This window comes from Glossina fuscipes, unplaced genomic scaffold (genome assembly GCF_014805625.2).
Source record: "Glossina fuscipes isolate IAEA_lab_2018 unplaced genomic scaffold, Yale_Gfus_2 61594, whole genome shotgun sequence".
NCBI classification, from domain to species: domain Eukaryota; kingdom Metazoa; phylum Arthropoda; class Insecta; order Diptera; family Glossinidae; genus Glossina; species Glossina fuscipes.
Genome location: NW_024003803.1, coordinates 1116448 through 1188536, shown reverse-complemented (window position 1 = coordinate 1188536; position 72089 = coordinate 1116448). Strand labels below are relative to the sequence as shown.

At 35.2% G+C, this 72089-nt stretch overlaps 1 protein-coding gene and 1 long non-coding RNA gene across 2 annotated transcripts; one reads left to right on the top strand and one right to left on the bottom strand.

Annotated features, from left to right (window-relative positions):
• The first annotated feature begins 18435 nt into the window (after window positions 1-18435).
• On the top strand, window positions 18436-28107 carry LOC119643763 (sodium- and chloride-dependent GABA transporter 1). The gene is made up of 9 exons (XM_038043227.1): window positions 18436-18979; window positions 20976-21240; window positions 21303-21404; window positions 21454-21902; window positions 24392-24495; window positions 24554-24923; window positions 24979-25182; window positions 25250-25417; window positions 27558-28107. Exons 1-9 carry the CDS (start codon window positions 18770-18772, stop codon window positions 27654-27656), a joined length of 1971 nt encoding a protein of 656 aa, XP_037899155.1. The 5' UTR covers window positions 18436-18769; the 3' UTR covers window positions 27657-28107.
• Window positions 28108-36237: 8130 nt separating this feature from the next.
• Window positions 36238-39857, bottom strand: LOC119643761. Its single transcript, XR_005248423.1, has 6 exons — window positions 39534-39857; window positions 37680-37856; window positions 37556-37604; window positions 37345-37499; window positions 36609-37156; window positions 36238-36516 (listed from the first exon to the last, which is right to left on the bottom strand). It is a non-coding gene; the product is annotated as an uncharacterized LOC119643761 (long non-coding RNA).
• Window positions 39858-72089: the final 32232 nt, after the last annotated feature.

Genomic DNA, 72089 nt, shown 5'->3' with positions numbered 1-72089 from the left:
TGAATTCTATTCCGTTCACTTTTTTATAACCATTAATGAAAGCACGGGGCGCTGTACATTTTAAGGGTGGTGAGTTTCAGCCTTGTTCTCAGCTGAAATTAATTAATAAATTTGTGCGGTAAAAAGTCGATTTTTTTAGTAAAAATAAAGTGTGGTCGATTACGTCTATGTTACGGAATATTTTCATTATTATGATTGTTTGTTCCGCTCCTGTTTTCGATTAACAACGACTTAACGACACTATAGGCTGATTTTCTTTTTTGTTTTCATGTGGATTAAACTTTTATTTTTTATGAGTACATTTTGGATGCGTAGGTTTAAGAGTGTATGTAGATTTCATTGAACCAATCATAAAAACAAAACCATGAATAACACAGCAATTGGCTTATTAGTTAACACACTAACAATTTTTTTACTGTTTGAGTCTATTCACTCCTCTTCCACTTCTCTAGTTTGTGAGGTCATTCACATCTCATTTCACTTTGTTCTTCTCTTTTTTTTTCTCTCTAATGCCGTCTTGAGTAACCATGAATATTTCGATTACCGATTATAAATACCGTTGTTTCATCACACTTTCAAAACAGAAATAGTTTCCATTTTTTGTTGCCAAGAAGGATACAATTGCGTTGAATGATTTTTTTAAAGGTCACGTTGAACAGATATCAATCAAGCATAAATGAACACATATAGTAGATCAATTGCATTAATAACATGTAGACAAAAGGGATGTAAAATATACTATGCACAGAGGTACCAAGATGAGCGGCAGTTAGTTTAAACGACCCAAAATATTAATTAACGCAACAGCCAAGCGCGCAAATCGTCACGTGGTAGGCTATATCGACAGAATTGCCAGTCAGTTTTAAAAATAGCACCAAAATCGGAGGATTTACGAATGCCAATCAGATACGGGGTCAATCTTCTCTGAATGGAAAAGCACGAGAAGTCGCGAAGGCAAGGTTGCTAATACCTGCAATGTTCCCGGACGCCATAAAAGGATTGCAAATGTGCTGTTTTCGCTCAGAATAACTTTTAGAGGATCCTATCGAAAAGATACCTAAAGACAATTGAAGGGCCGGCTAAATACCTTTAAAGATTTTACTCTGATGGTAGCTAATGTACAATCGATCATGAAGTCATGCAAAAAGTGGGAGCACATGCATAAACCGATGGGAAAATTACCTAATCAACACAAACTGAACTTGGTCATGTTAGCGAAAAGGCGTGATCATCCGATTATAAAAGTATTTGGCTATTCAAGTTACGCCAAAGGGGAAACAACTATCCCAGTCAGCTTGTATTTCCACTCAAATTCATATACTAGCACTTACGTTATGCATATATATGGGAAAAAAAAAGTTTTAGACTGCAGTTACCCATTTGTGTTCTTTCTTTCATGCATATTTGTAGTCATTAACTATGTCAAAAAAGTTTAAACACAGATTTTATCGTTTCGTTTCGCTTATGATATCTTATAATTTATCTTATAACCCTATGGGAATCAGCACATTTGTCGTTAAGACCATAAGGAAAGTTTGGTAAGCTAAAATCGCGACTTTACTAGTAATAGTTGAAAAAAATTAGGAGCAATATAGCTATATAAACGTTTTTCTGAGTGACTATTACACCAATCGCAATAAATTCAACGTCCCAAAATACTAAAAATCGAAAACGACAAGATGAGAACACAAATGATGCAGCTTTAAGAATATCACCAGCGATCTTATTTGTGAATAAACTGATGTTAGCAGGATACTACTCAGAACTACTTCGGATTAAGCTAGCATTGAAAATCCATGTCTTAAGCAGCTAAGCCAAAAATGGTGCATGTCGGTTTAAGGCTATTACACTCATGTAAAATGTCGGTAAGTGATAGAGAAATAATATTTTAGCTTCTTAAAACTATCGTAATTGTCGCTATAGTCAGCTAGCACTATCATCTGCCGAATTATACTTGCAAAGTTTTGTCCTTGGGATAATCTTTTTGAACAGGGTATCATTATGTCAAAATCCCTTTCGTAGCGCGGTAATGTAGTATGCTATTTCTTCTTCTATACTTCTATTGCGCAGGTGAAGTTCGTCCACCTCCAGAGCCCACGTTACTGACAACTTAGAAAAATAGAGGAGAAGTACCTAGACGTTGATTAGCGTTTTATTCACCTGACTTAAACTACTACTGTTACTTGTACTACGACTTAAAATACCGCATTGTATAAGATCGGGTATATAATAACGCCTGCTTTGCTTTCGTTTTTATGAGGCTACTGTAGTTCAACCGCTCAAGGCCGCAACGCAACGTTCTGCACTTATCCGCAACCTTGCACATGTGCTACTTCTAGGATTTATCCCACGTGGTTAGCCCAAGACAACTCCTCGCAATAGCGTATGCAATGTTGAACTTACTACTGTTAGCCAAGATTTAATTGCAGAATACTTGAGAGCAAAAGGAGAAAGTCAGTTTAAGGCTATTACGCTCAAGTGTGACCTTACCAAAGTGAAGCCATCGACCGCCTAGATTATTATAAATTTAATGGCGGCTTCTATACCACCGGTGCCATGGTCACCCGCGGCGTAATTACCTCTCCATAATTATCCTACGAATGAACTTAAATACACTTACAGCCAAAGTAGGTATTTACGTAGATGGTTGTGTAAAATATTTTAAAAGAAATGAATAATATGATATATTAATACAATCTTAATATAAGTAAGTGTAGTTATAACTAATCAAAATAGAAATGGATATAATGCATATGAATAATACTTTAAAAATATAAATAAACAATATAATATATGAACTAATTCTAGGGGATAATATATAGATAATATATATATATATATATTATATATATTATAATATATATATAATGTATATGTGTATATATAAAATATGTACAATTCCGCAACAGTTCCAAGACCGTTTACATCTAATTCGTTTTTGTTAGCTGACTAAACATCAAAATTATTGTTCATACGAAAAAATAAAAACTTATTATTACATGCGACATAGCTCCATTGCCTATGCACCAAAATTGATCATAATATTTAGTAGATAAGCACAAGTTCTTTTTATCAAAAAAAAAACAATAAAGTCTTGTAAATATTCTTTAACTTGTTAAGTTTTCTTATGGTTATCTTATATTCTTCAGCTTTACGGCCAGCTTTTTCGTATCAATGATAATTAAAAGGTAAATATGATTTTGACATATGTTTTTATTGATCTTAGCTTCGGTTTTTACCGTGTTTTTCTGTAGTTCTGTTAAAGTACTTGGCTTTCAGTGCATCTTTCATTTCATCTCTATTACCAATTTTCAATAGTCTCGATTTCAAGGTTCACATTTTCGGAAACTTGGTCTACTGCGCCGTGAATTGCTGTGAACTTCTTTGGTAGGACATTCAGTGGAAGTGTAGTGAGCAGATCTTCATCAGTTTTAAGGACCATTTTCGTTAGATATGAAGTGTCAAATTCAATTAAAAAGTCGAGAATTTGTTGATTTTCAGTCATTGTCATTGTTAACAACTTACACTTAATTTTCTTGCTTGTTGATTTATGTTCACATGTATTTTTTAAATATTTTCATACCTCTGTCGATGTTTTCATACTTTTTCCCATTCCAACAATTCAGTTCCATCGTGACTATAATTTCAGCTCTTGAATCTATACTCTTGTCCGTGTAATATTTTCAGTTGAGTGTTATATTTACTAATTTGAGTAGTCGTTGATGTATCGAGAAGTTCTTCTACTTACGGTTCACTTCCTTATCCGAAGTTATCATCAACAAACTGTTTTTATGGAGAATAACTTCCATTTGCGTCTTTCACGTCCTATAGTTTGTACAATCGAAAACTGATATTCTTCCTGTATATATGGTAATTCTTTCCTTTGTTATATTTGCTATACTATATATGCGCTTTTTATTTTCTTAATTATCCTTTCTTGGCTGCTGGATCCATAATTTATTGGGTGAACACAATTTTAAACGTGGTTATTGAACAAATTTATTACAAGAGTGTCCATTTTTCCTACTTGGAAAAATTGCTTTCCTATCTGTTGCCGGGGTAAGCCTAAGCGGCTATTCTAGGTGTCCTTTCCTATAATATTTATTTTCCTTTCGTCAATAAAAGTCGTAATATCTCTTGACGTTATAATTCAATTTCCATTTATTAACTAACTTATGTCGCTAACTAGAATACGTAGTTCGAACAATAAAGAAAGGGCTGTGATTGCCTACAAAAAACCTTGCGGATAAAAATTTAAATTTAAATGCCTATCCTTGAATTAAATAAGTCAATGGTTATCGGACGGAACGGATGGTCTGCTTTGAAAATATCCCTAATTCGGGACCTATAGCGTACAATCCAAGCGGATGATGACGAATTTTATTTCGGACGGTAGTGTATTAATTAGTCGGCGGTTCGATCCAGAAGAAAGAGGATATGCAAACTTCTTCCCCACTTTGTGTATGTTCAAAACCAATTTGTTGTTGATGTGATATTCACAAGAGAACAACAAATTGCTTGCTATAAAAGACAATCAGTGGAAAGTAAAATATATTTATTCTACTTTATATACTTAAGAATAACTTATAAGTATGTATAGGACCAAAACAAGTCCTGGCACTTTGGTCCTTACGTAAGGAAAATGAAAAATATTAGAAAAAAGTACAAACAAGGTTTTGAAATGTCACCATGTTACTCAAAAATAATTGTAAGTTGTTTAAATTTTAAGAGAGATATATAACCTCGTCGCTATAACTACGCATAAAAATTGGACTAATTGAGGAAATTGTGTTAGCACATATATTTAAATGACAATGTTAATAAATCCACTCTTACTCTAAGTCACTTCTGGATTAACATCTTTTTTTATATGAATAGGTCCATTTGCACTCAACCTGTTTAAAAGTATTAAGCGAATTTATCAGCGCAAGGAGTACATTAACGCTGTGATGTAAGTCATTTCAGTTTCATTTTTGTTAAAAGACTCCTAAATTGTTTTACATCCCCTTCAAATATTTATATGCTTCATAACTTAAAAATACATTCTCAGGCCGAATACAGCTGCAAAATTTTTTCAACTTCGAAAAATATCCTTCAATTCCGCACAATAACTTTATTTCCTTTTTCAATCTCTGTCTTTTTCTCCTTGTTCAAGAAAAATGCACTTCAAAGTTCTTTTAGTTGCAATTTCATTCCTTAACAGCAGGATTATTTATTTACAATTATATTCCTTTAATGTAGGATTATTCATAATGTATTTTTTTGGCAATACTTTCAACTGCTCAACTTAAGTATTCTTTTCCTACTAACTTTTCCTTCCACAATTATTCTATTTATATACATTTTGACTATCATATTACTAGTACCTAATTTTATAGTTTTATTTTTAATTCGTTAACCTGCTTTTCTGGTACTACTTTTCCTCGGCTGGCAGCTGTATGATGCACTGCGAATGTGCATTTAGTTTTTCTCTCTTTAGGGATTTTATTACTGGGCTGGAATGAACAGTATTTGGGATTTCCGTAACAATACGTATAGTGAGAGATACGCATGAGCTCAGCGTGGAATATATATTGTTAAGAAAATCCCAAATTCAGTTAACATCAGCTAAGTAATTTTCGTAATAACAAATTCCCTAAAGAAAGAAAAACCAAACGAGCATTCGCAGGCGCCTCATTAAGCTGCAGGCCGATGAAAACGGTTAGCGGAAAAGCAAACAGGTAAAAGCTAAGTGCATATTGGCAGGCTCGTCATGCAGGTGCAGGCCGATGAAAACGATTAGAGGAAAAGCCAGGATGGGATTAGACCATAACCATAAATTTAGGTATATTTGTAGCAAGGGTTTAACGTGGGTTCCTGCCTGAAAGGCTTAACCCCACGGTGGCCCAAGCCATTTTAAGCACCAGAGTCCAGAACGGTTTATTGCGTATGGATCAATAAACCCCACTCTGGTCAGTGGTGAGGCCTAGCTGCACTCGACTGTTCCACTTTGGCTAGGAACTTGCCAACCACAACCACCACTAGTATTCCCCGAAGGGCCGCACCCAAGCAGTCAGGACTCACAAATTTATCAACGATATGCGTTCAAAAAGGGTAAAAATTGCGCTCGCTTCCGCCATAAGGCTTCCACGGCGCCGTTGATCAATTACCACCATTACCCGCAGGCATCCGTGACATATGTTCAAAAGTAAAAGTAAGGCAAAAGGGGAAAAAGCCTTTCCGTCAAATCCCTTTTTTAATTTTTGCATGTATTAATTCTCAAGAGAGTTTTTTAATTAATAGGCCAAAGGGAAGGCCATCCGTCACATCCTTTTTGTATAATTAACTCTCTCTTGAGAAAATTTTAATTCTTACGACTTTATGAACAAAGTCCATCATACAACCGCAGGCATACGTGGCTTTGTGAGGCGAGCCTCCTGACCCCCGTGGCTCCCAGTTTATTTTGCAAAGCCTTTGGCATATTTTGGGCGGTTGTTAAAAACAACCGTACTTGCTTCGGATTCACCATACTTCCTTGGTTGCCAACACCATGAACTACTGTTCTTCGAGATATATAGGTCTCGGGTATTGCACTGACATGGCAGGGGCGATCTACCATGCACTCGCTAGATTACTACCTTCAACGTACTTAATACCATTCATATATTTCCTAGGTAGTAACCAGCTATTGAGTGAAGAGCTCATCTTCCAGCCAACCCCTCCACCATCTCCCAGAAACTCGTCGCCGAGTTAATAGCCCAAAACCTTAAACTCTTCTTAGCCGGCCGAAGCCGTTGCCCGGGGATCACCACTAGGAGGTGAGAGTTTCGGCACATCTATGCTCCCCATTAAAGCATAGTTTATCTCCCCAAAAAATTTAGGTATAGTAAGATGCTTGTAAAATTGTATATAAATAGAATATTTGTGAAAAGTAGAGTTAGTCTGGCAAGAACGTAGAACTTGAGAGTACGGCCAAAAATAAATTGTAAATAAATATTCCTACTGTTGTGAAAGACAAGGTAGTAAAATAAAAGAAATTTGAAGTGTATTTCTCTTGATCAAAATATCCACGATCTAGTGATACAAACTGTATCTTAGCAAAAGCGAACTAAATAACAATATACATGTTATGTGTTCATTGGTATTGGTACTACATTCCCGATGATTATACACGGCATAGGAAATCAGAAATTGTGTTGCTCCGGAAGCAAATAAGCGCTTGTGCGAGAGCAGTCGGGAAGCTATTGCTTTCTTACAATATTACACTTGCTGAACCAATTGTGTTGCTTTTTAAAGCTGTCGTGAAGTGCCGTTCTGTCCGCAAGTTAATGTTCTCTATACGGTGTTTGATCTGGTAAAACAATCCACGGAATTGAATTTCTCTAGCCATATAATTGGGACACAACTAGTAGATAGGAGAATCGTCCAATGCGTAAATGATTCTAATCGTGAATCAACAGCACTTGCCGTGAGAAACGCGCCCACGAAGCCAGGATACAATAAACCCGTCGGAGTCATAGTTCCAATTAGGTTGGGGACCATCCATTATCAGAAGGCACACTGTACATTAAAACATAACTAGTAATAACATTATCATAGTAATAATAAAAAGCCATGAAAGAAAACAAATGTTTGCGTATTAAATAGAAAAATATGTTGGTAATATTAGGATTATTTTTGCACTGGTTGCTGAAATTTTGCACTGATACGGATTTATTTGTGGTATTGAAATTTTTTGTTCCTGCTACCACTCTGTAAATCATTTAGTTATTACTACAGTTTGTGTTGATGTTACCGTTGAAGGTGCTAACGTTTTATTTCTTTGTCGTTGCTACGTGGGCGTCTGATAAGATATGAGGTGTCGCGGAATGTTACTGTGTTAGCGAACGTGGCAAACTTATTTGACAAAAGTTGAAGTCAAGGGCATGAAGTTTTAAAAATCAAAGAAACAGAAAGACCATAAAGTCAACGCTATAGAAGTCAAACTGCAATGCCAGGTCAGTTAAAACTAAAAATCGATCACTAAGTAGATAAATCATTATATTCCAATTGTATAAGCAAAGTATGCTTGAATAAATTCAATAAAATCATAAAACAGGTTTGTGCTGCAATCTTCTTCATTACCTAAAAATTTGTTTTAGGGGAAAACTGGGTCACATGAATGAGTGAGTACGCGATTACAAGAACTGGATGACCACAAAGAGCGTCCAAACAAGAACCCCGATTTAGCAGATAGACGGTTTTGTCTTAATGGTATACAGTATATTGTTTGATTTGTTGTTGTTGTACAAGATGTACTAAGTGCTTGCATATATTTTGACAATTTTTATACCCATCATCAAGGATGATGAGTGTATTAATTTTTCAAACTGTTTGCAACGCCCAGAGGGAAACATCAGGCACTTTACAAAGTATATATATTCTTGATAGCCATCAAATTCTAAATCGAGGTAAGCATGTCCGTCTGTCCATCTGTGTAATGTCTGTTGTAAACATTCTCCTGGCCGCAAAAAATAAACTATGGTCTTCACCACGTAAACGGAGAACACCACATTTTTTTCAAAAGGAATTAAAAATTGGCTTTTTACTCGTTACTCTTAAAATGCAGCAAGTAAATATACATAAATTTCAACGCATATTCTGTACATACTGTAACATTTGTGCACAAAAACGGAAAAAGTTGACCACGCCTGTCCGATATTATAGTGTAAAAAAATTTAATTATTTTGTCAATACGTTTTTAACATGCAGAAACAACCTCCAAAAACCACATAAAGTATACAAATTCTTGTCCAGTTAGAATCCTTGATGGCACCCAAACATATCCGCCTATTTGTCTGCCCATATGTCTGTTTACGTAACTTTATAGTATTTGTAGTAACTTCTACTGTTAACAGAAATGAAGACATCGTCTAAAAATTTGCAAAAGAATTTGGAACTAAGTTAAACTTTTAAAAGGCACGCTTATAACATATCGAAACCACGTGGCAGCCAAGCCGTACTGCATCGATCTGAACGAGTGGTAATCAGAACACGTTATGTTTGGCGAGTGCGCGAGGCAAAGCAAAACTTATCGATCGAGCTGCAACCGTATATCCATGACAAGTCTTACAACGTGCAACTGAGAGTTGTCACACCAGAAGATAACTTTGCATCTGTGAACCGCTATCGTTGGTCTTTTCAACAGCAATAATTCGTTCAATTTGTTCAATTAACGTCAGTAGACATCTGTTGCAACAGCTTGCTGATTCCATCATATGAACAGCAAAATTTTGTGGCTATGAATATTACGCTTCCGTGTCGACGTGGACGGCTCTCACATGACTTCTTGCGCTTGAAATTGTCGTAATAGATCCACTTTTCATCGCCAGTCACAATACTCCACAGAAAAATTTTTGTTTTTACCTGGTAACCAATGAAACCGCAATGTTGGAACTGTTCAAAATGGCATTTTCACTCATTTCGTATAGTACCTATTTTCACTCCTTTTAGATCTTTTCGACCGTATGTAAACGTGTAGAAACAGTTGAATCATTACTTGCTAAGCTGTTGGAATGCTCTTTGACAGTGTAAGCTAGATTCTCGTGCAATAAGTCTTGCAATTCATTGCCTTCGAACTTTCGTTCTCTAGGCCGTTTTTTGTCATTGACATGAAAACCACCACATTTAAATTGTAGAAAAAATACCGACAATTCGGATATGAAGGGGTAGGATCCCCATCAGCTGCTTTTGCTTATTTATAACATTGTTTTAGACCTACTCTTCATTTATTTCAATAAGAGAGAAAACATGTTATACACAATAAGTGACGATCCCTTAACTTCTAGTTTAACACTTTTTTGTAAATTAATAATAAAATACCAGGTTAGTATTAAATAAACAGTGAAGCGTAAACGACCGGAATTAGAAACGATAGCTAAAGAGTACTATTAAATTCTCTACCAAGGGGCTTCGGCAGCAGATTTCTTCAAATCCAATAACGAAAGTAACGAATGTCAAAAATGCAGTTTTGAGCATTCCATGATCAGCGTCTGTATATAGTGTATAACTCAGTAATACTAAATGTAAAACTGTTAATTTATGTAGAAACAAGTCAGAATCGAATTTGACAGTCAATATTTTCAAGCTCACGTTTACTCTATATTTTATTCCTCTCCTCTCGCAGCTGAAACTTACGTTTGCCATTATCTGTCTCTTCGTGTTTAAATCTGTCAACTTTTTCATTAGCATGGATTATAATAATGAAAACCATTTGCATGAAACAAAACCCACCTTTATCTTATACAGACGATCTTTGGTCTTCTTCTCGTTTTGTAATTCCTGCTTTTGCTTTAGTTAATACACTAAGGAATTATAAAAAGAAAAGCATATTAGCGGTGTTCCGCTATTCCATGGTTTATTGCTCTTGTGTAAAGAGCAATGGTAAAAACAGACCGACAGAGATCCCCTACACTTATATATGCCATTGCTAGACCATGCAAGCATCTACCATATAGAATAGCAGAACGTCGGAATGCATAAGCTTTTATGAGAGACTGCTTCGTTGATGAAAGACAAATTTTAGCAAAGTGAGCGAGGCATTGCCCATGTGTTAGTGTGCTTCTATAATGATGCTATGATAAGGTGATAACTTTTATTTTGCTAAAAGAGAACAGGGCATTCTTCGATCAGGGACAGTGAAGTGAAGTCAATAAAAATCTCAAAGTCTAAAAGGTGAAGTCGAAAGATTAGAATGTTAAAAGAAAACATAAAACCTGAACAATAAGAAAATACAAAACAAGAAAAACCAAAAACGTTGTGAGTGGAACATTAATCGGCAAAAAAAAAAAAGAACTGTATAAAACAAGTGGGAAAACAAAAATCACAATAATTAAAAACAGTCAACGTGTTTATGTCGAAAGCAGTGGAGAGAGCAGCTAAGGCCAAGTGCAGAAACGCGACACAAGATAACGACGTGTAGGACAACAACAGAAGTAGGAAAGACACAGAAAAATAATAGCGCCTTCTGCACCAGGGAAACATGTCCGGCGCAATGTTTTTGTAGAGATAGATTAGTTATCTTGTTGTTTCTATTTTCTGCGATTGGCCGTCCAGTGAAGAACTTCTGGCAGCAATGAGTTAACTGTTGACTAAGATCCAGGGTATAGCTATAGAAGGAGAAGGATATTATCGATGCTTCTTATAGTCAGTTTCGTTTACTTTAACGTAAAATGCAAGTTCTGATTCTGGATCTTAGCTGAAAGTTTGCTTTAATATCTTCGCTATAATCTAGGTTTTTATCCCAGAGATATGTTCATTTACTATGGTTAGAAAAGGTGGTTAAGAATCTGGGTGGTTGTACCCATGATAATAAAGTGCTGGTGGCATAATTTGCCCTTTGAGACACATACCCTAATGCAGTTATTAGAAATTTACTTAATAGCTTACAATTGCAAAGCTTACTTTCGATAGCAAAGATGTAGAGAGAAAACTCAATAAATTCGAGACACGCATGGTGTACAATAGACGAAAAACCTAATTCAAGACTATCTGCAAAATATATAAATGCAATATTGGGCAGACAAAATCGCGCTCTCAAGAATACGCAATATTTTCAGAAGGAGTACACCATATCTACCAACAATTACACTTGTTATGAACATCGGCTTGTCATATTTCGCAGATCGTATTCAAGATTATATCGTATCGGGTTGTCACAGGTACCCTACGAGCAGCTAACGCCTAGCACGGGTGCTAATCACACCACACCGTAGGAAGAAGTAAAAACCATTAAAGAACTATTTCACACCATACGTCACAAACTTGAACAATCCCCTCAGAATCAACATAGGTATTACAACGTTGACTGCTGCAGGTGAAAGGCACAAATTGATGCCAAACTAACATCGCCTTTCCAGAGACCGTACGTTGTGACTAGTTTTGAATCTCCAAGCATCATATAAATATGAAGTGCGGCAACTAGCGCCTGACGACGTGTTCACATAGAAGACGCTAAGCCTTTTGTCCTACCCATTGCTCGAAGATGTCTTCAGCTTATTCATAACCCACGTTACCATTTGGAATGAGGTGCTGATCTGTATATAAATGATGCATTTCCATGCTGCCTCATCGCGAGATTGGCATTGATAGACATTGACCATTGTGTCAATGAGAATTCCTTTACTTTCACAAGGTATCAAAACAAAATCCGTAAAGGGTGCGAATCAACCAAGAAGAGATGCGACAAAATCAAGGCAGGTCTTTCCTTTTGGTATTACCAAAAAACGTTTTTGGTTACGTTTTGAATCAAATTTCTGATGTAGTTCCCCCAAATATCATTGGCAGCCGGAGAGGTTCCATACCGTTCAAGTAACGAGTACAAATATATTTTGTTACATAGCAAAATAGCAGCTTGTAATGAATTCATCTATAAGTTCATTCATTACTCGTGAGTAGCACAACCGACGATATGGTGGTGTGGAGTCTGTTATATACTTAAGAATTGCATTATAATCGAACAGCATGCCTACGGATAATTGATACACAGATTGGTTACAGAAGAGATGTCCAATTCATGATTGCAGGGTTAGGTAAAAACCATAGTCATGAACCGCGGTCTAAAACTAATCCTTATCGTTTGAATAAGTATACATGCACACATATATGTAAATATATATATGCATACATATTTGTGGTACTTAGCCGCCAATTTTTTAAATAATCTTATATAAATGGTATATGAAAGGGAAAAAAGGAAGCCGAAACCTTAACTACAAACAAAAATATAGTAGTATCGTAGTTAAATAAAACTGCATTAACAGTAATATAATTAAATTTGTTGCCGTTAACATATTTTCTGTCGCTTTTCAATCCGATTTAGAAAAGCACGAGTTAACATAACATGAACTTCTGCTCAGTAAATTTAAATAAATGTAGTTATATAAACATTTGTAATTAGGGCTCTAATTCGTACAGCTTAATTTGATACATCAATTGATTACCTAGAAAACATATCGTCATTTTGCTATTTACGCATTAAAATGTTACGATGCGTAGTTGAAAGCAAGACTTTCCAGTTTTTTTGAACAATAGCTAAGGAAATTCACATTGTGATCTTTTTTTATTAAAGCCTTATTATCTCTTATATTGCTGGTCGGATCTGTTTTCATGAACGCAACAATTATATGGACCCCTTTTCATTACATTTTCATTAAATCTACTAAAGTTTAACTCAGTTTATTATAATTTTGCTGTTGTTTTTTTATAATATTCGTAGTACACAAAAGGAGGCTTCAGAACCTCTATAAAGCATATATTCTTGATTGGCGTGAAATTCTGAACTGATTAAACCTCGTCCGTTCGACTGCCTGTCTGTGTGATGTTGGCACTCTCCTGGCCGCAAATATGAATACATCGACTTCAAAATTGATGGAAACTTTGGAGGTTTTGCACGTCAGAGCACAAGCCCGCAGTGGAGCATAAACTGAACACAAATCCGATTTCCTTAACAAAAATTTGTGGTTTCTTCCTCGTTACTCAGAAATTATAACAGTTAGAAGGCTGCAATTTTCCACATTTACTTTACGAAACACTTTACTTCCTACGTGAAAAAACTGATAAAATCGGCCGAACCCACGGAAAGTTACAAAAGATTAAATTTTATTTTTTTTTTTACCTTTTTAAGGTTTTATGTTTATTTTTCACAACGCAAACAAGATAGAATTTTTAGAACTATTTTGTACATTCCTCAAATGAGGTTAAATTATCTGCCTAAACCGGATTAATCCTAAAACGAATATGGAAGACACTGCAATTAATTTTTTCTTAATAATACCAGCACCACGGGTATCAAATAAAAAAAATTGGAGAGAGGAATGCGAAAAGCATAGTGGTAGGCATGTGAAATACGGCCCCCGCCGAATTTATATTCTTACTTATCTAATTTATATTTCTTACTTGTTTTTGATTTCATATTGAATTAATATTTGGGCTACATTAATAATAAGCTATCACTGTTATATTGTTATAACAAATCGAATACCAATATCGAACATTCTCCAACACATCCATTATCTTTGTGAACTACGATAAAGATCGCTTCAAAACATTTGCAAGTAGAAATGCAATGGGTCTAAAAACAACTCTTCATTCACATGCCCAGCTATATTGACAACAGTCATATTGTGGCCGTCTTGAGATTTGTATTTGCATCAAGTATTGCTCTGCTTGAACTCATTATTTTCATTGTACCTTCAGTAGACTCGTTACAAGTATTAGTGGTTATTTGTTTTTATATTTTTTTCTTTTTGACGTGCTAAAACTAAACACGCTTTCGTGTATAAATGTTACTTGTTTATACTTTCTCTTCCATTTTACGATTGTAGTTTTTTCATTGTTCTTTCTAACGTAATTATATTTTATTTCCTTCCCGACGTACCTTACTTGTTCTTAAATTCAAACTAGCTTTACTATTGTTAAAAAAAGCAGGTTTTACGATTATAACTTTTGCATAAATTTGGTTTTACAAAAGCGTTCATGAATAAAATTACCGGCTTGCTACTTTGTTGTGCATGCAGCTGCAATTAAGTTAACTCGGGCATCAATTCTGCGAATGATTATTTTTGTGCTCGCGTGAGGAAGTTGATAGTTATTAATAAATCATAATACCGATATGTTTTCGGAAGTTACTACTTGAAACTTTAGTTTATTAGTGAATGCATCAGCATAATCACTTCGCATGCAAGCTGTACATGATTATTCGAAAAACTGTCCCATGATTTTTTTAAAAAAAGCGTAGTACTTTGAAAAGAGATCTCTAACAAAAAAATTCTTTCTTTCTATATCTTCAAAGCGACTTTAAGAGTGATGTTTATACTACGTATTCTGAGACTAATATTTTCATGTCGTACTCCGCAGAGGAGGTTTTTTAGCTTATACACGATTGTTTCGTCTGCCGATTGAAGTCATTATTATAACTTGAAACTTCATACTAAAATATTATGTATATTAAAATTAAAAAATCTTAACAATAGATTAACGCATAAATAACAAAATGTTATTTGAAAAAAAATTGAAGACCTTGGAAAGAAGGAGCTCTCATTCTTAAAATAATTTAAGTATAATAATAATATTAACGAAGTTAATAATACATAAAGGCCTTTATGGCGTTAAATTTTTATAATTGCTTAAACTAAAAGGTCGCTCATTACAATATTAGTAAGACGAAGTGCGCAATATATAGATGTTAACAATAAGATCTTAACTACACGATTGACATAATAAGTAAAGGAATCTTCGCCCTATATTGTGTTCAATTGGCCTACATAACCGAACGGTTGATAGTAGCGAATAAGGCAAAATAAAGTAGTAAAAGTAAAGGGTATTTAAGATCCGCGCAAGTGGTAACGTTATTAAAAATAAATTCAATTGTGTCTCGAGCTATATGGCATTTGCCACCATCTTATTCAAACCAATTGTTGTCCACATCCGTAGCACCGTTAACTCCTCTAGCCATATTTTCGAAGAAGAACGGTTCGTTGATGCTTGGTACCGAAAGCCTCCACCCAGCAGCTACACATTGTGTATACGTGTCTCGACAATCACTCGTGGATTTTTCAGATCCCAAATGCGATATGTTTGTCGGTTAACGAAGCCAACAAAATGGATATGACTCTCACTGCTGAGTGTCCACAGTTGAGAATTGAATCTACTAATCCTTTATTATTTTTAGAATATTTGTTCCATTTTTGGTAACTTTAAACTGCCACTGTCACGCTGTTTCTTTAGCGCATAAATTGTACAAAATTGAAACCTTACACGAATACTGCGACACCTCGTACCTCTTGTATTATTTTAGCGTTGCTTTTTTGCGAGTAAGTGTTCGACAGGCCTTTGCGGTATAACAAACACTAAGTTTATTTAAAAATAAAATTCGACGTAATACTGACAGAAGCATTCATTATTGTTGATAGAAAATGTATAACTTAGAGAATCTGAACCGAGTTTGAGACTTCGCTATCCTTTTCATAATTTTGGTTTATATATGGTTGTTTTCATATCGAAATTTTTTTATATATTATTTCATTATCGCATAAATGTATAAGTATCATTGCTTCATTTATCAAAGAGTATGTAATAAATTCAATTTAATATATATATACAATAGACGATAAATTAAGGTGAAAAAAACTTTCTAACTTCCTATTATTATAAAAGAAATTATTCCCATCCATATTTAATGTTTTTAATTTTATACATACAGAAGTCTAAAAAATATTAAGAGAATTTTCTGGTAATAAAATAAAAATTGAAACATTGTGTGCGAACTGCAAATAAATGATTACAATTTTTCCAGACGTGCTGACTTAGTCATAAGCATTTCTTAATCAAATTCGAATATATTCAAACATTTTTTATGTGCTACGGCGTAAAGTAAAAAGAGAATTTTTATAAAGTGGAAGCTCATCCACAAAGTTTGAAGACATTTCTTAATTCGAAACAAAGCAAAGCAGCTGCATTTTAAAAATCAAGCAAAATTTTTAAAAAATGCCCTTATAACATCGCTCAGAGAAGTAAAAAATTGGTGGTGATTATGAAGATGATACTTTAGCAAAACCAGCAAAATCCGATGGGATTACTCATTTCCACCTGCCGCGTTCTGGTGGAAGAACAGTCAATAAGTTCGATGAAATTTTTTAAAAGTAGGCACATTTCATCTTATGACATTGCTGCGGAAATAAAACCTGAGCAAAACCCAACTAGAACTTTTTACCTAAGGCTGGGTGAAAAGAAAAAATGTACAGGACAGTTTTTGGAACAATTGATGGCGAGCGATAAAAGAGTGCGTAAAAAGAATGTGAATAAAGCTGAACCTAAAGGTGCAAAACCCTCATTCTTGGCACGCAACGTGGTTGCTTGTGTCTGGTTGTATTGGAGTGTAATCGGGCATAGTAAGATATTAGAATTTGATGAATCCGATAAGCTTTTGCTTTCTCTGCTGTCAATGCCTGGATTCATTAATTTATGTTATGGATTTTCTAAGCTGCTTTCAGTAAGCTGTGGTATTTTTGAGAATTGAAGATGCAATTTAAACTGATAACTTTTTGAATATTGTACATCTTTTTTTTTTTACCTTTATGACTATCAACATATGTCTTGATTTTCATATCTTGAACCGTCACAAACTGCAAATTTACATGTGCAAACATAGTTCTTCACCAATATTACTACATATTACTGTAATATAATAAGCGCTCTGTATTCCCTTAATAAAGAGGCCTGCTTGGCTCTGTCAAACAGTCATATAAGCAATTAAATAAATGTAGTAAAACGGCATGGTAAACTTCATTTTATTCAACCGTCATTATGCGTGTCTAAACCTATATAGTTCTTCAAAGTTTTACTGCTGTAAAGTTCTTCAATTTACAAAATTTGAAATATAATAATAAAACTTTAGAGCAGTGTCTTAACTAATTTTTGTGCATGAAGTCTAACGATAAACTAATTTGATTGCGCGCCTGAATATATTTCAAGGCGACAGACGTCCACGGTGTCTTAGATGGAACCGAAAATCGGTGTCTGAATTGAATTTAAATTAAAATTGAAAGTATGCGTGATTGAAAAGGTACTTACAACTGGAATTCCTCTATACATTTATCTTAAATGATAAGAAGTTCAACATAAGGATATATTCAACGTTCTGCTGCTAAAATCGTATTACAAGTGTTAAAAAGTAATTTAACAAAATAAAATTGATGTACCAGATGAGTAACATATTATCAAAAAAAAAAAAAAAATAGTCACCCCTGGAATTATAAGAACCTATATGCAATACCACAAGCAGCTGTATATTGTAGAAGGGGAACGCTGGCGTGTGGTATTGGAGATATAAACTCATCGAATATTATTTTCTATTACACTAGTATGGTACTGAGATACTGCTAAGATATAAACAAGGTACCTTAAAAAGTTTTCACCTCCTTCACAAACAGTTTTAATTTATCCCTATAATATACCAAATGTTTCGGAAATGTTTTCGTTCATATCAATAATTTGAAATAGTATAGAGAGCTGAAAAAGAAACGCACACGTGCAATTAGCTTAATTTTTATAGTAGATAGAAAGTTGATTGGTTATTTAAGTAACAAATAGCAAGTTTTTTCACTGTATAACATTTTGAGTTAATCAGCATCCCAAGTTGCGACATATGTAACAGAAATCAATAACTACTTTCTTGGTTATCTGACAATTGCATAATGCCTGCGTGAACTCTTACTACTAAGGGACAGCAAATTGCCCAGTCGTCATTATTGTTGAAAAGAAAACAATCGGCCAGTCAATCATTTGGACAGTCGATTTGTTGCTGATTCGTTTAATGATAAATTAATGCTAATGTGTGTGGATGTAATGAGAAAAAAGATTCAATTATATGTAATGAGATGATTAAATAAATTTGTTTTAAACATGCATTGTCAGTCACCTAGTTTGAGTCAGTTGCAAATAGACTGCTCATCAGTAGAGATCGGTTTTTCCTTCTAAGTACTTTACTTTCGATAGTTGTACAATTTTTGGAAGTAACAATTCAGAATGACGATAGCAATCCAGTAAACTCACATTTTTACTCGGAAAAACATAAAAAGAAAAATGCTTAAAAGTTAGGAAAAAACCGAGAGTGTTGAGTAAGAATTTTAAAAATTTACTTTGCTTCTAACAAGCCTTAGCTTAATCTTCCAAGTCTATTTTACTGATTTCTGTGAGAGAAGCACACCGTAAAACCTAAAAAAATTACAGCAGAAACGTAATATAAAGTGATATGTCTAATAGTATTTCCGTGACCGAAGATGTTAGTAATAGGGAAGAAGATGATGGTGATTTACTAAGCAGCGGTTATGTTGCCCGAGCAAATACGGGCAACAATAGTCGGCAACAGAATTTGGAAATAGAAACTTTATTAACCAGAGAGAGAACTCCGCTCTCGGTTATTATTACAAGTAAAACAGCAACAATGGCGACACCCTCTAAGGTAAAATCAATTTAAAATATGTACAGGGAAACATTTTTAGCTTTGTAACCTTCTTATGTACGTTTTGAAAATATCTATATGTGTTTTTGCGTGCTTAGCAAGATTTTTTGACTCAATGTACTTTTATCTTTCTATCTGAAACAGTAAATGGCGTATAAACAAATTGTTTCCTCCTCCAGTAAAATTTGGGATTTCAAACAAAAAAGGAAAAATTCCGTGAAATTATTTTTACTCTTAAATTTAATTGGTCCTATTTCTTAATGTGTTAATGTTACCTTGTTTGTATCGTAGGTAAGCGACATTATGAAAGTTTATTTTCAATACAGGAAAATATGGGCTAACTTGTGTCCGTATATGCTAGTACAAAATATTAATTCTTATCGCAATGAATTAACTAAGAGGAATATAAAATATAGCGCCGACTTGATTGAAACACAATTTTTTTCGAAACAATAAAACAGTAAATCCGATACAACGAGCAATGGGTTTCACTAAAAAATGTTATTAGGTAATTACAGTTGAAATTTGTATTCTATCAGTTGATAATGTACATTAGTAATGGTTCCGATCGAAAACCATAGTTTCGAAAACAAACGTAGCTAAACGTAGCTGGGATGTAAATACTGCGTATTTAAATGTAGAAAAAGAAAAGAAATCAACTAACGCAGCTTCTATGGCATTCTGAAAATTTTGATTTTTATGCGATTGGTGAATACTAGAATAAAAAATTTCCATTTTCCATCCAAAAAAGGCAAACTTCTATTAACTAAAATTTTTTATATTAACTTAACGAAAATACGCGGCTTACTGCATCATAGGATTTTTTTTTAAAGATATTTCTGATATATGTGCTATCTATCATTCTCGTTCTTCGACGATTTTATGTTTAAAATTGCCGCTTTTACTCCGTCTGTCAAAGACAGAATCGATTACTTTTAGTTTTCATATGTTGTAAAGTAGCAGAGATAACTGTAAGACAATCGATGAACTAGAACAGTCAATCACAAGAAAACGGTGCAAATCTGCAGATAAATGTGTTCTTCAAATGGTTTGATCGAGTTACCATAAGGCCGAACTAATACGGAGAAAATTTTAATAGTCGCAAATAACACAGTATTAGGATTAGACACGTTCCCTCCCCTAGCTACGCATGACGGCTTGAGGAAACCAGAATCTTTATTTCCCTTATATCCCTAACCCGAAGTCTATTAAGCATTTATTTACGGGATAGTCGATAGAAAATATTATCAATTATCATAAGTATCTGGATCATGTTTCCTTCATCCGTTCGAATCACCCTAACATCTATGAAAGCTAGAAATAATTAAGAAATCTATCTTAAGGAATCTGGCGAAGTCGTAGTTGAGCTGAAGAATCCACTCTAAGTTAATTAGCTAAAGCTATTTTAATGAAAATTTTCCGGTTGTTTATAGTATAAAAGACTTACGCGGATGAAAAACGTGCCTTGGTTATAGTTTGGACCAAAGTTTATAATGCACAGAAAAATAATGTACGGTTTTATCACGATGGTTAGCGGGCATTTATATAGTACTTTTTGTTTTCTGTTTGTACAAAAATCGAAGCTCGGTTTATCTATAGCTGCTTCTCCGTTTTGCAGACTTGTCGAAGGTCTAAAAGTTGAGCTGTGAAACTAAAAGCTTACTTAAAAGTAAATAGATTTAGTTTCAAAAGAAACTGAGGCCTACAGTAGGAGGATTGTAAGAATAATAAGAGGCTTTCGACGTTAATTAGCCCTATCACAAACGTACAGATCTAAATACTTTTCTTGTATCGTCCTTACGTTTATCGGTAAGCTTATACCCTTGCTGGAAAGGACAGTTCTTTGAGGTTCGTTAATAGGCATATAAATTTAGTTTTCGCACGAAAGTGTACATGGACATGCACGTATATGCCATCATTTCTTAAGTCAATAGCATTTCGTTTGGACTAAATATTGTTATCGTCTTTTTCCAATTTCTTTCTCCCGACACAACAGAATCAAATATCGTTAGAAAACGAACGTGGCTCGTGGTCGTCGAAACTAGATTTTATACTGTCAGTGGTCGGCCTAGCTATCGGCTTAGGCAATGTATGGCGTTTTCCCTATTTATGTTACAAAAATGGTGGTGGGGCATTTTTACTGCCTTACTTTATGACACTTATTCTAGCAGGAATACCAATGTTCTTTATGGAGTTGGCGCTTGGCCAAATGCTGACAATTGGTGGTCTAGGCGTATTTAAAATTGCTCCCATTTTTAAGGGTTTTGTATATGAATATTTCTCCCTTGTACATAAAATGTAAGAATTTTTTCTTACAAACCAGGTATTGGTTACGCAGCTGCCGTGATGTCATGTTGGATGAACGTTTATTACATCGTAATTTTAGCGTGGGCCGTATTTTATTTCTTTATGTCAATGCGTTCAGGTGAGATCCCTAGATGAATCGAAAAAGGTAATATTGTATTATAATTTAGATGTGCCCTGGAGATCATGTAATAATTCTTGGAATACGGAAAATTGTGTTAATCCATATGCACGCAAAGATCTCTTGTGTTGGGATGAAATGATAAACAAGTCTACAACAAAAATTTGCTCATTAGTGACGGGAAATATAACTGCATCGGAATTAACCGATCCGGTTAAAGAGTTTTGGGAGAGAAGAGCACTACAAATATCTAGCGGTATAGAAGAAATTGGTAACATACGTTACGAATTAGCTGGAACGTTATTATTAGTCTGGATTGTATGCTATTTTTGTATATGGAAAGGAGTCAAATGGACTGGCAAAGTAGTGTATTTTACAGCTTTATTTCCTTACGTGCTGCTTACGATACTTCTGATACGAGGCATTACTTTACCGGGAGCTTTTGAAGGCATCAAGTTTTACGTAATACCCAATTTTAGCAAACTGACAGAATCCGAGGTACGTATTTTTAATGCACTTTGTATTTGTAACCTTCATAACAAGCTGGTATAATATCCCCCTCACTAATCGAAATCGTGATTTTATCCGCTAACTACCTGCTGTGACTATTTACATTTTTATTATAACCGAGTATGTATTGGAAAGACATTGGTAAAGACATGTATATTCATAAGATGACTAGCAGTTTCAGACAGAGATCGCCTTTTTTAAAGACTTCACAAAAACTGAGGATCCTTTGTTTTAGGTTTCGATGATTATGAATATCGGTTGTTTCCTTCTTGGTCCCAATACTGAAATAGCATTGCGAAGCCTAGAACAGCTTTATGGTCAATTTACGCGTAGCCGCAGTTTGAATTCTTCATATATTTTCATTACAAAAAAGTACAAACTACTTATCGTTTCCGTCTACATACGTGTTGTAAGAGCTAATATAAGAAAGAGAACCTCACTAATGTGAGCTAAATTTACCAACAAAAAAAAATTGACTTTCTTGTCAATGATCTTACTATTTTTGATGCATTTTCATCATGAAGAACTAAATATTAGACTTTGTTATCTTTGCTGACTTCAGTATTGACAGATGGCAAAAACTAGTAAAGTTCACAGCTGCCTAACCAAGCCAATATTACAAAGTTAAAGAGGAAAAGAAATGAAGTAAAAGGATAGTTGAAAAACATATACGCGTCCGCCCTATGTCGCGTATTCGTGCATTACATGTCCAATATCCGTTTACTGGTTGCCCTCCTGAGTATGTTCTTTTAACATTAGGTACATATGTCGCTCCGTTGAGTCCACGTCCTCTTACCTGTATAATAGTATGTTAGTATGGCTTGCTAAAAATCCGCGCAAAATACAAACGTAAAACCATCACAAACGAAAAGTCGAAAATTACAACGTTCCAATGTTTTGTATATTCTTATATATACAAATTTTATAATCGGAGATTTCTACTTATAGATCGTTCTTCGCTATGTACATAATACACATAAAGTGAGTTCCAGCATTGTATTGCTTTGCATGATTAATGATGTAGGTTTAATTGAATACGTAATACTCACAAATAAATGTGTAAATAGTTAATGTCTTTGTATTGTTTCTATAATAAACTAAACTTCAAACTAAATGTTTATAGCTAAGAATAAAGCTTTTCTATTTTTCCCTTAGGCGTTTTCCCAAAATATTCACATACAATTAAATTGGTTCTGATTCACGAGGATTGACAAGAAACCAACTCGACCACTCAACATTTGAAAATCGCTTAGCTAAACTAAACCATTGTTGGCTTTATTTTGGCTGGTTTTTTTGCGAGAAGTTACGCATGTTCAACCCGCTTGCTTGCATATTTGCTCTACTGAATCTTGCACTTGTAATAAGGTGCCATAACATCAAAGAAAATGCGAAAAGATGCGAGCAAGTGCCTGCTACATGCATTGTACCCTTTTTAACGGATGTGTTCTTAGAGATAGAACTACCTAATTTGAGCTTGATGCAATAAATTTTTATATCAAATTATTGTTATGAACAAATTTTCTTTGTAATAACTTAGAAATTCAATGTTTTGGCTAAACAACGGCTTACTTTTCTTTGGAATTTAAAATGCCTAAGTGCTATTACTCGGAGATTTTGGTTGATACATTTTGAATATTGGAAATTAATTTTTGCATGACGGATTTTTCGAAATAATATCGTATGTGAGGTATGATCTTAAACAATGGTCCGATCCAAAGCAGCTTACATAACGTTTGTCTTTCGGTCAAACCACGTGAGTCTAGCAACTTTGGTCAAAATTCCTCAAAAACTAGTATTGTCTATTGAGCACCAAAATACGTGAACAGGCGTAAGATAGACAGACAACCTTCAATCGCGTCAGAAAATGGTTACGAATCAACGGGTATAATAAAATACGCACCTGTCGTAAACTTTTCTCGGAACTATATACAGTCATACAAACACAATGTATGCTGTACCATAAGAGGCGAAGGATGATAGTGACTTAAATCTAAACATTTCTTATGTATTTTTATTAGCAAAAAAATATGAGGAACAATGCATAACAGGTATCAGCTGCTAACTTGACATCAATATTTATTATTACCATCTCGAATGTGAATGTAGGAAGGCTTCTGATCAGCTTCGTGACACGTTTATAAGAGATCGATTTAATTTTTAACCGTCACGAAAGGATTGAAAATAGTTTGTGTGCTTTTAGAACCCACAAACCCACAATAACAACTACAAAACCTTTTAAAACTTTTCATAACAAAAATATCCTTATAAATAAAATGAAAACGCATTTAGTTGAAAAAGTGGTAACAAAAAATTGCTTAATTAAATAAGTTGCTCCTGCAAAACCGTTACAGTACGCTACCAAATATATATATATTTTAAGAACACAAAATAATATTATGTATAAAAATACACACGTATATACTTTTGATATAAATGCACTAAAATATGTTTCATTATCTAATATCACTTATTTTTAGGTATGGATCGACGCAGTCACGCAAATATTCTTTTCTTATGGCTTGGGGCTAGGAACGTTAGTGGCTCTAGGCAGTTATAACAAATTTACTAATAATGTGTACAAGTAAGTCAAACATGCATCAATGAAGTCTTAGGTATATTTCGTATAAACTTCTTTTCAGAGACGCGCTAATTGTTTGTTCTGTGAATTCCTCTACGAGTATGTTCGCTGGGTTTGTCATATTTTCGGTGGTTGGCTTTATGGCACATGAACAACAAAGGCCAATATCCCAAGTAGCCGCTTCTGGTCCGGGTTTGGCCTTTTTAGTGTATCCCTCTGCTGTTTTACAGTTACCGGGTGCTTCGCTTTGGTCTTGTCTTTTTTTCTTCATGCTTTTGCTTATCGGCTTGGACTCTCAGTTTTGCACAATGGAAGGTTTTATCACGGCCATCATTGATGAATGGCCACAATTATTGCGAAAGCGTAAGGAAATTTTTATAGCAGTGGTTTGCGTCCTTAGCTACTTAGTAGGTTTGTCGTGTATATCTCAGGTAAGTTTATGTATTTAGCTTTTGAAAGTAATATTTCTTATTATAATTGTTTCAGGGTGGCATGTACGTTTTCCAGATACTTGACTCCTACGCTGTTAGTGGTTATTGCCTCCTTTGGCTGATATTTTTTGAGTGTATTTCAATATCTTGGTGTTACGGCGTCGACCGTTTTTATGATGGCATCAAAGATATGATTGGTTATTACCCTATGGTTTGGTGGAAATTTTGCTGGTGCATTACGACCCCATTCATATGTGTGGTAAAATCGCTTTGGATTTCAGCATACAGCTGCAATTATGTCGTATATTCATCTTTTTTTTATGTAGGGTGTATTCTTCTTTAATATTGTCCAATTTACACCGGTTAAGTACCTGGATTATAACTATCCATGGTGGGCACACGCTTTTGGTATTTTCACTGCTTTGTCATCCATGCTCTACATACCTGGATATATGGTTTGGCTTTGGAAAGTGACTCCAGGGGACACTGCTTCGGTAAGCCTACTTATAAAAGATGCATCTTATCACTATTATAGCTCCTAAATTCGAGATACTTTCTATTAATAGCTATTGGGTTGCAGATTCGAATTACTTTTTTGAAAGAAGCCCCTTAATGAGAAGATCTTGCGAATTTAAATCAAGAGTTGTCGCTTCTTTTTTATAGCAATCACATGCAAGAAATTTTAATGTAAAGTCTTTGTGGAATGACCAGTTTTTTTCTGTATTTGCACGCCTTTCATATTTTGTTTGCTTTGCAGTGTCAAAAAATATATGCAATTTTTAACTTGTTTTCTCGTTTTAGTCATGAAACCTTCTCTATCTGTATGACTTTGACACTTTTACTTGTCATTGCATATATATATTTCCGACAATAACTTCGAATACTTCACGCATTAAAAGACGCATTTGTGAAGTTAACCAAATTCACAAAAATTAATATAGGAGGTGAAAATTGTAGATCTATTCCTTGAAAAAGTTCGCCGGCAATACAACCTAAGCCTGTTCTTTGTTTCTTAACACATGAATAAGCTTTTTGCTTGGTTTTAAATGACGTGGGAAATATAAAGAATTAAAACATGAAAACATAAATCGGTTCGTATCATATTTACGCTTGTTTAATTGGTCTTCGAATCTGAAATTATTTTGATAAAACATGTAGAATTAAAATGAAAATTGACTACTAAGTGGATGTACGACCTTCCAAACTTTACTAAATTGTAACTTAAGCAGCTGTCAACTTCTGTAACCCAAGTATTACCCTAGCGTGGTCTCATCAAAGCTGTAGGTGCCATAGTATATCTGATACGAAAACTCCAGTAAGTTTTCCAAAATTTATTCATCATGTCTGCCAACATCGACATGTCGGGTCCAATTATGCCGATCAATAAAGGACAAGTGGCCATGTGCGATAAAGCTTTGTAGACTGATTTTTCAGCAGTAACGGCCTATATTGCAAACAGCCCCGCTATGTTCACTCGCTATTCTTATACCTGATCAATTAATTCAAATGACCTAATATCTGAGTGAGTAGCGCTTCCATTCTTATGACGATATGCAACAAAACGGTGTTTATCTTGATAGTCTGAAAACAGTCGCTTACCTTTCAGCGGAAAATTTGCATTCAGTCAAGAAAAGGAAAAGTGATATTGGTTATGAAGATAACTATAATCAAAATATTTGTCACTATTGTAGATTTCTTCGTTAATCGGCGCAACACATTTACGGGAGTGAAACTGGGAAGTAATGAAAAATTAAGGTACAGTGAGAAGAGTTTTAGTTACGAATAGAGAAAAGTCAGACATTTTAAAGCAGCGCCCAAAAAAAAACATCTCTTCATACTTGGTCTAATAAATTTCGAAGGTTCTACAAACTTAACAAAAGGAATCTTGTAAATTGGTGTCATATACTAGTAATCACGATATGTATATGAAAAATAGGCTGATAAAATTAATAATAACTAAAATCTTACTTAATATCTAAGCTTCTTACGAAAGCAAGTATAACGTCTTATAACCTGACTTTGATCCCTTCCGGTAAGAGATTACATTTTTAAATGATCCCTTAAGATATGCATATTTTGCAAAAGTTCGAAATAAAGGTCCATTTACGGTCAAGTTTGAAGATAAAGTAATATCTGAAGTTAAAATCACAAAATTGTGTTACAAATTCATATGAATTTAGTAATACTACGTTTGCTTTTGGCAATTTTTCAAAGCCAAAAAACCAGTCCGGGGACGTAGTTTGATGGAATCAAAGGAGCAAAGCGTAATCAAAAAGTTCACTTCATTTAGTTGAAAGCGGACTACTGAAAACATATTCAATTTCTTCAAATATTTGTGATAACAATAAAAACTGCGTAAAAAGACTTTGGACATCTTATTTTTGTTAACTGACGTAAAACCAAAAAAAAAAAAAACAAAAAATACAGAAAGTCTTTATTGTATAAAGTGACTAGAGTTTAATTGTAAGAGTTTGGATAAAATGATAAAGGTAATACAGCTTCCGTTGACGCATTTATGCTAAGTATACTGATATGGTAAAAGATTTATATCTTTACTTACCCCAAATCTCGCCCTAAGCTTTGTACATGTATTGGACTATGCTTAAAAAGCTCTTGAAATTTTATTTATTTTAGAAAATCCGGACAATCGTAAGAATAGATGAAGACGTAAAAAGTTTACGTGAGAAGATGCAACAAGAGACCACCAAACAAGCAGAAATTTATAGTCTGTAGAAAACTGTTTGAAGCGCAAACTGAAACATTTTTTTGCATCGGTTCTTTGATTACATATTTTTTATTTTATTTTTAATATTTTTTTTTTTTTAAATTTATTTGTATGGTAACGTATACATTAGTTTTCTAAGAATAACGGTTTCATATTTTCTTACAAACTCTGCATTTGAGATGCCTGTCTTGGTCGACTCATATGAAAGTCTACATATTTATATAATTTTCATTCCCTTTTTGTAAGTCCAAATATTTTTTGCAAGTAGCATTTTCAATACTAGTTAACAGTTTCCAACCTTCACATATATAGTACTTTACAACTATAATCTAATCTTACCTAACTATAAATTCTTTTTACATTGCTAAAGTACTCATGTAAGTTGTATTGCTATTACCGGTCAAATTTTAATTTTTCGAACTTTGGTAATATTAAAGACATTCTCGCTTGATTGAAAAACTATTCTCGCTATTAATGTTATTAGCTATAAAGTACTGATTTTCTTACAGTATTTATTTACAACACATTTAATTTTTTTATTTCTTTCTCCTTGCATACATATACATACATTCATTACTAGCGCATGCCTATTTTGAAATTCTACAAGATATATATATGTAATTTATTTTTGGGCTCTTACTACAACAGCTGTTACGTACAAATAATTCTTTAAAAATTTATGTGCTCGGCTTATTATAAATTATAAACTGAAAATGCAATTAAAGACGTATATAAATAAATAAATATGTGTAAAAAGTTACAAAAGAATGCAATGTTTTAATCCCCGGAATGTGATTAAGATTTTTAGAAGCTTGAACGTAAATTTACTACCGCATAGTGAATAGATTTTAGCGTTTTCTTAAATTTGGAGTTTTTCGTGAAATTAACTTTGTTAAAAGCGCCTTGGTTACATTCAAATTTCTTTCACCTGATACAATTTAATTTGCTCACCTAATATTTTCCTGTATGCTTTTAAGAATATTCTTATTTTTGAAAATTTATAAAGCCCCATTAAAAAACATAATATTACTTAATTGCTTACAATATTGATATCAATGTTCTTTTTAATTCATTAATATTGTTGCGATAAAGATTACATTCCAAATAAATATATTTTGCATACATTGACAACTCCACAATAAAAACAAATAAAAATATATCGCTTAACATAATTACTCGTTTATTTTCGTGGTAATACATCAAACATGTTACTTTCTAGTTATGTAAAGGCATACTTTCATGAAAGCCCTTTATTGAAGCATGCCGAAAACGTCAGCGGAGATAATCCAAGTTTACCAAAGGCAGTTTACGTGTTAAAGATTGTATTTTTTATTGACATGTTTTGGTCATTAATCATTACAAGTCACAGTTTGTTGTGACATAAGCGCTTACTTTTCACGAAAATTCATATATATGGAATACGGTTCATATGATTCAAATTTATTTATAAAATATTAAATATTAGACTTTTTGGCATAGAAGAGTTTATTTTTCATTACTATCCTTATATGTTTAATAGGCTTACTTGAAACGAGTTTAATTATAAAATATCAAAAATTGGAGATTTTTGCTACACAAAGGCTTATAAGAACCGTTATAAAAGCTGGGATAAAAAAATTAAATCCATGTGAGCCAAATTCGGTAATATTATTTTTTGTAACAAACTACCATTATTCAATTATTTTTATCATAAAGTATTGAAAATTAGACATTTTTAAGCATTCTAAAAATCTTCATATCAATTTAGAATGCCCCGCTATACTATTGTTTATCGATTTTTGCATAGCACGACTTTTCAAAAAAAAAAGGCGTTATAAAGAAAGCAGTTGAAAAAGTGATCCGCTTTAATCTGTTTTCAACGGGGTTTGTCCTTGATCCAAAACTCCTGCGGGTGGAAATTTCATCAAAAGAGTTCATTAATTACGAACGGTGGATTGAGCAAGAGATGGACGAACATCAGATAAAAGGAAAAACGGACAGATAAACAAGTTTAGGAAAAGAATGAAAGGCGTTCTATGTAAAAATAGGTGGGTGTATCTTCTTCTGCAGGGCCTATTCTTCTCGGCGTTACATATATCTACATGAACTTTATAGACGCTGTACCACATAGGGGCATAGGAGATAATTATTAATCAAAAAAGCACTGAATTCTATGGTTAAATCAATAGTTACTAGAATTGGATACATTGTTTGGTACACTGAATCCAGGGGCCGGTTAACGGTTCTCGAGTTCAGTGTTCAAAGTTAGTTATATTGTCGAAAGAGTAAATTCGCTTGAAGTATTTACATACTTAAAATAATACATATTTCTCTAACTCTGTGTCATTATAAATCCAAAAATAAAGAATATTAGAATTCATAGAACGTACATGATGTACACAACGAAGGAAAATTTACAAATAAAAACTTCCAATTAAAGTTGAATATCACAGCTTGGCTTGTAACATAGATTGTATATTAAATAACAATCATTAAGATCTAGAAGAAAAGGCAATCGAATACAAAATTTAACCCAAAATGAGTTCTTGTGGAAAACCTGTAGGAATAAATAATATATCAGAAAGTTAATCCTTTGCGTAATCCTTGGATTACCGACCTGGGTTTATATAAAAAAGCCCATTGTACAAATTGATACGTCTTTGGTCGAATACAACCCCTGCACTACACTTCCTAATTTTTGCGAATCGATGAAATACTCAGTAGTGAGCACCATATAACCAAATCATTTAAGTTAGTTTGAAACTAATACGAGTGCGATTGCAACGAAAAGGAATATAATTGTATAAATCATCAGCGTACAGATTGCGACATGGGTTTCACGTGGGTACCTGCCTTAATGGCTTAACCCCACGGTGGCCCAAGCCACGCGGATTATTTAAGAGTAACCCACGCTCTCTAGCGAATTAGACAATCCCTACAAAATAGGGGTCAAAGCAGCACCATAGTCCAGATTGTTTATTGTGTATGGCTCAATGAACCAGCTTTGGTCAGTATTGAGGCCTATCCGCACCTCGATTTGTTCCATTTTGGCTTGGAACGTGTGAAAACCACGACTACCACAAATATTCCCCGAAGGGCCGTACCCAAGCAGTCAGGGCTCACAAATTGATCAACTTTCTGCGTTCAAACGGGAAAAGGCGTTCGTTCCACCGTAGTTTCTACAAAGCGCACAGTTGATCAATTACCACCATTAGCCGCAGACATCCGTGAATATATAATTTAAAGTGTAAAATAAGCAAAAGGGCAAGAAAAGCCTACCGTCAAATCCATTTTATATCGTTCATATATATAGTTAACCCATATTATTTTCAAGGATTTATAAAACTGTAATATGCGCTTTAGCGGCGCATACAAAGGCAATAGGACCAAAAAACCTTTTAATTTCAATTCAAATTCATTTTAATTTACCATCAGCGTACAGATGTCTCTGAGGGTTTAACGTGAGTACACTACCGTGAAGGTTTAACGCCACGGTGCCCGATCGCACACGGAACGTGAAACACTCGAACTCCCCGAGGTTAATAATCCTCGCAACGGGTTGCGATGCAACTCCACACCGAGCAAGAGGCTCTTCCCGCGATTTTTTGGCCAACCACAGCCACCACGAAACTCCCGCTATGGGCCGTTTCCGTTGTCAGGCCAAAGCAGGAGGAAGTGCTTTGGGCGCTCCTGACGCCCGTGGTACCGGAATTGAGAAAAAAAATTTAGAAATAATTTATAAAAGTCTCCGGTCGGACTTTCTAGGCCCCATAAGATCCGCACTCGGCATGAGATAGTCATCTGAAGGAAAGCAGTCTATACCATGCGCATAGGCATGGTATTCTCACTGGGCGGAGCGAGGCCTATCTCAACCTCTTAGGAAAGATAATTGTGGACAGAGTCCGAAGACCGAGTGTACAACAATAGCGATGTATGGGACACGTGGAAATGGATTTCCCCACATCACCAACCAGAAAGAGGAAGTCTCTGGTAAGACTTAAGAACTCCATGCAGTTCCTAACCCCCTCTTTTTCAGTCATTGTCACCGTACAAGAAGAGCACGGACGAGGATCAGACAGAGTTGTCCAGATCAAGTCTCTCGGCGCTGCGTCTGATGAATGCCTGCGCAGCATACGCTCCTAGAGCTGCCCCCGTCTCAGAAGTAGAGAGGGCCAGACTAAGGTCAAAGTTCTCACCCGTCTGTCGTATACACATTGCTTCCAAGTCTCTAAAATCCGAATACTTGGAGCATTTACAGAAAACGTGTAACCAATCTTCGAACAAGCCACGTAGGCAAGCCCTAGTTCCCGACAGACCTCTCTTATGCAGATATGCATTAAGCAGAAATCCCGGATGAAGTCTAAAACTAAAATCTGGATGTTTTTCCATGTACGAGACATCACGGATAAATTCAAAGGTCGTTCTGCCTTTCGAACTGTTTTCCCAACGGAAACCATCAGCGTACAGAATTTGTAGCAAGGGCTTACCGTGGGTTCCTGCCTGAAAGGCTTAACCCCACGGTGGCCCAACCCACTTTAAGCGTACTACGCCCCCTGGCGAGTTAGACAATCCTCACAGAGTAGGGACCTAAACATCACCAGAGTCCAGAACGGTTTATTGTGTATGGAACAATAAACCCCACTCTGGTCAGTGGTGAGGCCTAGCTGCACTCGACTGTTCCACTTTGGCTAGGAACTTGCCAACCACAACCACCACTAGTATTCCCCGAAGGGCCGCACCCAAGCAGTCAGGACTCACAAATTTATCAACGATATGCGTTCAAAAAGGGTAAAAATTGCGCTCGCTTCCGCCATAAGGCTTCCACGGCGCCTTTGATCAATTACCATCATTACCCGCAGGTATCCGTGACATATGTTCAAAAGTAAAAGTAAGGCAAAAGGGGAAAAAGCCTTTCTCAAGTAACCAGGTATTGAGTGAAGAGCTCATCTTCCAGCCAACCCCTCCACCATCTCTCAGAAACTCGTCGCCGAGGTACTAGCCCAAAACCTTAAACTCTTCTTAGCCGGCCGAAACCGTTGCCCGGGGATCACCACTGGGAGGTGAGAGTTTCGGCACATCTATGCTCCCATTAAAGCATACTTTATCTCAATAAGATTTGGTTGGATGTAATCACCGAAGGGAGATCATTACCGTATAAATTTAATAAATCCATTTCGCTAAGTAGAAAGGCAAGCCAAAGGCATGGACTTTAAAGATCAATAAGTTATGATGGAATGACATCAGGCTCAGGCATGCACAATTATGTAAAATGTCGTTTTCTGAAACGACCAAGTTAAGAATCGAAACCGAGTTATTTACCGGATGTGGATAACAGTTGACAGGTAAATCGGAATCAGCAGTTAAAAATTTCGTCTGAGGTATTCAGCAAACAGGTTTGAGGTTTCAATATGACCAAAATACTCAGAGCCATTGAAAGAAGCATGCGAGGGATATATGTAGACTTTTCTTTCGGAGTTGACAAACCTTAAAAAATATTTAGGACTAAAAAGCATTGGGGTATGTAATGAGTAAGAAGGACCTTAAGTAACTGCTGAACTCAACTTAACAATGCCTCTATACTTATCCACGGGATGTCTGTTTTCATATTTGCAAAGTGGAATAAGGAAACTACTATTTCAATACATAGGTATAACACCTGATTTCATAGAATTATTACAAATCTTTGAGATAGGATCACTTAGTTCGCTAAAGCATGATTTGAGTATACACGATCAGACCCAGACGCACAACTATATACTTTGTCACATGTCATTTTCTACAATCTTCAAGTTCGGAATCGAAATCAAGATTGTGATGTGGTATGGATAATTATCAGTTAAATCGGAGTCAATGGCTAGAAAATTTTGTAGGAACTATTCAACAAAGGCAGAAATATAGCAGAAATATAGCGGAAAAGCGGATTTACGCGTATATAAGCCGAAAATTTGCGCAAGGCAAAATCAATCGATTGACTCCAAAAGTAAGTCGAAACTTCGTCGAGAGAGTTGTGTTGCAATATTTGAACGGACAAGACCTGAACGAAAATTAAAACATTGTTAATATAATTTCTTGCATATAATCTGTAAATAGATTTTCTAAGAATTGCAAATAAAACCTAGACTATTCTAAAAATCACCATTCAGTGGTACGAACTTTATTTTGAAAAGAATTGAATAATAACGCAAAGTTCACAAAAGACAGTTTGAATGAGATCTAAGTAGAAAAATATTGGCCTTATTAAAATCATATTGAATATTTGAGAAAGTCGGATTTGACATGTTAAAGTTAATTCAACGGGCTACTCTGCGTGTAATGAAAGAATGTGAAAATTTTTGGATGATAAGGATTCTCAGGAAACCTAAAAGAAGGTGGACAGAACTTTACAACTACGCCAGGAACTTGAGAAAGCAAAGATTTAGCAGTATGCCATTACCATTACAAGTACGATTGTACTTCGATTGGCTTCGATCAAAACACCGTAGCTCTTTTAGAGTTGAAGTGAGGACCATACCGACTAAATTATGACTGCAACCACCAAGCGACTTGTCTCAAATGAAAGTCTCCCAAAACTATGACCGTATCAGTGGCCATTGACGTTTCGGCCACATCACAAATAAGTGCAATATGTTACTTATAAGTAGAATGGCAATAGAGTAACAATAAATTTAAGGTCGGGAGGAGTAGGAGATTCAAATGAGTAGGACAGAAACATAGTTGATATGGCTATTAAAGCATCACCACCATTGTGATCTAATCGATTCTGAAAATCTTAGGGAAGAATTGTGATAAAGTTTCGACGAATGCAGGTCAGACTTTAAATTAAAATAAGTGAAAATGAAGTAGGAAAACTCCGTCCTAACTGAATTTTGGTAAGTAGAACGAATTTTTGGGTTTAGGCTGATAACATTTTGGTAAATTATAGTTTCTAGGCCTGAGGAAAGCCTTAGTTTTCCATGAGTGGATGATGATCGAATTATGCTAACAAGCATGAAAGTCTTTTTCAACGTAAACAAAGGCTTAGCTAGTGGATTGCTTAGCTTCAAATTTGATAATACAGTGGCGAAAGGTGCGTACTAGCTGGTGTGTACTATGATATTGACTTCTAAAATCAAACTGTTTGTTTGGAATAATATTTTCTTCAGAAATTGTTTCTAATAATTTGCCTTTACTAAAGATCTTACTTATGCAGCTGAAGGGACTAATGGGTCGACAAGTGTTAACATCATTTGGTGGTTTCCCTAGTTTAGAAATGGGAACAGCTGATTTTCAAATGTCTCAAAAATATTGGACTTTAATGCATGAAGTAAGAAATCCGATCCTTTCATGAAAAATACATTTGAAAGCTTTATTTTCGATATCATTCATATCCAATGAACATTTAATTCTTCTGAGACATGAACTGAGATTGAGTCTAGTCACAAGAGACTTTATGAATTTCTAGATCTCTCTCTGCAAAAGCCTGTCTTCACTACGTAAAAAAAGTCTATTACCTCGATACTGAAATGACGGAAATGTGGATCAAGATTGCAAGTTCTCAACTTAACTGGTGCTTTACGTCATGCGATATATAAATCCAATTCGGATGAAGAAATTTTTGGAAATATTTTAACTAAATTTGACAAACTAGACATATATCAACACTTTTGTTGATTAAAAGAACGTAAACTTCAATAGATTTTATGCGGACAGTACGGCGGTTCCAAAAAATGACTTTAAGCATAATTATATCCATTTGAATCTAAATATTTAATAGCTAATCGCTTTCTTGCTGCACAATGTTCCTGCTTTGCTTTACATGTCTTAACATTATTAATAACATTAATAACAGGCTAAGCGATTTTATTTTCTGTGAAAATATCAACATTACCATTAAGCACTGAAGCAATGATAGTCTATGTTGCACATTCATTGCAGTGTTAACATGATCTGAGTTGCTGCTATCACGTCTTGCACTAGTCGTATAATGTATTACTTGAAACATCAAATTATTTCGCTTCATGTAGAAATGACCCGAACAACGGTTATTTGGGGATCCTGATCTTTGGGCAGAGTTTCTATTATTCAGTTTGTCTACTATTTGTAGATGAAGAAATTAATTGAACATGCGCTGTCTGCGGAGAAATAATTCCCATCATGATTTGCACCCCTCACTATGTCAGCAGTCTGATGTTTCCCAGTGCAAACAGCACATTTCGGCTTTATGCGCCAAGACCGTTCGCCATGCCCGAATAATTGGCAGTTTCGACATTGGTTGTAGCTCTCTCTAGACTATGTACACTATGTACACTTCCTTGAATAGTTGTGGTAACCGCGTATCTGAAAATTGGTTTGTTGTTTCGCTTTTTAGATCCTTCTATTTTAGGTATGAAGCAGGTATTCTATATTGTTCGGCTGTTTTCGTTTTTTGCTTCATATATACACAGAAGCTGTTGAACGCACCCTGTCAAATCTGTCAAATTAGACGAAGACTTAATAGAGTAGATTTGCCGTTAGTATTGCTATGGTTCAGAATTCCATTTATAATTAAAAACAATTGTAGTAGTGTAGTGAAACTCAAATATATATTCCGTTTGATAATTACTTTCACATTTTGTTTATTGACTTCTATAATATATTGCTCTTTTAACTGAAATGTGGTCAGTGTCTTATATAATAAATTTTTGTTCTAACTTAAGCAAATCGTTAACTTTCAAACTAGGTTATAACTAAAATTTCACAGACGCAAGTTATCTTAATTAGGGCAGTACATTTAATGTGGATTATAACTAAAGTAGGTTAACTTAACTGGGTCATAACTAGGTTTAGGTTATGTAGAAATATAAGAAAATGTAAACTTAGCCTAAGTGGTTAATAAGTGAATAATAAGTAGAATACGATGAATCGATAATGCTATAGTGGAAAAAATAAAAACAAAAACATATTACTCATTCACTTGGTATTCAAATCGCGTAAAGAATAAAAAAATAAATTATTTTACTTACCAACTTTATATTTAAATTTTTATTGGCTTAAAATCCGAAGCCAAGCACTTAAATCTGATCGCACTGAAAAAGCATCTGAATAAGCACTGAAGTTGTATACTACCGTTAAACTGGATATATAAGCCATATCTCGCCAGCTTAGCCTATACTTAATCTACTAAAGATAAGGTATTCTTAAAAAATAATCGTTTAGTTTCAATCAATATATTAATATTAGGCAGAATACTCCAAAACACTATTTTATACCATTTGATTAAAGACGACTGACGTTCGCGACAGTAAATTGTTATGAGAACTGTGACAAGCGGCTTTTAAATGCATACTCCATGGATCAAGATAAGATCGATGCTTTAAGGAGAACGTATATAATAATGCAGCTTCAGGATGTTCAGTTTAAATATTCATTACCACGAATTTTGTTATTTTTGTTTTCATAATATATTTCATAACAGAAATAAATCTATACATACATAAACAATACATAAAAAAAAGTTACTCGTTTCACTGTTCAAAGTTCTTTAACATAAACCGGGAATTTCGAACTTCATCTACATAAAGAAATGGAAAAATTAGAAAAAGGAAAAAAACTGAAATAAAATTAATTTGATCATATTCTAAAAAAAATTGGAATAGAACCATAAATTCAGATGGTATTAGAAATCGCATGGGATTTGGCGAAGAAACTAATCGTTCCTCTTCTCCTTCCGCTATAGTAATGTGGGATTGAATGACTTACCTTGCTCAATTTTCTTCTTTAACACTTGGTTTTGTTCCCTCGTTAATTGTTGTGGCTCCTCTTGTAAACGTTTCTCATTGTCGATTTATATTCGAGGCAAATCAAGAGTACCTGATCGCGTCTTCTTTCTTTGGTTTTCTTCTTGCTACTTGGACCTAGCAAAAAACCAAATGTTAAATCTTTTAAATAACGAATAACGTATATGTTGTACCTCGCATTCCTTAACTATGCTTCGCATATCATCCTCAGACAAAAGATTTCTTACATTGTCGGTTATAAACACGTAAAAAGCTATTAAAAACCAACAGAAACTTGTACGTTAAGAATTTACTCACTACTCATATGTTCCTCCACTAGTGAACAAAAACGCATCGCTTATGAAAGATTTGAACAGAGCGTCAAACTTAAGTGCGTCTTTAACCGTCTCGTCTGCTATGCGTGTAAGCTTCGCAACGCTTTCTCACCACATTGAACGATACGGTCAAGTTTTGTTTTATGGCGCTTTGCAATTGCTACGAGTTTAGTTTAGAAAAGTTAAAAAATTGTATTTTCAACGTTTTGAAAATATTAATCACTTGTAGACTTTGAGAAAATCTTCAATAATTAACACAGCACAAATAAGCAAAATAAGTTAGTGATTATAATTGACAGTATCAGTCTCTCTCTTCCGCGAAACTACTACTCTCGCTTCCTACGATTCTTCATCGCTATGAAAATTCATCGATACTTGATTTGAGAAACAAACTGAATTAAAATCTAGACTAATTGAATTGTATGCACTACATACAATTAACGATAAAACGGATTGTGAATTCTTTTAAAAACCACATTGACGAGATGAAAAAGAGAACAATGGTTCCAAAGAGATATTTGAGATATTGAGACACTGAAGAAAAAGTTCTGCATTTATGAGGAAAATCTTTTAAGAACAGATAACGTAATGGTTGTGTGTGATTTATTTATTGTAGTCACATTGTGCATTAAAAATGAAAATGATAAAGAACTTATAAAATTGAAATGGGTATTTATCGTATAAGTAGTAATAACAACAATTGGGACGCACCCATAATTATTGAAGTAAATACGTGATACGAAAAAAATTACTTAATGAAGTAAATTTCTGCTTTGAGCCCAACAATAAGGCTCAAATGAAATTGAAGCACATTGGGTTAGCCGTTGATGCTAAATTTTATATTAGTGAAGGCCTAACCATTCTTGTCAAACGCCTACAGGCTAGAAGAGCATAATAAAATTCAAACTGTACGTGTTAGTTGGGAGATTGTCCATATCAAGAAACTTGATAGGGATAAGCACATACAAGTAACAACCTCTTAACCTTAACTATAACACAACCCGAAACCTAAATTGTAAAATATACTTTCAACGGTAAAGAATACGACAATATAAGCAAATATTAATATAAACTTAGCTACAGCAATAACAATAATTACAATATTAATCACAGCTACAACAGAAGGAAAACGAAACTGGTCATATATATAATACCAATTTTTGGCTCGAACTTCTATCATATTGTACTACGTATTTTATTGTGTCTATTCGTATATTTATAGACATGTTTCCAAAGTTTTTGCGCTGTCAGCCAACAAAATAAACAAAAAGAATAGACAACCAAAATTTATTTATAAAGTTGCTTGCTTAATTGAGTTACTTTGCACCTTTTTGAATGATTATTAGATATAGTAATGTAGGCAGTTCCAGGGACAATTCTCATTGTATGGTACGCGTCTTGGCTAAGCAAGAAAGAAGACAAAAATTTCTCGCATTAATGTGCAAAAGTTAAACTGTAAAACAGACGAGTTTCAATATATGTTTCATTATTCAATTACCGATGTAATATGTATCTCTGAAATCTAGATTAACCATTATGTTAAGAACACAGTTTTTAATATAAATGGCTATGCACGGTATCGAGTTGATCGTTTAAGTTATGATGGTGGAGTTGCAATTTATGTTTATCCGACCGCCAATCCGGTAAAAAGTACACGTATTGAAAGCCCTATGAAAAACAATGACGCAGACGAAACTTACGAGATATCATGATTTTATTAATTATTTATAAAAAATTTAATTATAACGTCATTGCTAATAGCTATCTCAACATTAACTACAAAAAATCAAAATGTATAATAAAATAGTAAACAGTTATAAAATGTACATTAACTTACAATATAGTATGAACAAATATCGGAAGAGTAAATCAAAGGACCAAAACGTGTCGTAGATTATTTCTAGCTGCCCTTTGATGGACGTTGCTTATGAAGTTACGAAAATATTTCTGCTGCCCAAAGTTGTACGGTTTAATTGAGGAGTTTGTTGCTGTAGTTTAAGTTGACTTAATTTTATATAAAAGCATGATTTACACAGTGTCTATAGTTGATTATACTGGATTTTAAATCAGTTTTTCTATCGTTACTTGTTTGTAGTTTTGTTTTCTTGGAGAGCTTTCACTATGTTCACCAAATTATAAATACGTTTACTTTTGTTTTTCAGTACGAAGAAATTTAGGCAAAATTATATATTTAGTTAACAGCTTCTCAGATTTTACATCATCAATATATTACCGGCCATTAAACGAACACACTCACCTCAATGTTGCCTTGATGTTTGTATATTTGCACGCTACTAGCACACGCTATTAAATCAAACAAACAGCATTTCGTATGGGTTAGAATGCTTAAGTAAGATACATGGCTTCAATGTGGTTCTTGTTGTTGAATAATCTCTTATTTTTGTTATTCTTTAAAATCGTTAAGTTGATCAATATTAATTTTGCTTTGAGGTTTTTGAGAGATTTAAGCACAAGATATATGTAGTAATTAACTGTTGTTTTCATGATGTGCGAAAAATGGTAAAATGTAGGTGAATATTAAATAAGCAGGAGAGCGTTCACGGGATTCTCATGTAAGATTGGTTATAATTTTACATTTCTTCAAACTTATTTTTGTTACTTTTGCTGTATTACTTTGTTCCATTTCAAAACTTCAAATTATCAGCAAACACTCTGTACAGTTCATTACTTAAGACACTTAATTCTTGTATTCTCTTCTCCTTCCAGTTTATACATCAATTAACACATTTCAGATAAACATATAAGTTTTGTTTGTGTTTTGATGGAAAGATGTATGAACTCTCTACAATTTTGATGGGTGTGTAAATATTAAGTCCAAGCTCTCGTAATCGGTTATTTTTTTTTTACAGAATAAATAGCGGCAATAATTTACTGATTATTACACATGTAAAAAAGGTGTAACGTCCGCGTACAAATTTAAGGTAGGGGATCTGACTTGTGTTTGCGGGATTTGGCTTGTGTTTGTGGTTGGTCTTTTTTTTCTTCAGCAAACACCAGGAGAGGAAGGTTCGCAGGAGGATAGAAAAAGAAGTTACTCGTGAAAAGTTCTAAAGAAAAAATGTTCCAGAAAAAAAGAAACTAAATAAATAAAATGTAAATTTATTGCAAATTGTGCGAAATACGTAAAATTTAATTATTTAACAGTATATGAAATATCAAATTTATATAGAACTCTTTAAAATTCGCTCCAATAGCGCAAAATTGAAAATTTAGGTTTAATGCAGGAACAGTCTTTTTTGAAATATGTATATGGCAAATGTTTTTGCATAAAAGAAAACATGGAGTCGCTTTTTTGACTATGGAAAGAAATATTGATAAAAAAAAAAAAATATGTATATAGTAAAACCTCCTTATTGACGGAGGATACGTTCCATAAAAATGCCGCGAATACGGAATGGTAATTTATATGGGATTATAGGGGATACGTTCCTAAGTGACAAAATAAAAAAAAATCAATTTAATCGAATGCGATTGTGCATTTAGTTTTTCCCTCTTTAGGCAATTTGTTATTTGGGGAAATTACTTAGCTGAAATGAACTAGATTTGGGATTTTCGCAACAACAGTTTATTCATTGAGTAATAAGGTTCCTTTCATTCTGTTTGTTTACATTCTCAAAAATCGCGAATAAAGAAATTTATAGCCGCGAATATGGGAATTAATCGCATTTTTTTCATCCGCGAATAAGGGAAGCGCCAATAAGGAGCTTTTACTGTATTGTATTTTATTGAAGAGACTGCTATTCGTACATTTATGCTATTCGATGTTTTATTACTGTCCACTTGAAAAAAAAAAAAATAAACAAAAATTTTATTGCAAAGGTTTTTTCCTGAAAATTAATAATATCTTGCGCACCAAAGTGAAATTCATACAGAATTATGTCATACAAACTAAAAAATTTCAACCAGCAAACACGAAAAAGACATTAAGGAAAAAAAAATAAATAAATAAGCGACATTATAGTCAAAGAAGCCTATCAATTACCACACAAAGCTTGAAAAGAAAATTAACCCTTTGCACTCGACTCCGTTTCGGACATTACCTACCAGCAACTCGACGTCACTTTTTAACGAAAACGTACATCCTGGAAACGTGATATTATGCAGTATAATTTTAGAACCATGTAAGGAGTTGTAGTGAAATTTGTTTTATATGAATTTGTGGACATTGAAGAACACATATTTACAAAAAATATCAAAATTTATTTTTTATGATTTTCTACAGTATGGTAAAGTTTAAAGCAATTCCCAACATGCATAGCGGGTTGATTTGTACATGTTCCACAATAAAATTTTGTTTGCTGCCTTTCGCCTGGTGTTCTTCTGTCAGAACAGACAATACAATCTCGTTTTCTTTCTCCCACATTTGGAATATACAACTTATTATTCAGTGTATTGTTTGACAACGATGTAGATGGACGTGATCGAGATTCTCGAAAGTTACCTCTCAACCGCTTTACAAGACCTTTTACAAACTTGGGGTGTGTCATTGGTCTTTGTTGTTTTCTTTCTTCTGAGATTCGGTAAAGTATGAAGGATTTTATAACGCACATTTCCAATCCAAAAAAAAAAAAAAATGTTGTCCACCATTTCAAAGATTTCCGCAGAAAACAATACGTAGAGGCATATGGATCCGTAAGATCGACACTGCCCATATTTGAAGCCTTTTGAATACGAGTTTTGATTGTGTTATCGCTTCGTGTGTCTTTCTTCAAATAAAGCATCCAAAAGATTTGTAGAAATCTGTCCCTACTGAAAGTTTCGGAAGAAAAAGAAATTTTACTAACGGAATCAGTAGACCCTCTTCTACAATAACGGCGGTAAAAGCTAAAAATTCTTGCTGTATAAATGTCTATCTGGAACTCATCTTCACCACTGCTTACTTCACGAGATTCACCTGTGCTTGGTCGTTTTGGCATTTTTAGAAAAAAAGATTTTGAATATATTGTTATGAAATTCGAATTTCTACTTTAGGATTCAAGCCACTAGATCGTGGTTATTTTGTTTAAGAGAAATACACTTCAAACTTCTTTTTTTACAATTTTAGTCTTTACAATGTAGGATTATTCACAATTTATTTTTGGCAATATCTTTGACTGCTTAACGCAAATATTCTTTTTCTACTCACTACTCTCCTACACAACTATTCTATTTATATATTGCTTTTCTGGTACTCGTTCATTGAGCCATACTCTTGTAGCTTTGTACGCCTAATCCACTTTATCTACAATTTGCTCAACGGATCAGAGAAGTGTACAGTCCGTCGTGAACGCAAGTGCGCGCTCTTTTTGGACGTGTAAAACGGTTGATTTAATTATCATGCATCTTGTTAATTTTATCATATTTTGATTAGTTTTTTTGTGCCATTTTAGCAGAAAACTACAGGAGAACACGTGATTCTTAAAAAATTGCGGTGAAGTAATTTCATAATTTCATTGTCCGTAATCACTAACAAACTATTATGTCCCTTCAGAGGGGACAACCGAGTGATATGCTAGACTTACGTTGTCCCCTCAGAGGGGACAGCGGAGTGCAAAGGGTTAAGCTACGACAATCTAACTGGTTGAAAAAAAAAGCAGGAGAAAAGAATTACAAGCGACAGATTTCCGAAAAGAAAATTTTTATGAAATCAAATTGCAAGTTTAATTAATAATAAGAAATGTAATGTACTGTAAGAGAAGTTATGATTTATATACGAGTGTATTCTAACACAATTCAAAGCATATGTCGATGTTGTTAAAACGCAAAATATATGTCAAAAAAAATTCTGAACTAAAACAAAAAGGAAGACTTTTATTCTGGTAAAATCCTGAGGTTGCGCCCTATTTATCGTGAGAAGGAAAGAATTAAAATATAGGTATTGAAACGGTGAACGTACCAGAACGTACCGTGTGGTGTTCGTTGAGGTGGCTAAGCAAATTAATTACTACTTATTAACTTTCCTGCTTGACCTGCCACCTGCCTTACTTAGAACGGATGGCAATAGTGTAGGTATTGCGCACACATCTGCTTTTGTGAAACCTCAACAATTGGAGCAACCATCATGTGTCTCTCACGAGGATGTCACAGCTTTAGCTGGCGCTTCATTATCTCAACGTTCAGGAATTATTGAACGTTAATCAAAATGCCAGCAGTAATGAAAACAAAATTAATATTGGAATTGCTTTTGCACAAAAGATGTGTGGTTAAGTCCACCGCTGAAGCGGAGTATGGATGGGTGTACGCGCGACTGAAGGTAGGGGGACTGGGACCGGTTACCGGCAGACTAAGAAGGAACCAACGGACGGCGTACTGTTTATTTCCCTTATCTCAGGTTCAAAATTTTTTTTTATTTTTATTTTCAGTTGTTTTTTTTTCTTTGTGTTGCGGCACAGCAGGCCGAATAAAAATTTGCAAACACGACGAGCTATGCCCGTGACAAAGTGTGGTCGGATAACAACAAATAAGACCAGGAAAGTACTTTTAATCGCAATGCTTTGTTGTAAGTGCAGGATTTCACTTACATATTATCAAAAAAAACTATTTCACTATATCTATTTTTTTTTGTTTTTCTTTTTCGTTTTTTTTCCTTCTTAAGCTACTTTTTTTGTTTTCAATGGACATGGATTGTTTATTTACTCCATGTCGTGCGAAAACTGGCCCTGAATCTGAACGATTCATTTCTTGCTGGTTGTGTGATCGTTTTGGACATGCAAAGTGTGCTGGTATTACCGGCCGTGCTGCTGATGCAGTCCTTGACCCTTCTAAAGGTTTACGATGGTCATGTTCTGACTGTAGAAAGCGGGATATTGATTTCTACAAGCTCTTCACGGAGACGAGAAATTGTTTCTCAGATTTGAGCAAAAATCTCGGCTCTTTGTGGGAGAAGTTTGAATTAATCAAGACTAGGTTTGATGAATGTCGGTATATTGCGCAGTCATCTTCCTCTCCAGCTAACATAGTCTCAACGCGTAGCGTAGCGTGTGGTTCGTCACCTCCTAAGTCCGTTTCGTTGGTGCAAGTTAGCGATTCCCTAAAGGCTACAAATAATGTCAGTGTTTCTGCTACGGCTGAGTCGGTTGGTAACATAGATGTTACAAATAGTCCGAGAAGTCCTTCTGGCTTGAGCTATGCTGAAGTGGCAAGGGTATCTCCTCCCATAGATGTCACTCAATCTTCTCAGGCATCATCGCCCAAAACTAATAAGGGTAATAGTAAATCGTCCTCTCCTCCTCGCTGTTCGGGTGTAAATGCTGGTCGCCAAACTGAGCATGCTGCTCGTGCAAGTGTGGTTACCCCCTCTATATTTTCCCCAACTCATAACTCCCCATCCGTTAACCCTGCTGCTCCCAGTACTGATGACATATGCTTGAAGGCAGTTCCTCCCAGAAAGGCCATATTTGTGTCAAGACTGGCACCAGATACATCTGTTGAAAACATAAGGGGTTATCTGGCTGCGAAAGCCCCTTCTGTCAATTTAAAGCGAGTTAGTATTTTCAAACTGGGTCCTTCTCAATCTAGAGCTATCTTATCTTTTAAAATTCTAGTTCCGACCGAAAATATGGATTTGATTTTAAATAAAACTTTGTGGCCGGTTGGATCATTAATTAAGGAATTTATCCCTCGGGACCGACCCCGTAATGCGAGTGCATTAGCTCTTTCCCCTTCAAAAAACTAAATACTTCTTCAGCCTCATTTTCTCTCATTTATCAAAATGTTAGGGGCCTAAACTCAAAAATTCGTTCTACCTTCCTAAATTCAGTGAGTACGGAGTTTTCCTGTCTGGTCTTCACTGAAACATGGCTGAAGCCAGTTCTACATTCGTCGGAACTTTTCCATAATTCGGTTCAAGTTTTCAGAAACGATCGTTTGTATCGCAATGGTGGTGGTGTTTTAATTGCTATTTCTACGGCACTCCCCATGAATTTCCAACTACTCCCGATGTTGAATTTATCGCCATTCGAGTGAAATTTCCTAACAAACACTTATATGTGACCTGCTCCTATATTCCCCCAAATTCGGATATCTCTGTATATAAGAAACAGGCCGCCCTCATTTGTGAAGTGGCCAAGCAATCTAAATCTACCGATATAGTCCTTGCGTTGGGTGACTTCAACTTGCCTCAAGTCAATTGGTTTTACAGTGATAGTTCTGGCTGTTTGATTCCTTCCTCAACATCTGATAAAGCCGTTGCGTTCTTCAATGAATTATTTGATAATAATTTAGTTCAATACAATGGTACCCCTAATTGTAATGGGAGATTTCTTGATCTCTGCTTTGCAAATTTTCCTGAGGTTTGCGTTAATCGTTGTCTTCCGTTTAGTTTACCTGAGGATCCATATCATCCAGCATTGGGTGTTTCCTTTCATTACAAGTATGTTGGTTCGTTGAACCTCTATAACGTTCCAAATTCAAATTTTTCATATCAACGTTATGATTTCCATAAAATCAATGTTTCCATACTAAAATCTCATCTTTCTCATTTTGTGCTCGATTTCTCAGAGGAAGCATTGATAGCTTACTGTCGTCTTTCTACAATGTATTAAATCAAGCTATTTCTGCATCCGTTCCGATCAAGCAGTCCCATCCTCGAATTAAGGATCCCCCGTGGTTTAATAAGACAATTAAATACTACAAGAATAGGAAAAACAAGTTGTTCAAAAAATTTTCGAAAAGTGGTTCTTCTTTCGACTATTTCGCTTACTCTGTTGCAAGGCATAAATTTAATTCCCTCAACCGCCAATACTACTGCAGATACCTTCAGTTTGTTAAATCCTCCTTGTTTGCTAACCCTAAATACTTTTTTAAGTTCGTTAATTCCAAAAGAAAAATCTCCATAAACCCGTCGTTTGGGTCTTTTAATGGCTCCGAGTCCTCGGATGATTTTGAATCCTCAAATCTCTTTGCGGAATACTTCCGACAGAACTTTTCAACTGCCAATTTTGATTTATCGGAAAATTATCCATATTCGATTTCTAATTCGGTTTCAATTCCTAACTTTGTTATATCGGAAAATGACGTTTTTGAAGGATTGAACTCTCTGAAATATAATTGTTCGCCTGGACCCGATGGCATCCCCTCATGTGTACTTATATCTTGTGCTGGCGAGCTTTGTGATGTTATCTCAAAGATTTTTAATAAGTCTTTGAATTTAGGTGTTTTCCCTTTGTGTTGGAAGACTTCTTTCCTTATTCCTATTCACAAAAGTGGTAGTAGGCAACTTGTAGAGAACTACAGAGGCATCGCCAAGTTGAGTGTCTTACCTAAACTGTTCGAGCGAATTGTGGCTCAGCATATAGCCTTTTCCATGAAATTGTATATTTCTCCTTTCCAGCATGGTTTTCGAAAGGGAAGATCTACGGTGACCAATCTGTTGGAGTTTACTTCTCATGTTTTCAAGGCTTTTTCTAGTGGTTCTCGCACTGATGTCATTTACACTGACTTTAGCAAGGCGTTTGATATGGTTAATCATAGACTTCTTAGATTTAAAATCCAGACCTCTGGCTTTCCTCTCTTCTTAGTTGAATGGTTAAGCCCTTATCTGTATGGTAGATCATTCAGGGTTTTGTTTAACCTCATTACCTCGGATGAATTTCCCGTGACGTCTGGCGTACCTCAAGGTAGCCACTTGGGACCTATTTTATTTAATCTTTACATCAATGATTTGCCCTCCGTGATTAAATTCAGTAAGATTTTAATGTATGCTGATGATGTGAAACTGTTTACTTCTTTTTCCGTAGAATCGCAATCACATCATCTTCAAAGTGATTTGAACAATTTGGTTGCATGGTGCTCCCTCAATCTTCTGAAGCTAAATCTAAATAAATGTAAGAAGCTTTCTTTCTTAAGAACGAAGTCGTTTAGTACCCAATACTTCATTGATTCGCACAGGTTGGAAGACGTCGATTCGTTCATTGATTTAGGCGTTCTATTCGATTATAGGTTACGTTTCAATTTGCATATTGAGCCCTCGTTAAGCAAAGCTAGGTCCGCTCTTGGTTTTATAAAGAGGTGGTCCAAAGAGCTTGATGATCCTTATATTACTAAAAGGCTTTACACGTGTTTGGTTAGACCTATTCTTGAGTATGCCTCTGTTGTGTGGTCTCCTTCATACAGATGCTACGTTGGTTCAATTGAATCTATACAAAAGCAATTCTTGCTGTTTGCACTTAGGAATTTGGGTTGGGACCCGATTTCCCCTCTTCCACCCTATGAAAATAGGTTGCTTCTGTTATCCTTACCGTCACTCGAGAAACGTAGATTTGTTCTTGGGGTTTCCTCCCTAATCAAATTAATAAATGGTGCAATTGATTCGCCCGCATTACTTCGTGAGATTTGCTTTAATGTCCCTAACCGCTTCTCTAGGTACTTTATGTTGATAAAGCTTAGTCAATGCAAATATAACTTTGAACTGTTTAACCCGCTCAGAGTTGTTTGCAAGAACCTAAATGATGTCTATCATCTATTCTCATTAACGGACTCTTTAAAGTCCATTAAAGCAATATTGCTCAACAAGCGCGATTTACCTATGTCGTACTTAAACTGATTTAACCTTAGATTTTGTCATTATGAGTCGAAAATTAATTTGTTTTTAACAATTATCGGTTGCCAAGCTTATGCATGTTTGCGATGGCTTAGGGGTTCACTTGCAATTTGGTCCTGTATCGGTTGTGGGCGTGGCTCTATGCTAATTGTGTACATGCTTTTTTTTTTTTTTTTTTTCTTTTTTTTTCCTCCTTATTTGTTTTATTGTACTTATACTAAGTTTTATTATTAAATAATTTTAAGATTTACTTAAGAGTCAATTGAACTCGACTGCCATTTTGTTTTAGTTGAGTTTCTTGTATAAGTGGAATAAATAAATAAATAAATAAATAAATAAATATCTTCATTTTTACAAATCGTTTTCAGACATATTCTAAACAGCCAGCAATGGAGATTTTTCGAGCGTCATTATTTCACCAAAAAAGAAACTTAAAAGCTTCCATTCAAACATGTGTGGGCGGTTCCTAATTTTGATTCGTGCGTTAACATTAATTTCTTTTCTTTTTTTTATATTGCAAATTACTCGCTATATATTTTTTAACTCCACATACACTTGTTTGCTCTCCCAATCAATGCGTTAAAAATGTTTCAATCGAAACCGAAAAAGGGATTGAAACACAAAAGTATGTTTTAAGGAGTCGCAACGCAAAAACCGACAACCACATGATCGTCATATTAAAACTAGATATGTTAAACAAGTTGTCCAAAAGAAAGGGAGTGGCTATACGAATTCATTTTAGAGTAGCATTTTCTAAAGTTATCCGAAACATCGTTCTGGGAAAATACGTCTTTTTCTATATTCTCAGTGGCTGCAAAAACAACAGCAGGAAGAGGAAAATGTAAATTCGAGTGAAATATTGAGTTAAGCTTTGACAAGCACAACAAAGTGGCTGTATTTCAGGTGGAAGCATGTTCTCAGGTTAACATTATCTCCAATTAACACAAAACTTGTAACATTTTCGAGGAAAGTTTACCTGCAATTGATAAAACAGACCCGGAAATTCCATGCAAAAGACAAAAATATTGCAAACAATTTTACATTTTAGATATAGCATGCGAAAACAAAATTGCATAAAAATGACAACTAGTATGCTAACAAGTAAACATTCTACTACTACACAAGTAAACATTATTTCCTATAAGACCATTATTGAAAAATATTCTGAAGTGTTTGGTGGCTCAGGGCTTTTAAATAACATACGTTTATTTGTATCCCTCATTAATGACCAACCTGATAGAATATCATTTTTATTGTAGGAAAAGTTAAAAAAGCAACTAAAAAAAGTGGAGGAACTTAATTTGATAAAATCGGTAGTAGAACCGAGTGCGTGGGTCAATTCTACAGTTTCAACAGGGAAAACTAGAAGCAAAAAAGCAGCAATTCAGGTGCCAATGGTGTCCCTTCGGAATATATCGATCCTGAAGAGTATCTTTCGGTATTAACGCCGTGGCAATGGGTAAAATATATAGAAATGTTAATAAATTATAAAAATTATAATTATCGTTTATTGCAAACTTATTCACACAAAATACAAATTTACCCGATTTACTTATAAATGACGTTCAGTGGGATTGTGATCATATTCACAGTAATAATATTTGGCAAAACTACTACCATTGCAAAATTCACTTCGATCATTTGGTACTTTGTGTTAACAAACAGCTTACGGCATATAAATAAGTATGCACACACGTAATTCCATAAAAAATAAAGATAAGTTATGACTCGATAATTCTTTCTCAGCTTTAAAAATACATGAAAAAAAAGTATGATTCATTTATCATAAAACATTACAGAATATTAATAGGGTACTTACTTTAACCCCTGTTCTATAAAAGTGTCATTTTAAACAAGAGGAATGTAGGTATACGAAAATAAGTTACGAAAAAAAAAAACGAAAACTCTCAAGTTTTCTACTCCTTTTACTGCTCATTATTGTATAACACATTTACTAAGTAACCGACATAGGCATCATAAGAATAGAATAAATAGAATAGAATAGAAATTTCTTACATTTTACTTCAAAGTCCTCACTTTCATATTGTTACCGGCAACTAGCATACCCAACAAAAAATTAGGTAAAATTTCCAGAAATTAAAAACAGCCCGTTTAGCATTTTGTTGGCCACTTTTACTCGCAATAAAACTGCGGAAGAGGCATGCGCATAAATGCACCTATGAGAGATTCAAGCTCTTCATTTCAAAAGTTCGAAATTATTCTCTTACACTAATAATATCGTAAGCAAGTGAATTGTTTTAACAAAGCACAAAAAAATAAAATGCATATATAAATGCAGTCTGAACTATGAAAAATCAAAAGGCAAAAAGAAACAAAAGAAACTGCACCATTTATACCAATATTTTGCAACTAACTTTTAATGGGAGCACTAATGCTTACATACATAAGAAAACTACCTGCTTGTTTGTTTGCAATAGCAAACAGCCTAAGCTATTAAACACGTGTAACTGAAAGTTATTTTATAATACTGATATTCTTTGGTTCCTTTTTTGCTTTGGTGCTACACTAAAGATAAGTACGTTACGTTGAAAACGCTTGAATTCACGTTTAGGTGAACATTTTTGTAATGAGCGTTAGGCTGTACTTTTTATAGCAGCAATTAACCCACACATTCATAAATAATATTTGTAAAAAGGAGTATTAATAAGCCAACTAGATAGGTTCAAATTCTCTAGTTAGGACAGCTTTAACCTCGCCTAAGAGTCAAGAAAACTAAATCAAATGGGAAATTTTAATTTCTCTTCTCTACGTTTTCGTGGGATGCCATATGTATAATGGTGAGCAAAGCAGGTATAAATAAAAATGCAAATGTAAAATATATAGAAAGCTTATAAATTTTTCCCATTTTATAACAGTACGTGGACGTTGCTGTACTCCTTGGCCACTCGTTGATTTGCCGCATATCATGTCTGCTTTAAGTTATTGTCCGTCTTCTGTCCGTTTTCTATCATATGTTCGTTAATTCGTATATGTACCCGTTTATGTCATTATCGTATCCTCTATCATCCTTTTATTACAGACTCTATACCACTTTCATGCAATGATTGCGTCGTTTTCACCAGTGCATTATAATTTTTCCTGTTTTTAGTCTATACTTTACGTCATCCAAAAACAGTACGTATACACGTTTGCACATAAAAAAAGATGCATGGAATTTATAAATGTATAAATGTAAAAAAAAAACAAAAAGAACAAGACTCTTACCTGTTTGGTTATTGTTAACGATCCATGTTGTTCGATCGTGCCGTTGTTAACCGTTGACTATTATTATGAGCACCTATTTCCCTCTTCATTGGCATCCTATAATTCAGAAATATATCATATTTTCACAAAATCCAAGTGTTCTTATAGGTTGTGTTTTCCAGAAAACACAAACATATTTAATGCGTGCTGTTTTTAAATTTAAGTTTTATTTTATCCTTCACACTAATTTTAATATGCTCTTTAAATGTACATTCCAATTTAAGCTTTACAAAAGTAATTTCAATTTTTATAAACATTTTATTTGATGTAAGCAAGCGTTTTTGCTTCCTTGTAAAGATAAAATATCATAAGAACACACACTAAATATGCTCATACTTGTATAAAGAGAAAATGTATAGACACATATTGCACAGGCCTACGCTAGTTAATCCATAAGAATACACACTCCCGCACCAAACGAAGGGTAAAGAGAATGAAGAAAACATGTATGGAACGGCGCCAAGGCATAGAATTTGTAAGATATATAATACAGGCACGAGCAAATAGGTATAAGATCGGTAGAATGAATAAAACTTGTATGAAATGGCTCGTAGGCATAGAACATGTAAAATCATACAACACAAGCCCTAGACGAACTTAGGCACAAAACCATTGGTAATATTTACACAACCGCCAAAGCGCAGAATAGGTATGAATAAGATCTGTCCGACACAACCCAAACCCATAGAACTTGTGAGTCATATAACTCAAACCCAAGTCAAACATAGGTATAAAACCATATGAAATAAGTACAACATATATAAGAAGAAATCTGTGTGCCTTAAACGCGTACATATTACGCATTACGGTATAAATCCCGTTAGGTTGTTTAAGCATATAGAAACCCTTGTGCTTCGCAATACACAAGCACACTCGCTCATGCAAACGCACATACCGAAGAATCACACATAGCATTCTATAGTACTGTTAGGTCATAGTTAGCCGATAGTGCATTCCACTGAGGTCCCACCATCAGAAGCGTGCTAGCGACAACCAGCCCCCGCGAAGTAATACCTAACGGTGGTCCTGCGGGGGAGAGTGGTAGATGAAGTGTGTGTGGGGGGTAGTTTTTAGTACGTATGTGCCAAGGATGGCGAATCATGCATGCTGCTATTAAGACCCAGCAGTATCTTTCGAAGATTTTCTACCTCCAGCTCACAGAGCAAAAAAAAAAAAAAACATGTAGAAACACACAAAAAAAAAAAAAAACAAGTATATGCAAACACAGTGGTATAGGAAGGCACAAGCACTCACATACCTAACGGTGATTGAATCACGCGAATTGTTACCTGGGTGCCTGTTGCGTCGAAATTTGAACAAACATAATAATAAGCTAAATGTAAGTGATATCAAGTTATGTATAAGCAGGATCATGCAAGTCGTAACTAAGGTTGCGACTGCAGCCAACCTAAGCTAAGTATACACATAAGCATATGTAGACACACAGAACATGTTGGCAATAGGACAAGCGAGCGAGACTCAGGCTATAAGAGAACAGCGCATCGCACAGACTCGTTCATTTTGGTGTCATAGCCGTCTAGATAAGTGCCCTCAGACAAATTAACAAGTGACCTGTACGAAGAGTTTTTTTTTTTGTTGACTTCACGGATAAGGGATGTGCTGGTTCAGTATTAATCGCCATCCCTGAAGGACTTACAGGATAATTGACTTAACGGATAGGGGATGTGCTGGTTCAGTATTAATCGCCATCCCTGAAGAACTGAGAGACGTTTTTTTTATTATTTTCGGACTCACACACCAACCAGGGACGAACCTTCGGCCCAAGGAAACTCGTTGCAATATTTAACACGCGCTTACTTTCAAGTTTCATTTTAACGTTAATTTCTGGTAACTACTTGTAACATATATTTTGTAGGTTAAGTTTTACAAAAATATTTTCTTTCTTTTATAAATATATCTTTCACACGTTGTCCTTAGAATTTATTACCTTTATTACCATTAATTTTTTGTAAGGTTTTTATTATTTTTGATGACCACACACACTGCACTAATCATCCTCACTCTGTTAACTATCTGTTGAAGACGATCATGATACCGATACTCTGTATTGGTCGTTCCCAATTGACTGATCTTTTCTATTAACAAACTATCTGTTTTGTCTCATAGGAAAACTATGTTTGCTTTACTGTATTGCTTCGTGTCTAAATCTGTGAATGAGCATGAATAGTAACAATGGAAACTAACTGCATAAAGCAAAACATGAAAATTTTTCTCTCTTTATAATTCTTATCTTTTCTTTTAGCTATCAAAAAATTCAGGTAAGGAGAAGAATTATAAGAAGAAATAGATGAGCGGTATTCCAGCATCTTATACGTCATTCCCTCTTTTTCTTAAGAACAACGCAAACCCAGATTCATAGAAACACTTTACACTAATGTACGTGAACGTCACAATTGGTTAAAATTCTCGCCACTCTATAAAGAACGAGGTAAGTATCTTTAAAGCAATTATCGATAAAAATATGTTTGTTGAGAAACGTTTATTAACAAGAGAAAAGTAAAAATTATAATATAACAAATCAAGGAACAGTAATTAGTACTATACCATAATTGTCAAGCGAATACCTTTTAAAACTGATTGAAAGAACGGGGCACGAGAAAGTGAGTGTCAGTGTTGGTTTCGGTAAAAAAAAATGTGTGCTGTCTATAAAGTGTAACGGTAAGTAACAGCAGAGAATGACGCTGAGAACTCGTACGGCTTCGTAAATTTCCCGCGGGGCTAAAGGTTATCGTCATGAAATTCCTATGGTCGAGAATGATGTTTGCAAAAGCATGACTACAACTCGTTTTGGGCCTTTCAGTCGTCGCCGTGGTGCACACGTCTTCCAACGCTTTGTTAGTGAAGTATTTTATGATCTAGATATCATTTTCGCGTAAATAAATGATGTTCTTATCGCAAGATTAATCGAGAAAATGAGATTTTAAGATACGGTTTTTAAAAGACTCGATGAATACGGACTAAACATTAAAACAAGAAAATTTGTTTTTGTAGCGCCAAACGTAGATTCTTTAGATTATCTAATACACGAAAATAGAAGTCTACTTCATCTGTTGGTTTCGTCGATGTTATCCATCAATTTAACAATGAAACGTAAGACCTAGCGTTCCTCTCCTCTTTTTCCCAAATAGGGTACTGTGCGTTAGACCGAAAATTATTAGCGCTTTTCGTTCGTCTCAAACACTTCCAATAGTTCGTAGAGGGAGAGGAGTTGACAGACTATGCCGGCTAAAACCGCTTTCGTCTGCTCTTAAATTAGGTATTTGGATCTAGCGTTCGTTACTTAATTATCTTCGGATATAGAATGCATGCGAGGTGAAACAACATTTCAGCTGATAATTTTCGCTTTCTTTACGGTTACTGTTATTGATTATATTGGCCTGAATCTCGAATTACTTATGTCAATGCGACAAGATTACCCAGAAATTCAGCTTTGGTATTGCAGGATACTTCCGTAAAGCAAAGCTGGCCGAGTCTAGAGAGTTGAATCGTATTAGTCGAACGGACGAGATCAGAAGAAGATTAAAAAATTGAAATTATAAGTAGATTAATTTATAAAGAAGATCTGCTTAGAAATAACATTTACGTTATCCTAAAAATCGTAATTCAGTGGCACGAACCTAATCCAGTTCTAATAAAGAAGGTGGTGCCGTCGAATCTAAAAGTTTTCATTTCAGACAACTTCTGAAAAATCGTCTTCCGGAGCTCTCGCCGCAATTGTCAAACAGATGCAAGGTCCATTATTTTTAGCTAAAGAAAAACAAAAACTTCAATCTTCTGTTATCTGAATGCCTCAAATGCCAAAAGGCTAAGGTCAAAGTACTAATTAATACCGAAAGGTTGTTGCGAACACATATACTTAGATATAGTTGGCCACTTAGCGCAATCTAAATCACATCCGCACTCTTATAGATCGCTTTATTTGTTAGTTAGAAGCTTCGAGAAATATTTCTGCAACCACAATTACATTCGTGTTCTTAAATATCTGCGTTCCTCCTTTCAGCGGACACTTACAATCTCTACAGATCAAGGTAGACTGTTTAGGTCCCAAATGTTTTACGCATTGACAAAATTTCAAGAAAAAAGAACTGTTGAACATGTATTTAGGGAGCTAATATCTGCATTGATAAGTAGGGATTAAGTAAGCAATGAATTCAAGGAATTACCATTCGGACTATTGCGTCTATGTGTTACTCTTAAGGAATATTTACACACCACGCCTGCCGGTCTAGTACGACAATTGTAATATAAAAGTAGTGTTTTTACAATAATTTTTATTTTTCTTTTCGCAAAAGAGTTATTTGCACGACACACTTCACAATGGATGCCTATACCGATATGCGATCACACTACAAAATATTAGATTTCGACTGGAAATTATCGGAAGTAATGGTGATAGCAACGTATTTTATTAGTTTGGGAAAAAAGAAATCCATTATTTTTATATGAACTTCAGGACTTTATTTAACATGCTTCGGATTGTCCGCTTTGGGTCAAATATGCACCGTTTTGTTGTATGATTTGTTGCCATTTTAAAGGTAACTTCAAAATGCCTCTCTCATAGAAGTCCTGGTCTCTATTTGCAAAAAACTCTAGTAGTCGATTTTCACAATCCTCCCTAGATTCCAATTTTTTATCATTAAAGAAATTTTGCAATGCAAGAAAAAGATTATAATCGCTTGGTGCCAAGTCCGGACTGTATGGCGGATGCATTAATACTTCCCAACCAAGCTCCCGAAGTTTCTGGCGAGTCACTGTAGATGTGTGTGGCCTAGCGTTGTCCTGGTGGAACACGACAACTCTCCTGTTGGCCAATTCTGTCCATTTCTGGTCAATCGCTGTCTTCAAACGGTCCAGTTGTTGACAGTAGAGATCAGAATTTAGCGTTTGGCCATATGGAAGCAACTCATAATAAATAATCCCCTTCCAGTCCCACCAAATGCATAGGAAAACCTTTCTGGCCGTTTGAGGTGCTTCACCGATCTTTGACCACGATCGTTTTCGCACAGGGTTATCGTATGTGATCCATTTCTCATCTCCAGTCACCATCCGTTTAAGAAATGGGTCTATCTCATTCCGTTTGGCCAAGGCTTCGCAGATGGAAATTCGATCCATCATGTTTTTTCTGTTAATTGGTGTGGCACCCAAACATCGAGCTTCTTTTTGAATCCAGCTTTGTGTAAATGGTTTAAAACTGTTTTATAGTCGATTTTTAGCTCCTGGGCGATGTTACGACTGCTAACATGCCGGTCAACTTCGATCGTTTCTCCGATTTTATCGACATTTTCGACGACCGGCCTGCCTGTACAAAGTGCATCTTTAACATCAAAAATTCCTGAACGGAATCTACGAAACCAAAATTGCACATAATTGGCTGTTACAGTATCGGAACCATAAACACCATTCACAATTTTAGCCGCCTGGCTTGCATTTTCGCCTTTGTCAAAGAAAAACTGTAAAATGTACCGAATTTTCTCCTTGTTCACTTCCATTTTTAACACGCTGTAACTCACAACTGAATGCACCAAACAAAAAACAACAAACGAATTTTTTTTACTGCGAAATGTCACTTTTTCAACGAGCATAAATCTGAAATTGTTTGATCGATACTTTACGAGAAATCTATCAGTGCAACCATCTACCAAAAAATAATGGATTTCTTTTTCCGTAACGTGATAGAACTAGTGTGTAGACGAGAAAAACTTTTTATCTGTGGAAAAAAAAAGAAAAATTATAACAAGCAAAAGAAGAATACCAGAAAATGTCTGTAAATGAAGAAAATATATAAAACAAATTTCAAGACCATATTTATAATAATAACGAAAGTTTCTTTACATTTTGATTGGCAAATCAAAAAATTAAAATTCTGTGTGTTAAAGTCGAATGAAAAATCAAAACTGGTAGACAAAGCGTAGGAAGTGAGAAAAAGGATATGAAAAAAAATTTAGATAAAATAAGTAAAATAAAAGAATTCAATCCGTATTGTTTAAAATGCGAAAAATTAATGAAAAGTTCACTTTCCGCATTTAAAATCAAACGATTTAATGTGTCAATCGCTCCCACTAGTTAATGTAAAACTTTGATATTTTGTTTTGTACATGAAAAAACAATCGCTGAAACATCTATCAATCAAAAGGAAAGTTTAAGGACATTATTCAAAGAAAAAGGGGGGAAGGGTAGAAAGAAAGGGTTAAACGGAAGAATAGTTTGTAAAAGAAAAACGAAATATTGAGTTCGATTATTGTAGGTGTTAAGAAAGAAAAAATGGAATCGCAAAATATAAAAAAAGGAGGTTTTTAAATAAATCAAAAAGAGAGACCTTTTCTTAAACAAAAATAAAAAGGAAGACTTCTTTTTCTTTCTGGCAAAAACTCGAGGTCGCGCTCTAATTGAGGCGAGAAGAGAAACATAGTTGGTGAAACAGTGAACGTACCAGCCTAAGGAGGTCTATTATCGACGTGTAGTGTTCGGTAAGGCGGCTGAGCCAATTAGCTTCTGCTTATCAACTTTGCTGCTGGACCTACCGCCTGTCTTGCCTAGAAGAGACGACGATCTTGTGTATACTGCGGCCACATCTGCTATTGTGTAACGTCAGCACCTGGAGCAGCCAGCGTGTGCGGGAGGATGCCATCTCTCTAGCTAGCCCTTCATCATCGCAACGGTCAGGTATTCTTAGATGTAGATTAAATTTCCAGCGGTAATAATAAAAAATAAGGAAATTAAAATTTCTAATCGCTTGGCTATACATTTAAATCAGAATGAGCGGCTAGGCGGAACACGCTACCGCTGTAGCAGGAGTACGGAGGGGTGCGCGCGTGAGGGGGAAGTAGGAGGACCCCGGACAGATATCGACAGACTAGAACCGGACCAACGAACGACGGACAACAGATTTCATAAACGGACTTACGCCGTTTTTCAAGGATCAAATGTTCTTTAATTTGCATGCTCTTTAAATTTTTTTTTTTTGTTTTTATTGTCATGTGGCCCAGTATGCCACTTTAAGTAAGCCGAGCTCGATCGGATGTTACACATTAATCAGAGACCCTCCAAGCACCACCGTCAAGACTATACACCAGAAATATAACATCCGCGGGTAAATAAAGCTTGCAGATATTGATTCCTATGAGTTCAAGCAGATTGTCGATATACACCTGAAAAGGAGAACGCTTAATACTGAACTTTGGGACACCCCGAAGAGTACAGGATGAACTCCTGCAAAAGTGTGATTAGGATCCATAAACTGAGATTTTCCCGTAAAATATGAATGAAGAAACTCACAAGCCGATCTCGAAAATCCAAAAAGCCCTACCAGCTTTCTAATAAGTCCCAAGTGGCTAACAGAGTTCAATGCTTTTGAAAAATCCAGAGCTACTAGAGACGTCAAGCGGTCACAACTGACATTGCATTTGATAGTATCCGCTAAGTTTAGCAATAAGCTGGTGGTGCTAAGTCCACATCGAAAAGAGTATTGAGATATCAACCGAGCGACGAGAGATGTGGGGTTTTAACCATTCGAGATGGTAAATCTTAACGGTTAGAAATATAGCGATTTCAATTTACAGCCTTAAATAGTCAATATTTACAAAAAAACATAAAAATTTGGAAGAGGAAGATGAAGAATGCCTATGTGATGATTCAATAAAATGATTTTCTAGAGATGACAATCAAAAACTTGTTTTCTCTTTCTTAAAAAAAGTTAGGTGATCACCGTAACCGGGCGTTTATTTCTCTATTATTGGTCGAAAAACCTTCCAAATCTTTATTTGCCCAATTGGAAAGGGGCGTCTAAATAGGCGCAATGTGTAGGGGATAAAAATTAAATATATAATAAAAATATAATAATGCTTTGTTCTCCACAATACCTGCAATATTGTCATCCATACTGCCGACGATCGATGTTGTCCATGTCGTCATCCGCTCTAAACAAGGCAGGGAGCAGGTCAAGCAGGAAAGTCCTTAAGTTGTAATCAATTCGCAGAGCCACCCCACCGAACACCACACGTTAATATCAAAAATCCTGGTGCTGGTACGTTCAACGTTCAATACCATGTTTCAACGATTCCTTTCATACGGCAATTAGAGTGCAACATCCCTATTTTGCCGAAAGAAAAAGGTCTACCTTTTTGTTTTCTTTCAAAGCTTTTCCGCACGTATTTTTTGCATCTTAACAGTATCGAAGTAGGGTAAATACATCCTGCAATTGCCGTACACGGCCATTACCATGTCCGAGATCATTCTTGTGAACCCAGAGGCAACCATTATGACAGACTACCAATTTGACTAAACGATTGAATAGGGTAATACCGTTGTCGCGGTAGCCTTTGCCGAATTTGGATTTACAACCTATCTAACACTTAGGATTTACATTATTGGCTTTTGCCTAAGTTTAAGAATGTGTGCGTTGTGTCTGTGCGGTTAAGTGGCCTTTCACCTGATCACTCAACTCTGGGAGAGGGGTGTTCGCACCCGTGACACATGGCAGTTTGGATTTTTTTTTCCTCTTTCTCTATGTGATACACAAACTCACCAAGCGAATTCTGAAGCTCATGTATTGGTAGCTCTCTTTGATTTTATTTCCTTCTTTTTCTTCGCCACTGCTTTGTTGTAGAAATACCTTTACGCGCACTTCTCTTCATGCGGCTTCTTCTTTACGCGTGGATGTCAAGGGTTATGCAAAATTAATGGAAAATAAAAAAACTATATACGTGGCGGACGTTTATAACGCAAAGTTAACAAGACATTAATAATATAGTTTAATTAAGAAATACAAAGAAATAATAAAATAAATAAATAAAAATAATTTTATACCAAAACTAACCCTAAGTGTATTAAGGCTCAAACAAACTTTGTGTTCATCTTGGGCGCATTGGGGAATATTTTACAATCAATTATAAGTGGAAAAGGTAAAACTACCAATAAAAAACATATTAACTATAAATGTAAAATTAGACATTGTACGAAGATTTGATAACAGGGAGAAGGCCGAAGAAAAAGTAGGTTGCCCGTCCGTTTGTTTTTAAATGGGTAACCGCCCGTGCGGTGTCCGTGGGACGAAAATTTCGAACTCCCCATATTTCGCGAATTGGCTTGCTGTTGTAGTACCTCAAACAGCACCTAGCTCAAAAAGTACTTTTTGAGATTTTTTTTTTTTTGAGTAAAATAAATCAACTTGAAAAAAAAAAACGAAAGAAGGAAAATTAAATGTATTAACAAACTTGGAAAAGAGAAAAAAACTAGTTACGGTTCAAGCCAAAAAAAAGACGAAAGAAGGAAAATTAAATGTATTAACAAACTTGGAAAAGAGAAAAAAACTAGTTACGGTTCAAGCCAAAGTGTAGCTTAAACTTATTTAAGAATATTAAAAAGAAAAAAAAATGAAATCAAGGCCTGTTAGTAAAACATACACAAATATTACTATGAATATGCACAAACTTTTATGCAAATAATCGCGTTAAATACCAAAATAGTGATAAGCAAAATTTAACTAAAAGGAAGAAACAACAACGATTAGATGGCCAAGGAAACGTGTTAAGTTGACGTTGAAAAGTGGTAGCGTGCATTAAAGTGAGATTCAAGAAGAAAGAAATATTTAAAGGTTCCACACCATTTTTGGGTTCTGTTAAAAAAAAGGGGGAAAAAAACAAAAAAAAAGGAAATAAGCAAATGAAAGACTAATAAAGGGTAGAAGTGTGAGTTAACATGGAGCGTTTGGTTTCGCAATTTACAATCGGGTGTCATGCATACCTTTTTTTTTTTGTTGAAGATACCGTTTTCGGTTGGAATGATTTGTAAGAAATAGAAAGGAAAAATGAAATGATATGTGTATATGTGTACATAAAAATAAGTTAGATATACATACCCTTATGTACACCTAGCAACAAACAAATGAAAATTTTGTTATATATGTAGAAGCCCGTATTGCATTAACGAAAAGCAAAATTGAAATAAAACAAAAGCAAATAAACGCAAGGACATCTAATGTTAAGAAATGTGTAAAAGTCAAAATTTATAATAGATCAATAGACAGTGAAAATAAAATATTCGTAGTTTTTTTACTGCTACGGTTTGCTAGAAGCACGTATGTAAAACGGAAATCAAAGCTATCAGTGAAATTGATAGAACTTCATATATAGACTTCGAAGATTTATTCGCTTGAGTTACTTTTCGCTTATGTCTATCGATGTATGTGTTTGTGTAGACATGCCGAATCGAAAATCATTTTTGAACAACCAGATGAGGAGAATATAACAAGTGGATAGCGTACCGATACGCAATTAATGAGAAAGTTCCTGGCTGTAGGTTCTTTCGCGAATTACAAAAAATATATATTAGAATTATCTCAAAAAAAAAATTAAATAAAAAAATTGGATAAAGCGAAAAGGCTATACCCTAGACACATATTGTTTGCACAACTAAATTATACGAGGTCGAGTTGTGTAACAATCAGCACCGCGACCTATAGCAATAGCTGTAACAATAAATGAAAAGCCTGGTCGCGATCCAAGCCACTTCATTCAAAGAAAGTCAACTTCCCAGCAGAGTAGGGAAAGAAAGAATAGGAAGTAAAACATATATCCACAATTTGGTGGTGGCCGTCAACAAAATATGTATATATAAGAAAAAAAAAGGAAATAAAGAAGAGATGAATGAGTTTTTAATATTAAGAATTGCTAATATTATATATTATTTATTACATATGGTTTAATCATTTTTATCATTCTAAAATACTTTTAATAATCCCTACGCCAACAAATGCATTCGGTGACAAGTGAGTTATTGCAATTTTCTTCTTTTCTTGACAAATTAAAGCCTAGGTAAATAATAATTTATACATTAGTCACATGAAATTTTTTTTTCTTTTCTTAAATAAAAATGGTTTATATATAGGTAAGCTTTTAAAAAAAAAATTATGTGCTATAATTAACTGAATAGCACTGGTTTATGGCCCTAAAAACTTTAAAGTTCTATATTTACACAGAGCAGGATTTTTAGACAACTTTTTGGTTCTCAAGTTCTCAAGTTACATTACATGTTGTTATGTTAATTGCATGTATATCTCTTCATTTATACCAGATTTACCCTGTAAGTAAGCTAGGCTGTATTGATAGAAGTAGATACTGATAAAGATCAAGTGGTTAAGCCAAGCGCACGATGGGAGGACCGACGATAGCATTAACGTGCGCGCAGCTTAACATTAGGCAGGCATGTTAATGACAACGATTACCAAAAGTACAGCGGATAAGTGACGGGCGACCACCTTATATGCAACGAATGAGTGAATGTCCATTTTAACTCTTTTTTTTTTCATTTCTTCTAATTTTGATTTAATAATAACAACAATAAGCAATAAAACACACGAACGTTTCCAATATGTGTTTAATTTAACAGTGTTTGTGGCTAGACAATACTTTTTGTTCTATTTTCTGTGCTGATATAAGGATTGTCTTGTTTACCGACTTCTAATCACGCCAAATTGCCCATGTGAAAAGAAATCCACTTCTACAAACATAAGAATTCTTGAGGCTGGCGCTGAATTTAGTTAAAAGTGATGGAAAATTCGTTCACTCATTCAGTCGTGACTTTTATATTCGGTTTTGTTTTGGGATATATATATTAAAAGTTTTTTTTTTTGACCGTCACTTTTTGGTCCCCATTTTCAACATTTAACTTAAAAGTGTTCGAGGAGGTCGATCGTTTTGCACCTGGACGCTCATATCGGCTTGAATTTAATGTTGTTCCAAAATTTTAGACAAATCGATGAAGAAATTTTAGAAATTGTAGATTTCGACCAAAGAAGCATTTACCTTTTAATTTACATAGAAAAATGTCGACTCATACGTTAATACTAACCTTAAAACAACCAGAAGAACAACAACGGAATGAGAACATTCTAATGCGCGCTGCATATAAAATCTAATCCCATTTAAATACAACGTTGCATAAAAATAGCAACACAATTGGTGAAGAATTTTAAAGAGTTTTTTTATATGTTGGATCGCTCATTATGTTCAACACAACCTTTTTACTTTTATTTCTCATACAACAATGCCAATATGAAAGAGTATTTAAAAAATTAAATCTCAGAGAAGTTTTCCTTTTTCTAGTTAAATATCCATAATAAGCGTTGTGAAGTATAGCAGATGCAGTCAAATTTGTAATGTAAAATACGCATAAAAGAATGTATATGTGGAACATCGGCTTACCCATTTCCCCGCTACAAAATTTTCGTGACATTAGTTCTCACCACGAGCAGCACACGCAAATCAAAAGCAGCTCACACCCAAACACAAACATGCAGAGTTAAGTTCAGGAGGATTGAGCCATGTGATATCCATAGTACGCGCACAGTGTTAGTGAAGTGCTCCGTTTCGTCATAATCGATTGTCACTGAACTGAGATTTTTAGTAGAGAATAGAAAAAAACTGTACTAAAGTGCGCGGCCGATGCCTTTAATCGATTTTGTTTTAAACCCGGGAAAAGGAACATAAAATTATGTAGAGAAGGAACAGACTCTGTTCTCTTCTCTGCGGGCTTTCTCGCCTTTGTTGGATTAGATGTGGATCGTTCAGTGGCACCAAAGTGCAGAAGCAAAAGAACACTGAGAAAATGACAAACCAGAAAAGACATGGGCAATATTTGCTTCATTGCTGCTATAACGCAACCCTGGGCATTCGAGCAAAAATTTAAAATACCAATCCATTCAGCTTTCCAAGGACTTTCTCAGTGTAGCTTCAATAAATAAACTGTACCTGTCAACCCACCATCGACTGACGACCACAGAAAAAAGAATTATTAAGAATAACAGCAGGAATAAACAATTAGCAGCCGCGACAGTAACATGCTTAAAAAACAAACAAGTAAAACAATATACGAACGTAACTACATACAAACATATGCATACAAACACACACACAGGCTGTCATGTGAGAAATTCCGCATGCTGTACCCGACCAGTTCAAAAGAAGACCTATTTACGAAATTATGACACTTGTAACTCGCGTTGAAAACGCTATGTTTTCAAATTTTAACCATTTGTCTGATCAAACAAATAATCGGAAGAGGACTTCAACAATTTGTTTAGGGCTATTGAACATTGCCACTTAATTGTTATTGGACGTTGGGTAGACGAATGTGCGTGCCTTCGCTGAGCTAGCTAGTTCGGGAGATGTGGGGGGTTTTATATTTTCTATCTCGGAAGCTCCTCCGGCTATTACTCCTAAAAGAATAGCACGTACTTACCCTTAAAGGAACACCTAGCTTACCAAAGGAGAGAACCCAGCTTACAAAACGAGCATAACCTGCTTACAAAACATGGACCTGTTTTCACCCGCCCTTACCTAATGGTCTCTTTCGACTCATGATTTATGTAGAAAACCCCGAAGTTGCGTGCGAAGATCCCTCTAACCCACCTTCCTCTCATCTATGGAAAACTCTTTTTATTTCATTTTTTTTCTTTCATATAAAAAAAATTAATCAAGCATAAGAAAAGAACTAGCACTTTAAGATTAAATTGCATGCTACATTTTTCTTTATATAGATAAGGCCGCAACGTACATGTTCATATATATTTACTCATCAAAAAGCATCAAACCACGATCCATGTAATAGATAGAAGGATGCAAAATTAATGGTGAAATGACTCCACCCGAAAGTTTTACCACTAAAGACTCATTTATTAGTTGTTGTTGTGAAGTAGCTGGTATTAAAAAAGACATTGGGTGGCATACAATGTTTTTATCGCTTCTTCCATTGTCTTCAGTATTTTATAATCGTTTTAATAAACATTTACCGCAGATCAAAAATGATCTTTATTTTTAACATAAATTTCTTTACTTAACGAAAAATTTTGTGTATTTTTTTATACAAGCAACAGGCAAATTTTTATTCTTCGTGTTCATGAAAATATACGATCGCTTTTTTTTCTTTTCTTTTTAATTTTTCAAACTGCACATACTTGTGATAGATGCGTCGTTTGTCCTTTCAGTGCTGCTGACATGGATAAACAATCTATTATGGATATTTTGTGGAAAATTGTATGGCCATTTTATAAATAAGCGTTTACTGAATGAGATGAATAAATTGAATCAAAAGTACGCCCTTTCTTTATCTGTATTCTGGTTCAAGTGCCTGAATAAAATTTTCACAAAGAATTTCCGCAATTGCTCACAAAGGTTTATGTGATTGTGTGGCTCACAGACAGAGACTTCTATTGGCTTCATATTTACTTTCTATCTATTCTAGAAAAGCGTGTTCTGTTGTTAAACATTACAGTTTCTGAAGTTATTGCCACTACTTCGAGATTTTCATATAAATATACTTTTTTGTCTTTGTTCAGTGCTTTGCATATTAGGGATATATATGATATTCTACCTAATTTAATGTTTGCTATAAATTAGAAAAACGGTAATAATAAAAAAACTAGACAGTGATTCATTTCTCTTTTTTTCTTTTTATTGTGAGAAACTTCAACAAGAAGTGTATCAATTTTTCTAAATTGTCCATTCTCCATCCTACAATTTTCGTATCTCCTTCATACGCTTTTCTGACTGCTTCAACCTTGAAATTTTTGTGCTATAAAATGCTATCGTCTGGAAGTTATGCGTGATTATTTTTATAGTTTTATAAGCGAATTTTCGATTGCCAACACTTTTTTATAAGTAGCTATTTTCATATTAGTTTATTTTTCTGCAATAATCCAAAACTATGTTAGCAAGGGAAGCTACGGTTCGATATAAAATAATTTATTATTTTTACACTGTTGCTGTGATATTTTTATATTAAACAATTTTTAACTCCTCCTTAATAGCTTTTTAAAATTGCATATACCTTGTTCTTCATTAATAATATCTTGTTCATAAAAATTTCTTGATCGTGATTTGTTTTAGAGTTTTACGATATTTCTTAAATTGTTATCAATCTTTTCACAAATAATTCGGTATCACACTTTCTTTACTGATTTCATTCTAAATATTTTAATTTTCCGTATTAACCCATGAAGTTTCAGTAATTTTCCGGACATCCAATTTATAAATCTTTTTCCTTCAAACCTTCTTTCAATCTCCTCGTCTGCCATCTCTTCTTCCAAGAAACAAAAACCTACAAAATAAAAAGCTACGTGAGAAAAATCTTCTCAATGTTAGATTCTTTGTCGTATGCGGACTTATAAATCCATATAATGCAAGGTTGCATTCTTAACAAAAATTGTTAGGCACAACCACACGTCACAATGCATGTGTTGTGCGCGGATGTGAGCGAGAGCAATGGAGGCAATTAAGTGACGTTGAGATGACCATGCGTGGAAGTTTTTCATGAGATATGCCTAGCTTTTTTACGTTTGAGGTCGTAATAACTTGACCTATGCTTAGGAGCGACTACGCCCTTTTTGCACTGATTAATTAGTTTGCTATTGTAGTGGTCTACCAAACGACTTTGCATGGGTTCCTTTTAAGTACCGTTTGTCCAACATGATAGGTTATGGGAGGTGAGCACAGATTGTAAATAGCAGCATATCGAAGTCGTTTTCGTCAGTCTTCAAAGAAGAACAAGGTTATTGTAAAAGACTAACAATAGTGCATATGATTTGCCGTTACTTTGCATGCTTTATCTAAACAGGAGGCACAACTAATAATTGATAAGTTTTCATTCGACTCACATTGAATATATTTAATATTCACACTCCGGTGGTGTTTAAAGCATATCGATCTACTCGTTTTTTTGCATTAGCTTACGGAGAATAGGAGGCAGTAAAGTTATGATGAACAACATAATTCACTAACAAGGACTTGAACATGGATGACTTGAATTGAGCATCGTTGGCAGTCGTAATTGACTCAGGTACACAAAAAATGCGAAAAACACGCTTTCTCAGAAACGAAACTATATTTTGGACGTTAAGTTTTCTGATAGGTTCGAGAAAATGGAATTTAAAGAAGTGATCGAGAACACTAATAAAACCAATATTACTAGAGCTTAAGCTAGGATAGGGCCCCAATAAATCGAAATGTAACCGTTAAGAAGATCGAACCCAAATTATTGGTGGTGTCTTAAAATTTAGTTCGGTGGTTTCGTCCGCTTGCTGACATCACAAGAAGAAACAAAAGCTGTAATTTATTTAACCATTTTCAGCCGCTAGAAAACCGTTTTTAAACGAAAGATGGTTTAGGCCTCCATGAACCTTCAGTAGATGGTTATGAGCACGTTTGATTAAATCGTCTGTAAGATCTGACGAAGCCCATAATTAGCACAAGTTTTGCTCTTAAGCCGCGTCTCGTGTAGGGTACTGGGCTCGTTTATAAATGAAATCGTCTCGCATATTAAGTAACGGTTTCAGCTAGGACAGAAGACGATCCCTTATAGACACACAATGTACGGATTGAAATGCTTCAGAATTAAAATCAATTTCGATGGAGTCAGTCAATTCTTTCGCAAAATTATTATCCATGTGGAAAGAATCAACTTTTTCGAGGTTCCCGGAATGGACGAGACGACGTATCTTAATGGAAAAGTTGAAACGTTGAAATTTTAACGATCATCTAGCTAATCGACCGTGAAGATCCTTTAGAACATAAATTAATTGGGAGGAGCTTGATCCGTAATTACTTCGAAGTCATGCTTTCCTAAATAGGTTCGAAACTTGTTAATAGCCAAAAGGGCGGCTACACAGTCTTATTCAGGGACTGAATAATTTCTTTGAAGACTATTAACCCCATTACATATCGAAGCATTTGGAACTTCTTCCCCACATTCTTTCTTTTGAAATAATACAGCTCCAATCCCGAATTGACTTGCGTTATATTGTATAGAAAATGGAGGATTCAAATCTGGATTCTGTAATAACAGAGCAAGACATAATTGTTCTTTAGGGTTTCAAAAGAAAGCTTTGCTTCCTTTGAACGTTCGAAAGTTTTCTCTTCTTAACATGTGTGTCAGGGGTATCGACAAAAACAAATTACGCACAAGACAACAGAATCAAAATCTTCAAAGCAGATTTCGAGAAGGAATAGTCACGAATGCTATTACTGATAATATGTCCTTGGTATTTTATCTGTGTTTGCAAGAACTTACTGTTTTCAACATTTATAGTTAACACACAAAACAATGTTTGGAGGTGGTCATTAAAAGTTTCAGAGATAAATAGCAAATCATCTATGTAAACAAAACTTGATGCCATGGATGGGGTGGGATCAATTTGTGCGACGCATAATTTGAGATGCGTTGGATAATCCAAACTGCATTGTCACAAATTGATAAAACAGACGATCAGGCGCTGTAACGGCTGTCTTCTCTTTTGAATAACGGTAATTGCCAGAAAGCACCTTTTTATTCAAAGCCTGCAAGGTACGCGACGCTTAGCATCTTTAACCGTAACGCTGGCCGTTGTTCGTGCTGCAAAATACAGTCGACCATTTTGTGGCTCGATCACTAAAGTCACAAGTGAAGACCACAAGTTATGCGGTTCTCCTACAACCTCTAGTGAGTTACCTAGTGAGAGATTTAGTGGATCTGCTGCCGTGTTGCATATAAAAGGCGCTAACAAATTAAATAAACCAATGCCAAAAAAAGACGTTAGAGATGGAATGGTGCAGATGGACAAGGGAAGTAAAGTCAAGTAAACATCAACAAAACGCAGACAGAGGAGAAATCCGCGGAAGTTACTCCTATCATTAACAGCGAGCGAAGATCTAATTTTTGAGAAAGAGGGCTTAGAACATCCTGAGGGTAGTTGGAAGCGGGTCAACGGCGAATTATAAAAACTAAATCAATAAAATTGGCGAGCGAACCGGGAGCAATTATAATCAAGCAAACAGGCCAGTTGACTTAAAGCAAAATACTGAAAAAAGCCAAAAACGATTCTCGGCTGTGAAAAGTTGGCGAAAAGGTACCAGAGAAACAAATCGGTTAAAGGCGATATGTTCTTGAAATTTCATCTAAGCGTGAAAAGGTAAACCAAAGCTTATAAACAACTGGCAGTAAAAGCGTTGGGCCAGGATGCCAGCATTAAACTGATAATTTCAGAGGTGAAGATCGAACTTAAGGAATTGGATGAGCTGACATAAGCAGAAGATATCGATTATCAGCCTTTTACTCGCATTTCAGCAATCTAAATACCAAGAGAGGAGCGGTAGTGTCAATCAGGAAGCCATATGACAGTATGCAAACAATAACTCTGTCGTTTCCGTTAAAACAGTGCTAGTTGAATATTCGGAGGAATGAAAATTAAAGTTGACTGGGACAGGGCTAGTGAAGCACAATAGTAAAAAAATGCTGCAGTTATCTAGAGGCAGGCCACATCACAAGAAAAAAGTGACGTCTAAACTGTAGCGCAGAAATATTGCAAAATATTGGACTAAAAGCACTTGTTGTGGTATATGCAAAGAGCAAAATAAGCCTCATAATCACCACATTGGTGGCAGAAGCGCAGCACAAGATGTGCTTCAACAATATGTCAAAGAATTATGAACTAATATTACCATCTTGCATATAAGATTTCTTGTAAAAGAGGTGGGGTTAAGTATAGGGAGTTGTATGTATAAAGTTGCTAGGTACGAGTCAGACCGAATTCGAAATGCTAATAGACGACTTACGTCGCAACGTGCGGGGTAAAATTTTATAGCTTTCGCAGATGATTTTAATGCCTGGCCAATTGACTAGGAAAATAATTGGACGTATGCTAAGCGCTGAGTCATATTCATGTAATCTTAGACTTTCCAACATGTGGCCATCTTGAAGTCAGACTCCGAAAACACATTCAACAGAGACGATGGCTGTTCTGCGATTGACATAACCTTGGCCAGCAATGCTCTACAGTTGCGAGTGTCCAACACCAAAAGCGGCGGAGGAGGAGGGACGGCTAAAAATGCCGGACAATGCTGAGAATTTTCCGCGACAAGGCAAATAGTAAGTTCTCTCCGCTCCCATTACGAGACTTGTACAGTCGGATCGGTGGTAGATAGTGGATCGGCCGGAGATCCGTGATATAAGCTTATGGGTAAGCATCAAAACTGAGATCGGTAGTGTTTTGATTATGGTTCATCGGATGATGAATTTGAGTAAATGGTATTAGTCTGGTGGTGGCAGTATTCTGTTACCTGTAAAGGAAGAGTTGACACTCTGCAAATATTTTAGGCAAATGGTGTTCATTGCTTCTGCTCCGTTAAAATCGGGCAAGTATAGCAGGAACGATTTAATTTTTGGCGTGGAAAGCTCGACTTGGAATTGAATAGTTGCATAAAGTTTAGCGTCACCTCTCCACGGTCTTCCTACTCGCGTAGATATTCCTGATGTCCGTAAAGGCAACCTCACCTACGGAACTAGATAATGGCTTCTCATTTGGGCCGCAATCAAAATGGAACATTGCCAAGAAAAAAAAATAAGCCATATAGGCATCAGAATTCTCGCCGGCGTTTTGAGCGAAGATAATTACTTCAAATGACAAAAAAAATACAAAGGTCGCCAAGTAGCAAGATGAAGAATACGCCAGCTCTTAAAGGGCGCAGCAGCTACATTGACATGAGTGTGATCACGCAAAGTAATGAGAACTCCTACGCACGAACCTTTGAAAGGGTGAACTCAGATGCTGGTTTGAAAGAACGCAGTCAAAATATCACTAAGATATGGAAAATCCAAAAAGGACAAGTCGTTTTCCAGCTGAAGGATACGTGTGCGAGTGCAAAGTATGTTCCAAGATCTTTGGGCGGATTCTCACGGCAAGAAGCTTCAGTCCGTATCCTCTGACAAAAAAAAAAAAAATTCGTAATAGAGGCGGCCGACCAATGGTCGTAATTGCAGGCGATTTCAACGCGTAGACGGTAGAGTAAGATAGCCGTGTCTATAATGCTCGAGGTCATAGTCTGCTCGAAGCGTATTCCGGGCTGTACGTGGCACTCTTCAATAACGGCTGGGCTGCAATTTCTAGATGGTCGTTGAGGAGAAATTACATGAACAGTGACCATCAGGCGATATTTTTAGATATTAAGAGCAAGGAAGCCAGGGGTAGTAGACTACTCAAAGCCACGGACCCGAAATGCAATGATTCACCCCTTCACGAAAGCATCTTTAACCTGATAATGGACTCGAAAGAAGCTAGAGAAGGAACAGCAGCTCAACTCCTGCAAGCTGTAAACTAAATTCCAACTGAAGCATATGACGCAGCTATGTCGAGGAAATCCATCAAAAGGAGAAAAGGAAACCTATGTCATTGGTAGTACTAGGAAATACATACACTTAGGAAGGTCTGCTTGAAAGCTATAAAAAAAGTACAGCGACCCAAGGGTGAATCACACTTCGATTTGTGACGTGAGTTAAATAGAGCGATGAAAACCTGTCAAAGGATGAGCTTTAATCGTATATTTCAGGAAGAAGATATCAATCCATGAGGAACGTCGTAAAAGGTTCCTTGGAAAGAAGTGAAAGGACAGAGGTTATCCCAAACCACTTGTCCATTATTGTCCGGAAAATACCAGGCGCAGAGAGCGCCATAGGTAGTGGTATTTTCTACGGCGCGGAAAATTAAGCAGTACAAGGAGTTACAGCGGGGGAGTTACTGAACGCCCAAAAAAGAATCGGGGACAG

Coding starts and splice junctions, on each gene's coding strand:
- LOC119643763 (XM_038043227.1), top strand. CDS start 18,770: ATGTCTAATAGTATTTCCGTGACCGAAGATGTTAGTAATAGGGAAGAA. Junction 21,903..24,391: donor GCAAACTGACAGAATCCGAG/GTACGTATTTTT, acceptor ACTTATTTTTAG/GTATGGATCGACGCAGTCAC. Junction 25,418..27,557: donor CTCCAGGGGACACTGCTTCG/GTAAGCCTACTT, acceptor TATTTATTTTAG/AAAATCCGGACAATCGTAAG.